The 72,089-nt window shown below is 44.1% G+C and overlaps 1 protein-coding gene across 1 annotated transcript; it reads right to left on the bottom strand.

Annotated features, from left to right (window-relative positions):
* Positions 1 to 46,928: 46,928 nt before the first annotated feature.
* LOC143738910 (general transcription factor II-I repeat domain-containing protein 2A-like) lies at positions 46,929 to 62,639 on the bottom strand. Its single transcript, XM_077230984.1, has 4 exons — positions 62,462 to 62,639; positions 62,304 to 62,338; positions 47,746 to 48,240; positions 46,929 to 47,699 (listed from the first exon to the last, which is right to left on the bottom strand). Exons 1-4 carry the CDS (start codon positions 62,637 to 62,639, stop codon positions 46,929 to 46,931), a joined length of 1,479 nt encoding a protein of 492 aa, XP_077087099.1.
* Between the last annotated feature and the right edge of the window lie 9,450 nt (positions 62,640 to 72,089).

Genomic DNA, 72,089 nt, shown 5'->3' with positions numbered 1-72,089 from the left:
CTCATTAAGGCCCTGGTTAATCGCATAGAGTCAGTTGAGAAAGGACAGCATAACATGATGGTTGTTTTTTTCCCGCTCTTAAAAAGGGAAATATGTGCTTGACATACTCTCTATGGCCTCAACAGGCCTCTTGTGGTATAAAATAAAGTGGTATAAAATATGTGTGATACCCCAAAGACACAGAGACAGGAGAAAATACAGTCAACACTTAATGGAGCTAATGTCCCACAAAGAGCCATAAAATATGTTTCTAAACATATATAGCTTTAGCAAACACTAATAATTTAAGTTAATATCTTCAAGTTAATATCTCTCTTTCCAAACCCCCCTATTAAAAGATATGAACACCTCAATATTCCTATGCTTGTCACGTTTTGAATTTATTTGATCATATTTACCGTTTGTTTTTTATGTATTTTTTGATATGTTCATGTCTATGTTTCCTAGTTAATCTTCTAATCTATTAATTGGTTCACTTTTCCTCCGTCTCGTGTTTAGATTTGATCAGAGTCCTTAGTTCAGGTATGTCTAGTTAGTTTCTCCCTTTGTTTTTAGAGTATTTAAGCCCTGGGCTTAGTCCTGTTCAGTTGTCTGTCTTCGTTGCTATTTACCGGTTATTCTTTTTTTTTGTTTCTTTGTATTTCCGAGAAGCCTGAGTATTTCTGTTAGTTTGATTTTGTTTTCAATAAAGACTGCTGCACTAAGATCCAGTTTCATCTCTGCTGCAACTAGCCCGTGACAAAAGCTGTGTCCCAATTCAGGGGCTGCATCCTCCCAAGGCCGCATTTTGAAGGCCGATTGCGCCACAGCGGCGCGACGAAGGATGTCCCCGTTCGAAGGATCCTTCTAAACGGTCTACCGTCAGTGTTGCTAAGTCCACAGAAATTTGGCTACTTTTAAGTTGTTGCCGCGGGTAAATTTTTTTCCACGGATTGATCCCCCCGTAAGTATGATTTCAGTCCCCCAACACCCCCAAAACATCCCACAAATCCTGGGGAGAATTCGGCCGCCCGATGGAGAAGAGCCAATGGGCTTTTTGGGCTACTTTTGTTGCACATACCTGGCAACCCTGCTTACCAACCTTCTTTCCCCGTGCTGCGAATGATAGAACGAGGAACCAGCAGCAGCCAAGAGAAAACGAGACCGAGAGGATGAGCTGAGCGAAAAAATTCTTTGCATTGTTTATTTTTGTAATGCAAGTTATAACTTGTAAATGTAATAAAAAAATATTTTGTAAATTTTTTTGTCATGTTAATTAATTTGTAAATGAAAAAAAAGTGTTTTCTACATTTCTACTTACAGTACTTTTTACAACTGTTTACAAGATAAGTTACGTTTAAAAACAAAAACAAAATAAAATTTTAAATTAACTGTATACATTAAGGGACCCGGTATCGCTTTGAGACGTCACGTCACAAATGTGCGCTCACAATCACAAACTAGCCAGTTCTGAAATATTCAGAGGATGCAGTGTGAACTATTTTACCCCTTAATATGCCGCTCAATGCTGACTCAAAACAAAAGGTGTAGTTTTTTAATAGTCCCAAGATGCAATGTGCTAAGTCAGTAATAGTCAGAAATCGGAAGCTCTCCTTAATGATGTGCTCCATGCTCCATTCATTAGGGCCTTCGGTTTGATCACCATCCATAGAGGAGAACAGGATTCACCTAAGTATTCAATCTTTCTCAAAATCCCAATGACTGCAATGAAATTAAGACCATTTTACTAATCGCACTGAGACATTTAAAATGATACCAAACATGAAAAGGAAAAACAATAAATTCACAAGATACATCACATGTGATATATAGACATTCTCAGTGAACTTTTAGTTACTTGAATCAGGGGGAAATGAAGGGAGGAGGGAGAGGGGGATGCAGAGATAAGGAAGGAGAAAAGTTTGGAGAAGACAATGTCCTGTGCTCTTTCTTTGAGATCTTCTGTCCAGGGTGTGTCTTATTGCTTTATTGCAGGGTGAGTTTTATCTCAGCTCTTGTTTTAGCAGGAAAGTCATTTCTTACAATGTAAATATACAGACAAGAAAAATGCAAACTTATGACAACAATAAACAAGAGTTTGTGTGACTACTTAAATGGCTTCTCTTTCATATAGCACTGGAATATGTTACTGACCCGGAAGCTGAGTTACAAAAAAATAAGCTACTGTAATTGTCAAAGCAAACAGTTAGACAGGCTTATAAGATGAAGCATTAATTGAAGAAGCAAATACCTAGACGTCACAAACAAAGTTATGTATTTTAATTGTTTTCTTTTGAAGAGAGGACCCTATTTATACTTTTGCAATCAAGCTTCTATATAATACCAAAGGTTCCTTTTTAATTTTTTTTAATTACTCAGACAAAATTTTCAGACTGAATGTAACGGTGGGAATGATGACAGAAGATGCAAGTGCAGAAAACCAGATTTATTGAACACAGAAATGATGGTGGTGAGAAGACACGGTCCAAAGGACAGTGGTAGCGCAGGGGCAAATGAGCAACCTGACAGTCCGTGATGCGATGACACCCGATGATCCGTGAAGTGAAGAGAGCCACCTGATAATCGTGAAGTGAAGAGATGAGACAGAATCCTCCGATGACGGCAGACAGTACTCAACAGGACGGCAGGCAGACAGGAAACTCAACACGACTCCAAAACAGGAACGGGAACACCAGACGAAGACCAAACAGCACAGGTTACATGCAACAACGATCTGACAAACACAAGATGAAAGACCAGGGTATAAATAGAGATCGCTGATCAGGATCAGCTGGCGCTGATGACAATCAGTGGCTGATCAGTGACCACGCCCCTACAAATGCACATACACAAACACAGCAGGAGAAAGAGTTAGTGAATCAATGAACCGTGACATTACAGCTCCTAGGAGGACCTACCTGTTGATTGTAATCATCAATAAGGGATTGATCCAGAATGTCCCTGGCAGGTACCCAACTTCTCTCCTCCGGACCGTAACCCTCCCAGTCCACCAGATACTGGTATCCGCGTCCCCTCCGTCCAGAATACGATTGACCGAATATGTAGGTTCCCCGTCTACGAGTCGCTGCGGTGGGGAAACCGGGACCAGCGGATTAAGATGAGAATGAAAAACAGGCTTTAATTTGGAAACATGAAAGGCGCGGTGAATTCTCCTGTACGCAGGAGGAAGTTTGAGGCGGACTGTCAACGGACTAATGATCTTGGTGATAGTAAATGGGCCAATTAATTTGGGAGCTAGTTTATTAGACACGGAGCGGAGCGGAACGTTCTTGGTAGAAAGCCACACTTTTTGACCTACGATGTATGCGGGTGGCCTAGAAAGCCGGTGGCGATCGGCTTTAGCCTTGGTGCGTGCCCCCACCTGGAGCAGAGTCTCGCGGGCTCTGGTCCATGTGCCGTGGCACCTCTGGACGAAGGCGTGAGCTAAGGGGACCGCGACTTCAGATTCCAGGCTAGAAAAAACTGGTGGCTGGTACCCTAAGCTACACTCAAACGGAGATAGGCCCTTAGATGAGACTGGTAACGAGTTGTGTGCATACTCCACTAATGAGAGTTGCTGACTCCAGAAGGAAGGATTCTTAGACACCAAACATCGCAACACTCTCTCCAAATCTTGGTTGGCTCTCTCGGTTTGCCCATTTCTTTGGGGATGGTAACCCGAAGATAGACTGACAGTGGCTCCCAGAAATCTACAAAACTCCTGCCAAAATTTGGACACGAATTGGGAACCCCTGTCAGAGACCACGTCAGTCAGGAGGCCATGTAGACAAAAAACGTGATCTAAGACAGCCGTATACTTGGCAGATGGTAATTTGGGCAAGGGGATAAAATGAGCCGCCTTCGAGAACCGGTCCACTACGGTCAAAACGACCGTCCTGCCCTTTGGTAATAAAATCTAGCGCTATATGGGACCAGGGTCTCGAAGGGAAAGACAGCAGTTGGAGTAACTCATCTGGGGGTCGATTAGAAGTCTTACCAGTGGCACAAACCGAGATCTAATATATTCCAGGTTCTTATGATCCGTCCAAACGATAAAAGATACCCCTGACCCTTCTAACCAATGACGCCACTCCTCCAGCGCTAACTTGACTGCCAACAACCCTCTCTTACGAATGTCATAGTTACGTTCAGCGGGCGATAAACGATGGGACAAAAACGCGCAAGGGTGCATCTTGTCGTCTGTGGAAGAGCGCTGGGAAAGAACTGCACCTACCTCTGACGCGTCGACCTCCACCACGAACTGATGTGATGAATCAGGGGCAATCAAGATGGGAGCTGAACTGAAGTGGCTCTTGAGGTTGGCGAATACAGCCTCGGCTGTATCGGACCACCTGAACGTCGTTCTGGGGGAGGTCAAGGCAGTCAGAGGAGCGACTAGTTGGCTGAAATTGCGAATAAAACGCTGATAATAATTGGCGAACCCCAGAAACGTCTGTAGGGCCTTACTGGAATCTGGTCTTGGCCAATCCATCACAGCCTTAACCTTGTCAGGATCCATGCGCACTCCCTCAGACGAGATGATGTAACCTAAGAAAGGAACAGACTGTGCATGAAAAGCGCATTTCTCTGCCCTGACAAAAAGCCCATTCTCTAGCATCCTCTAAAGCACTCGTCTGATGTGCTGAACGTGTTCCTGGAGAGAAGAAAAAAAAATCAATATGTCAACCAGGTAGACATATATGAACTGGTCTACCATTTCTCTCAGCACGTCATTGACGAGTGCCTGGAAAACCGCTGGGGAGTTGGCCAGCCCGAACGGCATGACCAAGTATTCAAAATGGCCCGTGGGGGGGGTTAAAAGTGGTTTTCTATTGACCCCCCTTCCTGATGCGAACCAAATGATATTTATTGCGCAAGTCCAATCTTGTGAAGATGGAGGCTCCCTGCAACCGCTCGAAGGCTTAAGACATCAACGGCAAAGGATAAGTATTCTTTACCGTGAGTGATGTTGTTCAACCCTCGGTAGTCAATACACGGTCGCAGAGACTCGTCCTTCTTACCAACAAAAAAGAATCCCGCCGGAGAAGAGGAAGGACAAATGAATTTGGAAGCTAGAGAACCAGAAATGTATTTCTCCATGGCCTCCCTTTCTGGGACAGAAAGCAACTATAACTTGCCCTTAGGCGGAGACGTACCTGGTATAAGATCTATAGCACAGTCGTAGGGACGATGCGGAGGAAGAGAAGCAGCCCGAGACTTACTGAACACTCCCTTCAGGTCGAGATACTCTGCGGGCACGTTAGACAGATTCACAGACGACTCCTGCAAGACAGAACTGGACACCAAAGAACAGGCATACATTAAACAAGACGCATAACATTGGGTGCTCCAAGCAGACACAGAGTTATGGCCCCATACAACCCTGGGGTTGTGCCAGGTGAGTGAGGGATGACCGAGGACCACCGGAGTGTGAGGAGAGTCCAGATTTCCATTACACGAGAGTAGATGTTAAAACTTCATGCTGATTTGTACTCGACTTTCGCCAAGATAAGCACCAACTAAGATGTAGTTTACGCCTCTTTCCATCTGGTGATGTGAATCTCCTTCTGTCTGGTGGTAATGGCTCCAGGGTATTTGGCACGTCAGCACACACAACGGCTGCAACCACAGTGCGGTCTCCCCAGTGTATCAGCATGACACCGTCTGGATTAAGTTGAGTAGGGGATATCTCTAGGGTCTTCAAGTGGGCACCTTCCGTCCTCAGTGTTTCGTCGACTAGCCCACGACACCTCAAGAGGGCTCGACAGTGACTCTGGCGTCCCAGAGTCACCCCCCTCCTTCCCCCACTCAACTCAGCCCAGCTTACTGACCTTTACATCCTGCTGCTGAGGTTGCTCCTTCCTCGTAGTTCACATGTGACCTACCCATAATCTCTCACAATCTCCGCAACCCGACCATACGCGCCAACCCGTTTGACTAAGGCTGTCGAGCCCCACTGCAGTCGTTAAAGCAGGTCAGTGGCAACGGTTCCGTATGGCATACTACCGCAAAACACAATATCTGTCCAAACACCAATCCTCATTCATGTAAAATACACAGGACTTAACCCTTTAGGCGCCAGAGGTTTTTTCCTAAAACGTCCAATTTTGACATCTTAATTTCAAAAGTCTATATATTAAAAGTGATAAAAGATAGAGACTTTCTGTAAATTAGAGAAATATTAAGGATGACCCAAAGTTTATGTAGGGATTACATTTTCCCATCTAATTTGCATATTATGACGTCATATGGTGGCGGCAATCTTGGATTATAGAATTTTCATGAAAAAACACGTTTAAATGATAAAATGCAGCACTTCTTTCCGCCCAAAATGTCCATCACCTTCTGTATGCTATATTGCACAATACTGAATGCTCAGGTATATATTAAGTATTAAACAAACTGTAAATCATTACTAATAAATGGTAGAAACAAACCGAATGCATGTAGTGGTTGGACTTTTGCTGTAGAGATTTTCCATTTACTAAATACAGTAGGCACTCTGATTCCATGTATGGGGCACATATATATTATTCATATGACATACAAACACAAGTAGACAAGACCTGTTTAGTTCAAACGCTCACTCGCCACGGCAAGGCACAGATCATGAGTGAGATGATACGAGCAGCGCGGCCAGATCTGTCTCGCGCGCGCCGAGTATGCACAGCTCGGACTACTTTCATTGTCATTGCGACTCCTCACCCTGCCTCCACGTTGCCTCCTAACTGTCCTATGAATACTTCGACCTCGTCTAACATACCCAGTGGTATTAGACAAAGTCTGCACCACAATACTGTCGCCGCGATTGTGATGGCGAGAGGCTCTGATAACATGGCTCACTCGCACACTAGCTCCGCTTCTGATCGCACTGATTCAATGCGCTCTAACTCGAACATTTTGTATAGAAACATTACGTTTTTTTGAGTCGGGGGTGAAGAATGACATGTCTGCCATCCAGTGGAGGGGATGTCGAACGAAATTTGACACCCAATTTGAAAAAAATCGGCCGTTTTATCCAATGCGCGATCTTGTCGAGTAAACTCGACCGTGGCGCCTAGAGGGTTAAGAGCTGTAACTACTATGTAAACTATACAACTACACCAACAGACTCTTTGAGTTTTTCAAGAAATCTTTGAAACTGTAGCGTGGCGGCCTGTACACTGCCAGCCAGAATCTTTCCGTCTCAACCACAGCCAGTTGCTGCTCCTCTCTGCTGCTTCAGATAAGTTCTTTACTGTGCGACGCAACTCTTGGCCACTGAATCCGACGTTTCTACGGAACCGGGTTGTAGAGTGTGCCACAAATCCTCGACAACCCAAGACTTTGCAGGGAATGATGAGATGATCCAGGCTTATATGAGGTGTCTCCTTTCTCTAACTAACCCTTCAATTATCTGCTGCCGTCTAGACATTCCAGGAGTAGTTTGTACTTTTTCCTTCCTTTTTTCCACACCAAACCTCTCACTTCCGTATGCGTAAATGATGTCCCCAAATTTATCCAGCTTCTTTTCAACTGTACCAGTTAATCTTTCCAATGCAAAGCATAGATCTGTGTTTACCGTGTTCCATGCAGTTTTCTCACAAGCTCTTGGCCATCTAACTCCAGGCCTATGCCTGTTAAGGTTCTTTTCTTTCTTATGCTGGTTAGTCTGACCGGGTTCACAAGTATCAATGTGTTCATCATTGCACTAACTGTGCAAACTCTCCTCTCCTCTATGACAGGGGTGCTGATATCCTGCGAACTGTGGTTTGCTTCCTGTCGCTGGATTTCATTCGACTGACTTGACTGACTTCGTAAGAAGTACTGATCAATGCGAGGCCCTTGTCCCTTCTCGCTCAAGCATTTCATTTTCCCTTGATGAATCTTCAAACCCCTGACCGTTGTCACCTTGCTCCAGCCACAGACACACGTTTGGAGTTCAATGACCTTGCTAACTGCTGATCCTGAACTAGTCTTTTGTGAAGTACTCTCCATACTCATATCCGTTTCCATTCCGAAGTCGTTAACCATGTTGTCCAACATTGAGTCATCTTCCGCCCCCGCTCTCGCAGACTCTAGGGGTATTTTTATCTTTAATTTCTCAGAAGCCTTGGGCGGGTGTCTCCAGCGTCCTGTAAAAATAGGAGTAGCAGCGTCCAGGAGTAGAAATGAAAGTTCCTCCGTGTGGTTGCCTGAGGTTATGAGTGTCAGATGATCAGTAGTGAGTGTTATGACTGGAAGTTCTTGTCCATTGAGTGCGTTGACGGAGATGGGATTTGTGAGTAGAGTGATGGGAATTTGCAGCTTACATGCTAACGACAGATCCATGAAATTCCCCTCGGCCCCAGAATCCAGAAGTGCTTGACAGTTGTAGAATCGGGTTGCCCATTGCAGTCTCACCGGGAGGAAAGTAGAGGAGGTCTTGCTGGTGGAGATCCCGCCCGACAGTAGCCTCCTGCTTACTGCCGGGCCCGATCTTTTACGGGGCAGGTGTTGATGAAATGACCGGTACCTCCGCAGTAAAGGCATAACCCCCGAGATCTCCGTCTCTCCTTCTCCTCATGGGAGAGCCGAGCTCTACCCACCTGCATGGGCTCGTGAGCGAAGGTGGGTCTGACCGTGTCCCCGCCACTGGCTCGAGAGGGCCCGAAGGTCTCCGGAGTCAGGGTCCTGGGGGAATGCTGTTCCACCCGCTGTAAGCGGGCATCCACCCGCAGGGCCAGCTCGATCCGTCCGTTGAGATCCTTCGGGAGATCCAGGGCGTAGCTCCCTTCTGGATACGGTCAGCTAGCCTATGCAGGATCATGTCCCCCTGTGCTTCCTCGTTCCAGTGACACTCTACGGCGAGGGTACGGAACTCGATCGAGTAGTCGGCGACTTATTGGTTTTCCTGGTGAAGATCAGCTAAGCGGTGTGCAGCCTCTCTTCCAGCCACCGCCCGATCAAACACCCTCTTCATCTCAGCCAAGAGTGTTTGGAACGAGGAACAGCATGGTTCATTATTCTCCCACACCGCTGTTACCCACAAGGCTGCCCGTCCGGACAGCAGGGTGAGTACCAGAGCCACCTTGGTCTCCTCAGTGGCAAACGTCTGGGGCTGCAGGGCAAAAAACATGGAACACTTCGTTAGGAATGCCCTGCAAAACGTCTCGGTTACGTATGTATTCCTAGTTCCCTGATAGGGAACGAGACACTGCATCAAACGCTGTGGGAACGCCCCTTCGTTGTGCGTCATGAAGAACGTATGGAATCAGCCCAATGGAGAGATGGAACGTCATAGGCGGGTGACGTCATCGACCAGGAAACTATAAAGCACCCCAAAAACACAAGCGCATCAGCTTCTGATAGGCCTGAAGGAAGCGCTAACGGGAATCCCGGGAGTATGGCGGAACGACGCAGCTCGAAGTTACCTTGAAAGGGAACTTCGAGCTGCGTCGAACGCTGAGGGAACGCGAATACCCACGTCGCCATAGGACCAAGTGACCGTCATGTGAGAACTAGCGCACAGAGGACGAGAGCACCTGTGCCCCAGGGGTAGAGCTTAAGTCTAGGTCATAGAACTTAATAAAAGTATGCGGTGAAGACCATCCAGCCGCATCACAAACATCACTCAAGGAAACTCCTGACAATAAAGCTTTAGAAGCAGCCATACTCCTGGTAGAGTGGGCTCGTACAGCCAAAGGTGAAGGCTGACCAGCCGACTCATAAGCAAGTGAGATAGCCTCGACCACCCACTTGCTCAATCTTTGTTTAGACACCCTTTCCTAGGTGGCCCAAAGCACATAAATAGTTGTTCTGATTTCCTCCACAGGGCAGCTCTGTGGACATAAGCATCTAATGCCCTAACAGGGCAGAGTAAATTAAGTTTCTGCTGGTCTGACGACAAAAATGGAAGACAGAAAGCCTGCAGAACTGTAGGTCTAACAACATTAGTAGGGACCTTGGGAACGTAACCTGGTCTAGGATGCAGAAAAACCTTAACCATGCCAGGCGAAAATTCCAGGCACGAGGGTGAAACTGACAGAGCCTGCTAATCTCCGATTCTTTTTAGTGAGGAGATAGCAAGAAGAAAGATAGTTTTAAAAGTGAGAAACTTCTCAGGAACTTCTTCAATAGGTTCAAAGGGAGCTAGGGAAAGACCTTCTAATACAATGGGCAGATCCCAGGTCGGCCCCTCGTACAAACTGCTGGCCTCAGCCTCAAAGTGCCACGAAGGAAACGAGTTATAAACGGGTGTCTCCCAAGATAAACTCCACTGAAAGGGACGTGGTAAGCAGCTAGTGGCGCCACATACACATTTAGTGTGGAGGGTGATAACCCTGTGGAGAAACGCTACTGCAGGAACTCCAGCACTGCACCCACTGGGCAGTTAACTGGGTCCTGCAGGTGTTCTCCACACCAAAAAGTGAAGAGTTTCCACTTTAAGGCATAAAGCTTCCTCGTGGATGCAGCTCTGGAGTGAAGAATGGTCTCAACAACCTCGGTTGAGAGACCTAAATTTATGAGCTTGGCCCCTTCAGAGGCCAAGCCCACAGTTTCCACAATTCTGGACGGGGGTGAAATATTGTGCCGTCCGCCTGAGACAGTAGATCCCTCCTGACCGGGAGCTCCAAAGGAGAGCCGTCCAGGAGAGAAATCAGGTCCGCAACGACGACCACAAAGAGCCCCCAGCACAGGACCTCTGGATAGGAACCAAGTTTCTTTCCACATGACCAGAGCACGAAGGCAGCGCCGTGTGACTTTGATCGTGCGGAGCGGATTTCCCCTCGGGGAGAATTCCTTGGTCCTGAGCCATCACTGTAGCGGTCTCATGTACAACAAGCCGCAAGGTATAACGTTGGACGCTGCTGCCATCAGACCCAACAGTCTCTGAAACTGCTTTACAGTGAGTAGCTGGCCTAGCTTTACTTGTTTCACAGCTGAGAGAATTGAAGCGATGCGGGTGGGAGAGAGTCGCGCCCGCATCGAAACCGAATCCCAAACGACACCCAGAAAAGTGGTCTTCTGAGAAGGAGATAACATACTTTTCTTTGCGTTCAGCCTCAACCCCAACTTTCTGATATGAGTAAGAACGACATCTCGATGTCGAACCGCCCTCTGCTCTGTCTGAGCTAAAATCAACCAATCGTCGATGTAATTGAGGATACGAATGCCCTGAAGCCTCTGAGGCACTAATGCTGCATTCATGCATTTCGTGAAAGTGCAGGAAGATAAAGCTAGGCCAAACGGAAGAACCCTGTACTGGTACGCCTCGTCCCCGAAGGTGAACCTCAGGAACTTCCTGTGTTCTGGAAGGATGGAAATGTGGAAGTACGCGTCCTTTAGATCCATCGTAACAAACCAGTCCTCGCATCTGTTTTGTGACACGATCTGCTTGATAGTGAGCATCTTGAATTTCAGCTTCCCCACCGAGCGATTCAATAGGCGCAGGTCTAAAATTGGACGCAACCCCGCATCCTTCTTTGGAACGATGAAATATCGGCTGTAATAACCTGACTCCAAACTGGGAGGAGGAACCCGTTCTATAGCCTCCTTTTGAAGGAGCATTTTCACCTCTTGTTCCATTACCAGGCTCTGCTCGGGGCCGACCACTGTGGGCAGAACTCCTCTGAATTTTGGTGGACGACACCTGAATTGGATAGCATAACCTTTTTCTACTGTCTGCAGGACCCAATGAGATATTTTTGGAAGGCTTTTCCACTCTGCCAGAAATTCTACTAAGGGTACCAATCTCTCGCCTCTGGTGTAACTTGAGCAGCAAACGCAGCGCCCTGTAACGGCGCACCGGCAGGGAACAACTTTTTAACTGGTTTAACTGCTCTGAGACCCTCCTCAGAGGGAGCGAGCGTCCCTCGAGAAAGCGCTCGCTGGGACCGTCTGTGCCCCGACCTGAAGGCAGGGTTGGCAGAACGGGCCCCTGAGGGCACAGAGGAAGAATGGGCACCGTAAAAAGAGGTGAACACCTTTCCGCTTTGGTGGGGACCACCCTCAGTGTCCTGCACGCCGTGGCGTCAGGGCTTCTTATTAAGCATTCTTAGCTAATGTAACTGTCCTCACATCAGTTCTATTACTGGAAGGTTTCGTCTGAGAGTGCCGCGGCTGAGCCCACTGTCCAGCAGTGGGAGCACGAGACGCGACACTCTGCTTCTGCTGCGTCCTATGTGATGAGTTCGTAGACGGCCAGGGCTGCTCCCGCCCAGCAGCCCCAGGGACGTGAACTTTTAAGGCGAGACACGGCAGGCAAAAACATCGTTTTTTTTTTTTCACTGGTCAATTTTGAGATTTTGGGATATTTGTCTTCAATAACATGTCGTCTTTCAGACTTGGGATGAAAAAAAGTCATAAATAGACATTTAGGTCTTTATTTTACTTCACTTTGTCTGTTTGCGTCTGTAGATTTCTCATAAATTCATCAAAAGTTGTCGTTATAAATCATCCCTCTGCTCTGCGATCGCTGTCTGCACCCTGTCATCACATACACCGTTAGAAAGCTCTCTCTCTCTCCTGTACAATACTGCCAGATCCAAATATGGTAATTTCCTTTTTATCAGCAACCACTCGTGAAAGTAAAAGGGGGGGTTTTACTCTAAATGTGCAATTTCATTGGCTGATGCTAAATCTTTAAAGCCCGTTTTCTCAAAAATGACTTTTCTCTCATACTCCAAGTCCGAAATCTTCACTTCAGTAGCACCTATATACACCAAACTTTCCAGTCTTGTACCTAGTTATATTATGACATCATTTACAGAGGGATTTGTAAATATATTATTCCTAGCCTGATTTATATAACATTTTATTCCAAATAATTTTTAAGGCTATTGGCAGTATATTCTGATTTGCAGGATAACAAAAGTAGATATCCATAAATCCCTCTGTAATTATTTTTAAATATATGCAAATTAGTGCATATTTAATTAGATAATGCCTAATTTGCATATTTAAACATTATATTACAGAAAACTTTTAATACATTTTTTTCTCATCTTAATGTAGGTAATCAACTGACAAAGTTTAATGGTGATATCTGCTAGTTAAAAAAGTACCCTATTCACCTGTAGTGTCTCGCCTAAAAGGGAGAAATTTCTTAAAAGCTGCTGTTTGTTCTTTCTCCTCCTGGAATTTATCAATCACATAATTCACAGCATTACCAAATAAACCCAGGGGGGAGAGAAAGGAAAAAAAGGAAAGCTTTTTCTTTTTCTTTTATATTTGTCTGATTCAACCATAAATGCCTTTCTGCGGCCACCAGGGCTGCCATAGATTGACCCACTAGCTTGGCAGACTCTGTGGTGGCACGCAGGGATAAATCAGCAGCATGACGCAGTTCGCAAACTACATCAGCACCGACCTCCTCACTCTCATGTCCCTCAGCGGGTCAGCCTGGTATGCCTGCAAGATGGACATAGTATGCAGAAAGTAAGGCCTGACCTGCCGCCGAATACGCTTTTCCCACCAAAGCCGAGGTATTTCTTAGAGGCTTGTTGGGTAATGCCGGTGCCTTAAAAGATGCAGCCTCAGAGGAGAGATGGCTCGCAAGCGTCTCTTCCACGAGAGGCATAGCACCATAACCGTGTGATTTAGCCCCCAAAATATTTGAATATGTTGAAGTCTGGGGACTAAACACTCTATATGACACCGGTTTTCTCCACAATCTCGACACCTCAGTGTGGAGATCGGGAAAAAATAGCAGGCACCGGCGTGGAGGTTGCACTCGTGACGGCAAAGATCTCTCATCTAATTTTGATTTAGAAACAGACTCCTGTCTAGTCCCTGGCCATTTAATGCTGAGTTTTTCTACAGCTCTTGTTAATACCTCCACTAGCTCATCGCTTTCGGGAGTGTAAAGTGGTGAATCCTCCAAAACTCCCCCAATACTAACAACATCCAGCTCCTCGGAACTGGATAGTTGCAGTACTGGTGCCTCAGCCCGAGCGGAAGAAACCACAGCGCGTGCTTCCGAACCCGGGACTGAGGCACTGGATCTCACAGGTGAAGGGAGAGATAAGCCTGAAGACTTTTCATTGTTTGTTTCTTTCACTGAACCTAGAAGAGGTTTCTAGAGTGTTTTTTAAAATTGTTGAATCCTTGTGTGTAGACTTTTTTTCTTGTACTGGTTATGACTGTAAGGTTCTCAGGGAACGAGACGCTGCGTCGAGAATCGACACATTGGGGAACAAGGGTATGACTGGGTATGTCAGTTGTTGAATTTTGTTTTAGGCCACGGAAAATTGGCTATTTATAGAAGTAGGAAAAAGAAAGTCAAACAAAATTTGGAGCAGAATGTAGTTGCTATGTTTTCAAACATGGTGCAAGCAAGAATATTGATTGATTTTGCTTATTACAAGCATGTGGATGATCCTATCAATTTTGAAGGTATTTGGGTGTTGCAATGAGGCTTTCTGCTCTGTATTTGAAGGTGATTTGGTTTTTGCACATTTCTTGTGAGTTGGGCTTGCTCTTAATATTTATGCATATTGTAATTTAAATATACTGTGAAATGTATTTGTAATAAAAGTTTGTTAAAACTCAAAACTTTAGTTTAAAGCCAAGTAAATAAAAAAATATGCACATTTGTGACCTTGACCTGTACAGAGGGTCAAATGTTCTCACTTCCACTGAAGCACAAGATGCTCTTCATATCATATGATTATGTTGGAAATATGATTTTATACAAACTTGTGCAGTTCATACAGTGAATTAAAGCAAATACTTTAAACATCAACTGCTACAGAAATCATAAAAATCCGACGTGCTGTGGGCGGTACGTCACATATTATTGCGCAATATTTTCTCAATATACAAAAACGTCTCAGGTTACGCATGTAACCCTGGTTCCCTGATAGGGAACGAGACGCTGCGTTTGAGACGCGGTGGCAACGCAGCGTCTCGTTCCCTATCAGGGAACCAGGGTTACATACGTAACCTGAGACGTTCCCTTTCAAGGGAACTCGAGCTGCGTTTGAGACGCGGTGGGAACGCTCTGCATTATTACGTCGAGAAACAAGTGTAAAATCAGTCCAATGGAAGCCCGCTACGACATAGGTGACGTCATTGACCAGGAAACTATAAAGCACCCTTGAAATCAGACCGCGACAGCTTCTGAAAGGCCTGAAGCAAGTCGATCAGGGCATGCAGGAAGTATGGCAGGCAAACGCAGCGTCTTGTTCCCTATCAGGGAACCAGGGTTACATACGTAACCTGAGACGTTCTCTTTCAAGGGAACTCGAGCTGCGTTTGAGACGCGGTGGTAACCCCATCCCCACTATGCCATAATGACAAATGCCCGTTCTGTGTGAAGTCCCGCGCACACTAAGAAGCAAGCAGCCTCGCCCCAGGAGTGGAGAGGTCAAGGTCATAAAACCTGACAAATGTATGCGGAGAGGACCATCCTGCCGCATTACAAACGTCAAGAAGGGAAACACCCGAAATTAAGGCCATAGAGGCCACCATACTCTGAGTAGAGTGGGCCCGCACAGCCATAGGTGAAGGCTGTCCGGCCGCTTCATAAGCGAATGAAATAGCCTCGACTATCCATTTACTCATAACCTGTTTAGACGCAGGGCATCCTCTCTTGAGTGACCCAAAACAAACAACTAGTTGCTCAGATTTACGCCAGAGGGCAGTTCTGTGAACGTAGGCATCTAAAGCCCGGACTGGACATAACAAGTTAAGCTGTTCCTGGTCTTGGGTATTAAAGGGTGGAGGATAAAAGGCCTGCAGCACTATTGGGCCCCCAACATTCAGTGGGACCTTAGGAATATAACCTGACCTGGGGTAGAGAAATGCCTTCACCATACCAGGTGCAAATTCCAGACATGAAGGAGCAACCGACAGAGCATGTAAATCACCAATTCTCTTGATAGAGGAAATAGCAAGGAGAAATAAAGATTTTAGGGTTCGGAATTTTTCTGAAACCTCCTCAATGGGCTCGAAGGGAGCCAAGGCCAGACCCTCAAGTACAATGGCCAAGTCCCATGCCGGTGCTCTAGAGTGCAGTGCAGGTCTCAACCTCAATGTACCACGAAGAAAACGAGTGATTAAAGGATCTCTCCCAATAGAAGCACCCCCCAGAGGGGTGTGGTAGGCAGATATAGCCGCCACATAAACCTTCAAGGTGGAAGGAGATAATCTGGCAGAGAAACGGTCTTGCAGGAAATCAAGAACTGAACCAACAGGGCAGTTAACAGGATCTAAGCGACGTTCACCACACCAAGTGGAGAATAATTTCCATTTCAATGCATAAGGCCTTCTCGTGGAAGGAGCTCTGGATTGGAGGATGGTCTCAACGACCTCAGTCGAGAGACCGGATTCCCTGAGCCGGGCCCCTTTAGAGGCCAGGCCCACAGTTTCCACAACTCCGGCCGAGGGTGAAATATTGTGCCCCCTGCCTGGGACAACAGGTCCCTCCTGAGAGGAATCTCCATGGGAGAGCCGTCCAGAAGAGACACTAAGTCCGAGAAACAAACTCGGGTCGGCCAGTAAGGGGTTACTAGTAGCAGACGAGCCCCTTCTCGGCGAACCCTCTCCAGAACCCCCGGGAGCATCGATATCGGGGGAAAGGCGTACAGGTGCAGCCTCGGCCACACCTGCACCATAGCATCCAGTCCGAGAGGAGCTGGGTGCATGAGAGAAAACCACATGGGACAATGAGTTGAATCTAATGATGCGAAAAGGTCTACTTGAGCCTGACCGAACTTCTCCCACAGGAGCTCCACCACCTCTGGGTGAAGTCTCCACTCCCCGGGCCTCAGCCCCTGTCTTGACAGAATATCCGCTCCCACATTCTGTTTCCCTGCAATATATACTGCCCTGAGTGACAGCAATCTCCCTTGGGACCAAAGGAGGATCTGATTGGCCTGTTTGCAAAGGTGTCGTGACCTCAGACCCCCCTGATGGTTGATGTAAGAGACCACCGATGTGTTGTCTGTGCGGACCAACACATGACGGCCTCTCAGGTCTGGCAGGAAATATTTGAGCGCTCGAAATACCGCCATCATCTCCAAACGATTTATGTGCCAGGAACATTGATGGTCCTGCCAAAGACCTTGCGCCGAGCGGCCACTCATGACCGCTCCCCATCCCGTGAGTGAAGCATCCGTCGAAAGCGTGACGCGTCGACAAGAAGCCCCCAACACTGGGCCCTGGGCGAGGAACCAAGGTTTCTTCCTCATGACCAAGGCACGAAGGCATAGCCGCGTGACCTTGATCCTGCGGAACGGATTTCCCCTCGGAGAAAACCCCTTGGTCCTGAGCCACCACTGCAGGGGTCTCATGTACAGAAGGCCAAAAGTAATTACGTTGGACGCAGCTGCCATGAGACCCAACAGTCTCTGAAACTGTTTTACAGTGAGTGACTGGCCTAGTTTCACATTCCTTGCGGCTATGAGAATCGCAGAGATACACGCAGGAGACAGACGTGCCTGCATTGTGGTCGAATCCCAAATTACCCCCAGAAAAGTGGTCCTCTGAGCAGGGAGGAGCACACTCTTCTTGGTGTTGAGCCGCAACCCCAAATTCTTTATGTGGGACAGAACGACATCTCGACGCCGAACTGCCAACTGCTCTGACTGAGCTAAAATCAACCAATCGTCGATATAATTCAATACGCGAATGCCCTGGAGTCTCAAAGGAGCCAGAGCTGCATCCACGCATTTTGTAAAGGTGCGGGGTGATAAACCTAGGCCGAATGGAAGGACCCGATACTGGTAAGCTTCGCCCCCGAAAGCGAACCTCAGGAACTTCCTGTGATGAGGATGGATATATACATGGAAGTACGCGTCCTTCAAGTCTATTGTGACAAACCAGTCATCGGACTGAATCTGTGATACAATCTGTTTGAGTGTAAGCATTTTGAACTTGAGTTTCTGAACTCTGCTGTTTAAATGGCGCAGATCTAGAATAGGATGCAACCCTCCATCCTTCTTTGGAACAATGAAGTAACGGCTGTAAAACCCTGACTCTCTGCTGGGAGGAGAAACCCTTTCTATAGCTCCTTTTCGAAGAAGTGTCAGTACTTCCTGCTCCATAACCAGAGCCTGCTGTGAGTCCACTAACGTAGAGAGGACCCCCTGAAATCTGGGCGGACGAGAACCGAACTGAATTCTGTAACCCTTTTCTATTATACGCAGGAACCATGAAGAAATATTTGGCAGAAGTTTCCACGCTGCCAGAAATTCCGATAGGGGAACCAGTCCCTCGGGACTGGCCTCTGGATTTGATGGAACAATCATCTCGGTGCCCTGAAGCGGCGAACCGGCATGGAACAACCGAACTGACCGTTCTACAACCCTCCTCAGAGGATTGCACGGGGACGCTGACACCTCGGCACCCTGAAGCGGCGAACCGGCAGGGAACAACCGAAGTGGCAACGCTGCGACTCTCCTCGGAGAATCGCCCCTGGAGGGTGCCAAGGAGGGACGGTTCCTCGGAACCGTTCCTCCCTGGAGGGGACCACCCTCAGAAGCCTGATAGCCTTGGCGTCAGGACTTCTTCTTAGACCCAGCTCTCTTAGTGATGACAGCCCTCAGATCCTGTCTACCTCTAACAGGCTTGGGCTGCGACCGCCACTCAGGAACCCCAGATTGAGGAGGAGCCCGAGCGGCGACGCTCTGTTTTTGCTGATATCTGTGTGTGTGTGCGGAGCTCGTAGACGGACGAGACTGCTCAGGCTTTATGTTGCGAGCAGCCTCTGGGACACTGGACCGGCGAGGAAGAAACCTCTGAAACGCAGCCGCTTGTTTTTTGTTTTCTTGGAACCGATCGACAACACAATTTATAGCGTCGCCGAACAGACTTGATGGTGAAAGCGGTGCATCCAGAAGAACAGATCTATCTTTGTCTTTAATATCTGAAATATTTATCCATAAATGACGTTCCGTGGCCACCAGGGCTGCCATAGAACGGCCCACAGATTTGGCTGTTTCCTTGGTGGCCCGGAGAGACAGATCTGTCGTGCGACGCAATTCTCGAATTGCCTCAGCACTAACTTCCTCACAACTGTCCATGTCCCTCAGCAGGTCAGCCTGGTATGCTTGGAGAATCGACATAGTATGTAAGCATGCCGCTGCCTGACCTGCTGCCGAATACGCTTTACCCACTAACAAATATGTATTTTTAAAGGTTTAGTGGGTAATGTCGGGGCTTTCAGAGAAGACGATGACTTGGGGGAGAGATAGCTTGCTAGCGTGTCTTCAGCACGAGGCATAGTCAAATAACCAAAGTGATCAATCCCTTGAACTTTACTATAGTTACTAGTCTGCTGATTATGCACTCTGAAAGAAGCCGGTTTAATCCACGATCTCGAGACCTCGGTGTGGAGATCGGGAAAAAACGGGAGTTCCCGACGAGGAGGTCGTGATCTAGATGGCAGATATCGTTCATCTAAAAGACTTTTTCTAGATTCAACATCAACATCATCGGCTGGCCACTCAATATTTAATTTAGTAACAGCACGAGATAAAACCTCCCAAAGCTCCTCATCAGCAGGGGAATGAGCTGGCGAACACTCAATATCCCCCATATCAGCGACATCCAGATCCTCAGAACTGGATAGCCGCAATATTGGTGCCTCAGCCTGGGAAGGAGAAGCCGCAGAGCGGGCTCCTTCCTGGGCAAAGACAGCGGATCCAGCAGGTAAGGGCTGAGAAAGGGCGGGGCCCGTCTCAAACCCCGCTACTAGATCCATCTGCGAACCCCAAGATGAAAGCCGACGCTGTGCCTCGGCAGCGGCGGGACCCGCACCTCGGGGAACGCGAACCGAACCGTCCTCCTCAAAGAACGCCCGGCGAGAGCGGAGAGTTTTCATAGACAAACTCATGCAATGCACACAATCAGCCACCTCGAGGACTGACTGGGCATGCTCCACTCCCAAACAAGCAATACACATACGGTGTGTGTCCCCACCCGTGATATAACGAGGGCAGGGAACAACACAACGCTTACAACTCTGCTTGCTCACCATGGTGATATATATATATATATATATAGAAGGGGCTTGACAGACAACAATAAATAGACAAGGACAGATAAACAGAGAGCGCTTGCTGAAGGTGCAGAAGATGTCGCGGTCTGATTTCAAGGGTGCTTTATAGTTTCCTGGTCAATGACGTCACCTATGTCGTAGCGGGCTTCCATTGGACTGATTTTACACGTGCTTCACGACGTAATCACGCAGAGCGTTTCCACCGCGTCTCAAACGCAGCTCGAGTTCCCTTGAAAGGGAACGTCTCAGGTTACGTATGTAACCCTGGTTCCCTGATAGGGAACGAGACGCTGCGTTGCCACCGCGTCTCAAACGCAGCTCGAGTTCCCTTGAAAGGGAACTAAAAATTAAAAGCTAAACATATCACATATTTTTGGAAAGCTGAGACTCTTGTGATTCGAACGATATAAACCATTTTAATATACACTAAACACAGCGGGTACAATCTGTCTCTTTATCAGACTACCAAACATGTAAAAACCGGAAGAAACGTCTCGGTTACGTATGTAACCCTAGTTCCCTGATAGGGAACAAGACGCTGCGTCAAACGCTGCGGGAACGCCCCTGCGTTGTGCGTCATGAAGCACGTATGGAATCAGCCCAATGGAGAGATGAAACGTCATAGGCGGGTGACGTCATCGACCAGGAAACTATAAAGCACCCCAAAAACACAAGCGCATTAGCTTCTGATAGGCTTGAAGGAAGCGCTAACGGGAGTGCCGGGAGTATGGCGGAGCGACGCAGCGTCTCGTTCCCTATCAGGGAACTAGGGTTACATACGTAACCGAGACGTTCCCTTTCAAGGGAACTTCGAGCTGCGTCAAACGCTGCGGGAACGCGAATACCCACGTCGCCATAGGACCAAATGACCGTCACGTGAGACTAGCGCACAGAGGACGAGAGCACCTGTGCCCCAGGGGTAGAGCTTAAGTCTAGGTCATAGAACTTAATAAAAGTATGCGGTGAAGACCATCCAGCCGCATCACAAACATCACTCAGGGAAACCCCCGACAAAAGAGCTTTAGAAGCAGCCATACTCCTGGTAGAGTGAGCTCGGACAACCAAAGGTGAAGGCTGGCCAGCCGACTCATAAGCAAGTGAGATAGCCTCAACCACCCACTTGCTCATTCTCTGTTTAGACGCCGGACACCCTTTCCTGGGTGGCCCGAAACATACAAAAAGTTGTTCTGATTTCCTCCACAGGGCAGCTCTGTGGACATAAGCGTCTAATGCCCTAACAGGGCAGAGTGAATTAAGTTTCTCCTGGTCCGATGACATAAATGGAGGAGGACAGAAAGCCTGCAGAACCGTAGGTCTAACAATATTAGTAGGAACCTTAGGAACGTAACCTGGTCTAGGATGCAGAAAAGCTTTAACCATGCCAGGTGCAAATTCCAGGCACGAGGGTGAAACCGACAGAGCCTGCAAATCTCCGATTCTTTTTAGTGAAGAGATAGCAAGCAAAAAGATAGTCTTAAAAGTGAGAAACTTCTCGGGAACTTCTTCGATAGGTTCAAAAGGAGCTAGGGAAAGACCTTCTAATACAATGGCCAGATCCCAAGTCGGCACCCTCGTACGAACTGCTGGCCTCAGCCTCAAAGTGCCACGGAGGAAACGAGTTATAAGCGGGTGTCTCCCAAGAGAAACTCCACTGAAAGGGACGTGGTAAGCAGCTAGTGCCGCCACATACACCTTTAGTGTGGAGGGGGATAACCCTGTGGAGAAGCGCTCCTGCAGGAATTCCAGCACTGCACCCACTGGGCAGTTAACTGGGTCCTGCAGGTGTTCTCCACACCAAGAAGTGAAAAATTTCCACTTCAAGGCATAAAGCTTCCTCGTGGATGGAGCTCTGGAGTTAAGAATGGTCTCAACAACCTCGGTTGAGAGACCGGAGTCTATGAGCTGGGCCCCCTCAGAGGCCAAGCCCACAGTTTCCACAATTCTGGGCGGGGGTGAAGTATCGTGCCCCCCGCCTGGGAGAGTAGATCCCTCCTGACCGGGAGCTCCAAAGGAGAACCGTCCAGGAGAGAAATCAGGTCCGCAAACCATACTCGGGCCGGCCAGAACGGGGCTACTAGTAGTAGACTGACCCCGTCCCGGCGGACCCTCTCCAGAACTCCTGGTAACAGAGCAATCGGGGGAAAGGCGTACAGACGTGACCTCGGCCACGGCTGCACCATAGCATCCAACCCCAGGGGGGCTGGAAGAGTGATGGAGAACCACCGATGACAATGAGTGGTCTCCTTGGAAGCGAATAGGTCCACCTCGGCGCGACCGAAACTCAACCAAAGGAGCTCCACCACCTCGGGGTGGAGTCTCCATTCCCCTGGCCTCGGCCCCTGCCTCGACAGGGAGTCTGCTACCACATTCAAATACCCAGGGAGATACATTGCTCTCAGAGATAGTAGCTTCCCTTGGGACCACAGGAGGATCTGACGGGCCAACTTGTAAAGCCGGCGAGACCGCAGGCCCCCCTGATGATTTATATAAGAGACCACCGACGTGTTGTCTGATTGAACTAACACATGATGGCCTCTCAGGTCTGTTAGGAAGTGTTTCAGAGCCTGAAACACAGCCAACATCTCTAGACAATTTATGTGCCACGAAAGATGATGATCCTGCCACAGACCTTGGGCTGGGCGACCACTCATGACCGCCCCCCACCCTGTGAGGGAAGCATCCGTCGTTAGCGTTATGCGACGACAAAGAGCCCCCAGCACAGGACCTTTGGATAGGAACCAAGTTTCTCTCCACATGACCAGAGCACGAAGGCAGCGCCGCGTGACTTTGAACGTGCGGAGCGGATTTCCCCTCGGGGAGAATCCCTTGGTCATGAGCCACCACTGTAGCGGTCTCATGTACAACAGGCCGCAAGGTATAACGTTGGACGCTGCTGCCATCAGACCCAACAGTCTCTGAAACTGCTTGACAGTGAGTAGCTGGCCTAGCTTCACTTGTTTCACAGCTGAGAGAATCGAAGCGATGCGGGTCGGAGAGAGTCGCGCCCGCATCGATACCGAATCCCAAACGACACCCAGAAAAGTGGTCTTCTGGGAAGGAGATAATACACTTTTCTTTGCGTTCAGCCTCAACCCCAACTTTCTGATATGAGCGAGGACGACATCTCGATGCCGAACCGCCATCTGCTCGGTCTGAGCTAAAATCAACCAATCGTCGATGTAATTGAGAATACGAATGCCCTGAAGCCTCAGAGGCACTAGTGCTGCATCCATGCATTTCGTGAAAGTGCGGGGAGATAAAGCTAGGCCAAACGGAAGAACCCTGTACTGGTACGCCTCGCCCCCGAAGGCGAACCTCAGGAACTTCCTGTGTTGTGGAAGGATGGACACATGGAAGTATGCGTCCTTCAGATCTATCGTGACAAACCAGTCCTCGGACCTGATTTGAGACACGATCTGCTTGATAGTGAGCATCTTGAATTTTAGCTTCCCTACCGAGCGATTCAATATGCGCAGGTCTAAAATTGGACGCAACCCCCCATCCTTCTTTGGAACGATGAAATATCGGCTGTAATAACCTGACTCCAAACTGGGAGGAGGAACCCGTTCTATAGCCTCTTTTTGAAGGAGCGTTTTCACCTCTTGTTCCAATACCAGAGCCTGCTCGGGGCCCACCACTGTGTGCAGAACCCCTCTGAATTTTGGTGGACGACACCTGAACTGGATAGCATAACCCTTTTCTACTGTTTGCAGGACCCAATGAGATATTTTTGGAAGGCTTTTCCACTCTGCCAGAAATTCTACTAAGGGTACCAGCCTCTCGAGACTGGCCTCTGGTGTAACTTGAGCAGCAGACGCAGCGCCCTGTAACGGCGCACCGGCAGGGAACAACTGGTCTGACCGCTCTGAGACCCTCCTCAGAGGGAGCGAGCGTCCCTCGGGAAAGCGCTCGCTGGGATCGTCTGTGCCCCGGCATAAAGGCGGGGTTGGCAGAACGAGCCCCTGAGGGCACCGAGGAGGAATGGGCACCGTAAAAAGAGGTGAACACCTTTCCGCCTCGGTGGGGACCACCCTCAGCATCCTGAACGGCTTGGCGTCAGGACTTCTTCTTAGCCGAAGCCTTCTTAGCCAATATAACTGTCCTCAGATCACTTCTACTGGGAGAAGGCTTCGGCTGAGAGTGTCGCGGCTGAGCCCACTGTCCAGCAGGGGGAGCACGAGACGCGACACTCTGCCTCTGCTGCGCTCTATGTGATGAGCTCGAAGACGGCCGGGGCTGCTCCCGCCCAGCAGCCCCAGGGACATGAACTTTAAGGGGAAGAAACTTTTTAAAAGCTGCAGTTTGTTTCTTTTCTTCTTGGAATTTATCGATAACTGAATTCACAGCATCACCAAACAACCCCGTGGGAGAAAGAGGAGCATCTAAAAGAAAAGCTTTTTCTCTCTCTTTAATATTAGTCTGATTTAACCACAAATGTCTTTCTGCGGCCACCAGAGCTGCCATAGAACGACCCATTAATTTGGCCGATTCTCTGGTGGCACGCAGGGATAAATCAGCAGCCTGACGCAGTTCGCGAACTACGTCAGTACTGACCTCCTCACTCTCACTCATGTCCCTTAGCAGATCAGCCTGGTATGCCTGCAAGATTGACATAGTATGCAGACATGACACAGCCTGACCTGTTGCCGAATATGCTTTACCCACCAAAGCCGAAGTGTTTCTTAAAGGCTTGGTGGGTAATGCCGGTGCCTTAAAATATGATGCTGCTTCGGGGGAGAGATGGCTCGCAAGCGTCTCTTCCACACGAGGCAAAGCACCATAACCATGAGCCTTGGCTCCCATAATATTAGCGTATGTTGAAGTCTGGGGACTAAACACTCTATATGACACCGGTTTTCTCCATGATTTCGACACCTCGGTGTGGAGATCATGGAAAAACGGCAGGCACCGGCGTGGAGGCTGCACACGTGACGGCAAAAATCTCTCATCCAACTTTGATTTAGAAGCAGACTCCTGTCTAGTCACTGGCCATTCAATATTAAGTTTTTCAACAGCTCTTGTTAACACCTCCATAAGCTCATCACTCTCAGGAGTGTGGGGTGGCGAGTCCTCCACATCTCCCTCAACACTAACAACATCAAGTTCCTCAGAACTGGATAGCTGCAGCATTGGTGCCTCAGCCCGAGCGGAAGAAACCGCAGCGCGTGCTTCCGAACCCGGGACTGAGGCACTGGATCTCACAGGTGAAGGGAGAGATAAGGCAGAGCCCGTCTCAAACCCCGCTGTGAGATCCATCTGCGATCCCCACGATAAGCGCCGCCGCTCTGCCTCGGCAGAAGCGGGACCCGAACCGCGGGGAGCGCGCACCGAACCGCTCTCCTCAAAGAGCGATCGGCGGGAGCGGAGCGTCCTTAACGGCAAACGCTCGCAATGCTCACAGTCTGCTCCCTCGAGAGCAAACTGGGCATGCTGAACTCCCAAACAAACAACACAAAGATCATGTGTATCCCCGCTCGTTAAATAACGCGAGCAGGGAGGAACACACTTTCTAAACTGCTGTTCGTCCGCCATAATCTCTCAATATATATATATATAGGGATAAATTGTTTGTGTGGTGCAGGGTATGTAAGACAGACAATATCACACAGGGACAGATTCACATGTAGCGCGACTGAAAGCACAGAAGCTAATGCGCTTGTGTTTTTGGGGTGCTTTATAGTTTCCTGGTCGATGACGTCACCCGCCTATGACGTTTCATCTCTCCATTGGGCTGATTCCATACGTGCTTCATGACGCACAACGCAGGGGCGTTCCCGCAGCGTTTGACGCAGCTCGAAGTTCCCTTGAAAGGGAACTCACCTATAAAGCCTTCTGTTAGTCCACTGATCCATTACATTCCAACAAAAATGGTTTGGTTACACTGTAAAGGGTCCATACAATCCAATTCAATGAAGTATTTAGTCCATAACACATTTATATATCAATAAGCATCCACGGAATGTAGTAGTAGCCTTTCAAGTTAGCCAACAGAGCTATCACAACTTCGACGCATTCTATGTTCTAGCTTCACATGAGATGTAAACCTTAAGAAAAAGTGATGTCAAAATGGCTGCTGACCCCTGAACTTTTGATGGACAGGTCATTTTAGCCAATCGATTCATGCTAGAGGCTGATAGAGATGTCCCTTTGGATCAACAGCCAAGGAGCGTCCAGTCCGGCTCTGGGGTGCGCCAATGAAGAAGAATGGCACATCCCTCTCTTTGAGTGACAGTAAATCAAACCATTTGTAATAGAGTATGGAAATGACGGTATTTTCTGTAAGCCAATGAATTTCTGTAAAGATTGATATGCCGCTTTAGTGGGACGATTCATCTGGTCATGCGTACAATCCGTGCGCAAAGTAGCAGTGATCCATGCGCCCGTGCGCAAAGACAGCATTGATAGAGTGAAACAAGGTAACATGTGTAAAATGCCAAAGAGAACTATAAAAACACACTTCTTACTTGAAGAAGTTATTGAACAGTGTACTCGCCGTGACAGTGATGAATCGGAAGATGACATTTCTGACGAAGAGAGCGATGTTTCATCCATTGACTCGGTAGCAGAGGACATGTTTTGGATGTTGGACACGTCACTCTCTTTCTCGACAAGTAAGATTTATTATATTATGCTACATATTTTACTATATACTGATGTATGCGTTTGTTTTGAGGTGTACTTGTCAGGTTATGTCGTGTGTTTGGTGTGTTATGCCGAGTGTATGTGTTTTGTTTTGATGGTAACGTTAGCCTACCTGCTAACTTCTGTAGCCTAGTGTGCGCTCGTGCAGGAATGTTTGTTTATGTTTCTGTTTATATGCTTGTGAATACAGAAACAATGTTAATGTTGTGTAAATTACTTATTTATTTGTTTTGTTTATATCACAGACCATTATCTGAAAATCATGTCGTTTTTATGTCCAAACAGGTACATCATGGGGGGAGTGGACCTATCTCATGCCCTAATAAGTTACTACAAAGTCATCCACAAGACCCAGAAGTGGTATAAGGCACTTTTTAAAATATTTTTATTATTCCATCTTTATTATTGTCTTGGATTCTGAAAAATATAATTTGTAAATAGTTTGAAATACATACACATATATGTGTGTGTGTGTGTATATATACATATATATATATATATATATATATGAGTTCTGATATTAAAGTGTTTTAGTACCATAGCACTTGTTTTGTATCTTTATTTGTAGAAAGTTTGGTATCAAGAATAAAAAAAAAAAAAAAAAAACACTATAATGTGTTTATGCTTCGGTTACTATGTGTCAGCAATTATTGACAGTGAATCTGGATAAGGAATATAATAGCTCTAAGTGTACCCTTTCATTAGAGCCCAGAATTATGACTATAGAGTAAAGCATTCAAGAATAGCAGCATTGTATGTGTCTATGGTTACAAAGGGTCGTTTGGAGTCTCCAAGTGGCCTTTTTTGGGGAAGTGCCTAGACATAAACTTAGATAAACATGTGTAAAACACTCATTTTCTAAGGTATTGATATCAAATTTTAAACTGGGTTTGATAAGGCTTCATGCTGTGATCCCATTGTGTTTTCCAGCTTATAGCTCCCAGATGTAGTTATCTGCAGGCAGCTGTTTACAACAACAAAAATGTAGGCGGATTTTTTTGGTCCTTTTTCAGTGTGTTCAAAGTTGTATTACTCAATACCAGTAAGACTTACAGACTTAAGATTCTGACTGTTTAGGAACAAACCTCTGTGTGTCACCTTTCAAAAGAGATCAAAAGCATGCATATACTCCAAATTGTTCAAGGACAGCATGCAATTTAATTTGGGTATGCCTTTTTAGGCGTTTTAGGCTAATATTGCAGGATTTATTTAATTTTACACTCAAATTACTCTGCTGATAACATACAGAAACCTATAGATTAATAGGTAACACTTTACAATAAGGTTAATTAGTTAACATTAATTAACTACCTTAGTTAACATGAACTAAGAATTAACAATACCATTTCAGCATTTAGTTAATATTAATTTCAAAATTTACTGATACATTATTAAAATCAAAGGTTGTATTTGTTAACATTGGTTAATGCACTTTTAACTAACATGAACAGCTGTATTTTTATTAACTAACATTAACAAAGATGAATAAATATTGTAACACATGTATTGTTCATTGTTAGTTCATGTTACAGTTTTTTCTGAATTGCTAAAACACATTTCTTGAAACCATCACTCACTTTCTCAAAACCTTAAACACAAAACCAAATTTTCATTCAAACCACATTCACAGAACCAATGACTCTTCAGGCAAAATCAAACAATTGCCTCAAAACCATTTTATCTGTGTTTAAAATTGTAAGGAACCTAGCTATGTGTGTCACGGAAGGAACAGGAGTCAGACTGGTGGTAAGTGAATTGGTTTTATTTCACAGGTTTTGCAGAAGCAGACAGAGAAATGGTGAGTATGAAGACAGATGATACTTTGAATGGTAACTTAGCTGAGGAATTAACTCGAGTCTCATTTGCAGATTCAGGTGAAGGATCCCAGGAACGGATGCAGACGGAAGACAGAAGACTGATGATGAAGCCTGAAGGTAAGGCTTGTATAATGTCCAACGGAAGGCAGGTAAGTAGCGGGTAAGTATTGCGGATGAGTCTATGGGTCATGTATAGTCAAGACCGGACAATGAGTGTGTGAAAGGGAGCTGAATATAAAGGGAGGTGTAATGATGATGTGCAGGTGATGGTGATCAGTATTCAGGTGATAGTGAACGAGAGGGAGGAGTGAGTGAATGAGTGGGAGGATTGAGTGAAGCTGGGGGAATCCTGACAATATGAAATATTAATAATCAATAATAACTTATGATTAATTATGTATATTTGGGTCAGTTAATATGATTAACTTGACATGGCTAAATTAATATTATAATCAATTAATCAATTCGTCCAACAAACTCTTTTGATTATTAATTTATTCTAAGAAAAGGGTATCTTCCCTGGCCACAGAAGAATAATTATTTCTTAGCATGTACAGCGTTTTGAGCATGTAGCAAGAACAAAAAACGTAAAGGGACTTCGTATTGCAAGCAAATCAGAACCAAATACATAAAGTGCATAAGTTTAATTACCTAAATCATAAACATAAATAAACTAAACACACATATATACAGGAATACAGAAATAGGTTAGTGATAGGATTAAATTGGAAACCGGAAAAAGGGACTATGAGAAGAACCATCAGAATTTCATTTTCACATTTCATTGAATTGAATACTTGCATTTGTAGTGGGAAAAATTCTTGAAGTTGTTGAAAATTTAAGTCGTTGATGGTTCCGGCAGTGTCAAGTGGAAGTTGGTTGAGAGTTCTCTTTCTTCAGGAATGCATGGCTGGTTTGGTCAAGGCCTGGGGCCTTGTTGAGGCCACGCCGAGCACCCAGGAGAAGTGAGGAAGTCGGAAGAGTGGGTGATTGGTATTAATATATACCTAATAGTACACGAGACAGTAAACCATTTACACTGTTTCTTTCACAGTTTTATGCATGTTCATTTACAGATCAGTTAGTCTATGATTAATGCAGCAAAGCCTGTTTTAAAGAGGGTTTCTGTTTTCCATTGTCTCTCTCTTGTGCATGTGGCCCCATTCCTCGGAGGTCGTAAAATCTCCTTATCAGCCCTTGTAACATGACACTGTTTCTACTCTTGTGTTCGTTCATTTGGGCTGTTAGTTTTGGAGTTTTATAAACCTTTGTATATAATGAATAATTAGTGTGTGTCTGATTGGTCCATACCCTACAGATTCCCCCTTTCGATCGTTGTTGTCCCCCCTCAAGGACAACCACGAGCGAAGTTGGAAGTGCAGAGAGATTAGACACACACTAGTCATAGAAGGCTGGAAGGCCATGGTGGCCTCTGGTGGCTCGTGTCTTCTGGAGCGGTGGTCGTTCCACGGCTGGTGATGTGGACAGTAGCCAAGTCCAGGTCTCTGCAGCAGGTGTTGAGGCAGCAGGTGTTGGGGCTCAGCGAATACTATTCACCCAAGCATGAGCAATATATCTTTATAATCATTTAAGTTTATACTTTTAAAATATCGTAATCAAAACTAAAATAAATATTCTCTATATTCTATATATATATATATATATATATATATATATACACACACACACACACATATATATATTGCTCTTGCATTCTTTCTTGTGGCTCAGTGACACACCTGAATGAATGGTTATTGGATATTGTTTTATGTGAATGATTAGGCAGGATGATTTTCACATCATTTTGAAAAAAAAAAAAAAAAACTCTAGGCAACGACATCCATTAGTCAAAAGTCTAGTGGACACATATTTAGTATGTGTTTTGTGGCCTTATTTCAGAAACTTTATTTTTTTATTTTTTTCAATAACCACGCATAAACAATATTCCCTCAAAAATTCAAACATGTACATACATTTTACTCACATATTATGGTAGCCCTGTTTGTGCTAAATAGATTGTAATTACACCTTTGCCATTGATATGTTTATAAGCAACTGAAAAAAGCACAAATGTGACGGCCTGTCAGAACATCTCAAGGACCCCAAAAAACCCTTAGACCCCAGAGGGTTAAGCAGAGGATCTGCAACATTTTGGCACACTTGTGATGAGAGACTAATGCATGACCCTAGAAAGTTCAGAGCCACGGTTTAATGGGTTCGCTAGATATGTACCATAAAGCTAGGTGTTTCATGTGTAGCTAGCTAGTGAAGTGTGTATTTTATCCTTATCATCTTAGCTGTGGATGTTAGGAGGGCTAAAACTTGTTTGGTTCCGAGAGTATTTCCTGGAAAGGGCGTAGCCGAGATGAAATAAATGACTTAAGATGGTTCTTATGACTAAAATATTTCTCTGGACTTAACTGGTGGTATACTATGGCTTGACGAAGTGAAGAATAGGAGGAAAAAGGACAGCTTACCTATTCAAATTATGCTTATCAATCCTCAGGACTATAGTTATGCCCTATGCCAGTGCATCCGTGCCGAGGGTCCGTGTCCGGAGAGGCAAACAGATCTATCTGAGCAGCTCCGAAGATTCCCTAAATCAGCTGGACCACCTGGGGATGGAGTCGCCATTCTCCCGGAAAAGGCGGCTGCCCTGAGAGCTCGTCGGCTACACGGTTGAGTGCACCAGGGATGTAAATGGCCCGAAGCGACCTCAGATGCTTCTGACTCCATAGGAGGAGATGGCGGGCGAGTCACGATATACGACGGGAGCGTAGACCACCTTGACGGTTGATGTAAGCAACGGTCTCAGTGCTGTCCGTACGGACCAGTACATGCTTGTGCAGAAGCAGCCCCTTGAGGCGGCACAAGGCTATGCGTATTGCTTGCAACTCTAGGCAGTTGATGTGCAAATGCAGTTGAGGCCCGGCCACAGATCTGAAACTGCATGCCCGTTGTACATGGCCCCCCATCCGTTGGCAGAGGCATCTGTGAAAACCACAACATGCCTGGACACCTGGACTAAGGGAACTCCGGCCCATAGAAACACAGGGTCCGACCAAGGACTGAAGGTTTGGCGACAGTGCGGGGTAATGTTGACCCGGAATGTGCCGCTCTGGCACGCCCATCTTGGGACTCGATCGTGAAGCCAGCGCTGAAGCGGTCTCATATGAAGCAGGCCGAGCGGCGTTACTGCGGCTGCCATATGCCCCAGGAGCCTCTGAAACTGTTTCAGTGGGACCGCAGACTTGCCTTGAAAAGACTTGAGGCAGTTGAGCACTGCCTGGACACACTCCTTGGTGAGGCGCGCAGTCTGACCGACCAAGTCCAACTCCATACCGAGATAAGAGATCCTCTGCGTGGGGCAGAGTTTGCTCTTGTCCCAGTTGACCTGAAGTCCCAATCGGCTGAAGTGCTGGAGCACAAAGTCTCTGTGTTCGCAGAACTGATCTCGCGAGTGAGCTATTATAAGCCAGTCGTCGAGATAGTTGAGAACGCGAACGCCATGTTCTCTCATGGGAACAAAGCCGCCTCCACGACTTTCGTGAAGACACGGGGCGACAGGGCCAAGCCGAAGGGTAGGACCGTGTACTGATATGCTCGACCCTCGAACGCAAACCGAAGAAACGGTCTGTGACGAGGAAGAATCGAGACATGAAAGTACGCGTCCTTCAGGTCGATCGCTGCAAACCAATCCTGGGGACGGATGCATTCGAAGATGCGTCACTGCGTGAGCATTTTGAACGGGAGCTTGTGTAGGGCCCGATTCAAAACTCGGAGGTCCAGGATCGGACGTAACCCACCGCCTTTCTTGGGTACAATGAAGTAAGGGCTGTAGAACCAAGACCTCATTTCGGCTGGAGGGACCGGCCCGATCGCGTCCTTCGCCAGCAGGGTGACGATCTCTTTCCTCAAGACAGGGGCATCGACACTCCGCACACGGGTGAAGCGGATGTCCCTGAGCTTGGGAGGCCGGCGGGCAAACTGAATTGCATAGCCGAACCGAATGATACGAATGAGCCAGCGGGATGGCCTTGGAAGCGCTAGCCAGGCTTCGAGAGACCGTACCAACGAGTCGACCCGGACCACCGGCGTACCTCTTGTGACCCAGAGATGGAAGAAATTGCTCTATTGAAAATGTGGGTACCACTGGACTCTGGGGAGCCAGCATCAGAACAGAAAACGAACAAACTCTCCACCTGGCCCTACTCCAGGGGAGGGAGAGGAGAGGACACCATCTTCCGGAGAGAAACTTCCTCCAACTCCGTGTCACCCGTCTCAGGGCTGCTGAGACAGGTGGCGCCGTCCTCCTGCGAAAGCAAGACGTCACAGTAGACCTGGCTGTGACATCTTTCCCACAGGGGACTGACACCCTTGCCGACAAACAGACCGAGGAGAAACCAGAGTGACTCGGTAGCACATTGGGTCAAGCTCTTGGTCTCCTCAACCCGCTTCTGAACTGTGGAGAGCCGCTGGGCACAGTCTCCAACAGTGTCGCCGAAAACGGCAAACCCTGTGAGATAGGAGCACAGAGAAAGCGAACTTTGGCGAGGTCTCGCACCTCTGCAAGGTTTAGCCGTGGGACGCTTCTGGACCACCAGGGTGGACATCTTCTGACCGAGGGCCAGTGCTATGACTTAAACCATTTACTCAGTCAGTCAATGCACAGCTCAACCCCAACTCTGAACTACCCTCATGTACTGCATGTTTTGGCTTCACACAGACTTGTAGTGGGGAAGAGGTGGACTGTCATTAGCAAAGCCACCCCACCACCAAGGGTAGTGAGAGAGGAAAAAAACGTTTGCAGATTTTGGCACGTTTGGCTTTCCACAGCACAAACATGCTTCCATACTGCCAAAAGCTTTTTCACACACATCCGGGCAGGCACGGGGGTGGGGCAAGGCGACTACGCGTTGCACAGCGCCCCCAGAGTAGCCAGGGAAGTGTGGCTGTCAAGTCTGAATCCGATTCAGCATGAGCAAACACACCATGACAGTGGGAACTCAGCATCATCATTTCCAGAGTGTGACAGCACTCTCTCCGATGCAGCGATCGACATCTGATCCTCTCCTGGAGCCCCGAATGAAATAGCTGGTCCCTCACGAGAAGGACCAGAAATTCCACCCGAAAGCTGCCAGGCATGCAAAACCGTGAACGTGGTCATGCTAGTTTTCCCAGCTCAGGTGGTTTGCTTACTATCTGGCATTAGGCTGACGAATGCCCTATTTGAGGTTAGTATTTCCTGTAACAAGTCTGCAGCAGGTGGCACAATGTCTGTATGTTTCAAAAAGCAGTGCATAGTCTGTTGGCACGTGAGACTTACACCTGCATTCAAGATTTTCTTTAAATCAGTAAAATTCAAATTTTACTAATGCAAACTCTTGCTTCGTTTTGAGCACACATTTCATCTACTTTAAAAGTTTTATGTCCTATGCTGACTAGGAACTTTGTAGCAGAGTCTTGCATTGTTGTCATGCCGTGTGTCTTCTGGGTTTTGAAGTTCAGAGTCAAAAGGTTCTTGAAGCTGGTGTCTTCCTCCGTCACAGGTTCGTTGCACGCTCCGAGGTAGCTTGCTTGATGTCTGTGGTAGTAGCACAGGGACTTTCAGGGTTACCCTGGTTGGTGTCTGGGACCGCGCCAAGTCTGCATTCAGACTCCAAGTCTGAGAATCCTGTTATGATGGCTTGTTCCAGCTGCTGGTAGTGCCACAACCAAAGCCAGGAAGTGTCACCACCCTGAGCAGGATGTGGTTCAGAGCAGATAGAGTCTGTCTTGATGTGTCACACCGGTCGAAGGCTGCAGGTGAAAACCAATTTCTCGGTTGGCAGGGACGTCGTGGTCTCCTGCGAGCTCTGACGTCAATTCAGGGATGTTTCTGACCATTCGCTCGAGATCTTTGAGTGTCACTTCATGTGTTGTTTCAGGGTTTGTCTGAATTAATCCTTTTCCTCCGGCGGCTGCAGGGGCTCTAGGCTTAACACTGACTGGTGAAGTGTTAAGCCGAGGGCTTTGGCTCCTCCCTCCTTTGTGCAGGGCTGGGGAAGCTTACGCTGCTGATGTGAAGTTCAGCAGGGTACATCTTTCTTGTGGGGTCCATTTGTAGTTGGTTGGACTGTTGCAGTTCTCTTTGGACCACATGAAGTTCGTCCATAATGTTACAGCATCGCTGAGTCAGTGTTCGGACTTCAGCTGCACGTTTATGGCTTTAGCATCTCTCTTTGAGTTCAATCAGTTTTAAGTTCTTTAAGTGAAACATTTCTTTACTCGGTTGTTTGCAGGTGCTCAGTAGCTGTCAGCCGCCTGAAGACTGGGGATCTCTTTCAGTTGCTCCGCTCTTTCATGGTCTTTGCCTCTGTCCTGTGTCTTCTCCCGCTGAGCAAGGTTCGTTCTCTGTGGAATTCTGAAGCTGGCAGCGTTAGTTCATTTACCTCCTGTTTGAGGTCTGTGGGAGTGTGGCCAAGGAGAAGATGATGCTGGTCAGCTCTTGGTGGCTCAGGCTGGGTGTCAGATGTCCACTTTCGTTTTCGTCTAACGGTTCCTTTCTCTGCCGTGGCAGGTCGTTGCCTGCTTCCGGCTGAACGATGTCCATGACACTGCTCTGCCGGGTCTCCAGGTGGTCCCGGTGGGTGGCAGGGCTGGATGTCTGAGGCCTACTGGCACACTTGTGGGCACACGAGAGAGAAATGGCAACAGCAAATGCAAGTTTCTACAGAGGTGGTGAGCTATCTGTGTGGGAGAACGGCTAAGTGAAGCAGCTAAATTTTAGTGTTGGTGAGCACACACCACAAAAGGGTTTTGAGTATCTTAGTTGACGTGCTTTAAGTAGTGTCGACTGATGACTGGGCTCTTACATGTCATAACCTATTACTCAAAAATGCTGATGGTTCTTCTCACATGTTGCGCTACGAGAGTAACAGATAGAGCAAAACCAAAATACAACAATAGGATGAAACCAGAAAAGAAGATGAAGAAAGGAGTGTTTTACTTATTTAGGTTTAGCTAGGAGACATAGTCAAACAGGAGTCACTTATGGGTTATGCTGCTGTTAGACTAAGCTAGCAGGGACACATCAAAAAAAAAAAAAAAAAAAAAATTTAAGTAAACATCGAGTGTTGACATAGCTCTGGTAACTAGAGGGGAACTTGAATAAGCAAATTGATTTAATTAAATTCCCAATTTAATTAAATTCCACTTAACTGAATAGGACTATTCAGGCTTAACAGTTGTAAATACACAAAATAAAACAGGGGTAGACTTAAGTCAAAATAAAAGAAACACAAATAAAAACCCAAAGTATCTGGTAATCAATTGAAAGTGAAACCAAAAGGGAGGGGGTCAAGCAAGAGAGAGAGAGAAGAGAGTGGCTTAACCCACTGATGGGTGCCTTTGAGACATGCTTCGTGAAGCTCTGAAACGTGTGAATTATGTGTCTCAAATCAGGGGTGCAGAGCGTGTATCACTGCTGAGGTCACGTGATTTCAGTAAACGGGGCTTCGTTGCGCGTCATAGCTGTTTAGAAATTGTTTTAAATTTCAACGGTTCGTGAACCAGTGTGTATCTGGTCTTTATGTGATCTCGTATCACTTTATAGATTCGTACACATTTAATGACGCATTTGATAAAGGATCTGATTGACCAAGCTTTCATAAAACGAACCCTACAGTTTACTAAGATATTGTACCTTGAAAGACAACTCATATTAAAAGGTATTAGGTAGTTCGCGGATTGCCACTACCTGCTTACACCTTTTGATAAAACTTTTGCGATTGGTTAAAAGGTGTTTCATTGATTTGAGTTTTCGCTACACTTACACTGTTCTGACCAGCAGGGGTCGCCAGTGAGGGTGTTTCAAAACAAATAATCATTTGTGACGCAGTTGACTCATTTGATTCAAAGCTTCGAGGAGCTTTGACTCTCATTACTCGTGTTCAAATCACTCAGTTATCCCTTGGTTCGCAAGGGCCACTGGCCCAAAGTCTATAGTCTTTGGTTTAAAGGTTACACTTTACGCTTTAACGTTTCCAAGTTTTAGGCGGCGCTAAACTATCACTCGAGGTAGAGGGTTTTAGTTGTATGCGTGTAAGTTAGGATTGAGGGAGCTAACTTTGGCTACAACAGTTTACACGAGGGTCTGTGAGATTGGTGCTGTTCTCAGATAAATACTAAATAGAGATGCCTGCACGCATTTCGACACAATGCCAACCAACAACACAGATCGGCCGGAGCAGCGGTGGAGCTGTGCTGACAGTTTGCACTGAGTCTCTCGCTTAGACACGACGTTGCGTGTGAGTGACTCTTTTTAACAAATCAAAACAGCACCGTTCTTTCACAGACAATGGCAAATTACTAGTTAGCTAGGCTAGAATTTATACCACTAATTCGACGCGATTGTTTCATATGAGCACTTCAGCGGTTTAATATGAATGCAATGACGTAACGAGTAATAAGGCCTTAATCGGTGATTGAGGAACATCGCTCAGATCACATTCATAAATGCTGAAAATGGAGATTTCTTCGTCCATATCAGGTTAATTTTTTTGGTACCATTTATTTGCTCCGGCTAATCTGAGATTTCTTCGTCAGAGAAGGCTTATGCTCGATTTATATCTGAAATTATGTTTTCTTCGCTAATATCAGGAGTTTCTTATCGTACGATTTAAATATGCATTATAGCATTTTTGAAACTTTCTGCCTTTCATAGGAAGGCATATTCAAGCTATAGTTTTGCTGTTTTACTCAGAAACTTGTACGTGCATGTATGAGATGTTAATAAAAACGAATGGGACAACATATGATTGATTACTGTCTGCTTGCATACAATGTTTAATACGATGCCTTAAAATTCTCCACCATATATGTAAGGAACCTAGCTATATGAAATATTAATTATCAATAATAACTTGTTATGATTAATTATGAATATTTGGGTCAGTTAATTGGATTAACTTGACATGGCTAAATTAATATTGCAATCAATTAATTTTTTCGTCCAACAAACTCTTTTGATTATTAATTTATTCTAAGAAAAGGGTATCTTTCCTGGCCACAGAAGAATAATTATTTCTTAGCATGTATAGCGTTTTGAGCATGTAGCAAGAACAAAAAACGTAAAGGGACTTCGTATTGCAAGCAAATCAGAACCAAATACATAAAGTGCATAAGTTTTATTAACTAAATCATAAACATAAATAAGCTAAACACACATATATACAGAAATAGGTTAGTGATAGGATTAAATTGGAAACTGGAAAAAGGGACTATGAGTAGAACCATCAGAATTTCATTTTCACATTTCATTGAATTGAATACTTGCATTTGTAGTGGTAAAAATTCTTGAAGTTGTTGAAAATTTAAGTCGTTGATGGTTCCGGAAGTGTCAAGTGGAAGTTGGTTGAGAGTTCTCTTTCTTCAGGAATGCATGGCTGGTTTGGTCAAGGCCTGGGGCCCTGTTGAGGCCACGCCGAACACCCAGGAGAAGTGAGGAAGTCGGAAGAGTGGGTGATTGGAGTCGTTGTTGTTTGGAGTCTTTGTTGGTTGGAGTCTTTGTTCAAAAACTCCTGAGATTGTCCTTAGTTCTTTGTGAGAGAGTCTTCTCTCTCCTGCCTAAGCCAATATCTGGTTGGATCGAGGCCTGCTGGGCCCTGGGGCCCCCATGGAAGGGGAGGGGGTTCCCCAGTATCACCAGAACAGTGTTGCGGCTGGATGAAAGAACTAAGAGAGGGAGGTCACATGTGGACTGTCTCTAATAAAGCCTGGAAAAGATCCTCCCCTAAGGGTTGAACTCAACCAATAAGAAAGGTGCCATGTCTGAGAGGGAAAGTGGCTCTTAGTTGATTTACGAGTTTTGACGTTATACCTTCATTAATGCCCAGATAGCTATAACACATCCACACTGCCTTCTAGAAGGTGATGTACATCAAAGTGTGAGTCATTGGATGAGGATTAATTAGGAAGGAGGCATGATACAGGAGAGGTTACATTGATTGTTAGTTGGTTGTATACCAGGGTACATACCATAATATATACCTGATAGTACACGAGACAGTAAACCATTTACACTGTTTCTTTCACAGTTTTATGCATGTTCATTTATAGATCAGTTAGTCTATGATTAATGCAGCAAAGTCTGTTTTAAAGACGGTTCCTGTTTTCCATTGTCCATTGTCACTCTCTTGTGCATGTGGCCACATTCCTCGGAGGTCGTAAAATCTCCTTATCAGCCCTTGTAACATGACACTGTTTCTGCCCTTGTGTTTGTTCATTTGGGCTGTTAGTTTTGGAGTTTCATAAACCTTTATATATAATGAATAATTAGTGTGTGTTTGATTGGTCCATACCCTACAAAATCAAACAATGCTTTCAGATCATACGAGTATTTTATAGAGTCAAAATTATAAACTCTACAGATCATACATTAGACACTACATCAAAAAATGGAGAACACAGAATCCAGTTACAGAAAGTATGCAGCTACAGAAAAAAGGTATATTGTAACAAATTAAGCACATTTTGCAATTACGTAAAAAAGTATAGTAATGACAATGTACTGTAGTAAGGTGAATACATTGTATACTGTATGCACTGCAAGTATAGTATTATACTGAATATTGTATAGTAGGCCTATCGAATGTCTGTATATTAACCACTATACTGTGAAAATACAGTGAACCAACTGAAAAAGGCAAAAAGGTTACAGTAAAAAACTATAAATGAAAAGCATGTTACAGTAAAGTACACTCAGAAGAGTTGTGCAACTGCAAAATCAACGTCAGTGAGAGAGATTGATTCTGCTTTTGCATCATGTCTTCATGTTGGTCCGGCCGGAGGAGTTTTCCACATCACAGACAATGTCATCTCTGCAGGCAAAGGGAAAAACCCTAAAGCAGATCCAGCCTTGACAACATTGTCCACACCTTGCTCTTCCTCGCCCTCATCCTCTTCCTGCTTGTTCATCTCCTTTTACTCATCCTCTTCCTTCTCTCCCTTTTATATTGTTTCCATCCATTGTGGGTATCAACATTCAGTGCAACATTTTGAGTAAATTTTGGGACTCTGAACTGACTTGTATTATGTGCAGTTTCTTTGGTCACATCATTAGAAATAAGTGTGAACAATTTTGAGTCATTGTGTTTAAACGATGACAACTGTGTTGCAGTTGTGTTTAACTTTCGCCTACCTGTGTTTAGCATTTTGAAACATAAGTGCATCAGAGTGCAAAATGTTTTTTAGTCAGTGAGAATGTGTTTAGAGTTTTGAAAAAGGAGTGCATGAGATTTGCGCACAGGGTTTTACCTATTTTAATAGAATCTGATAAAAGAATGAGGGGTGGCCCATCGTGCTGCATCGCACACTTCTTGGATCGGGGCCCCTCAAAGGAGGGCTCTAGAGGACGCCATGACCATTTACTGATGGTCTTTTTGTATGCTGGAAGCCCCTTCTTGGGCGACCCGAAGCACACCAGCAACTGGTCTGACTTCCGCCATGAAGAAGACCGTAGGCCGTGCCACATTAGATGGCACTTTAGGCACATAGCCCGGCCTAGGATGCAAGATAACCCTTAATGTTGTCTGGAGCAAACTTCAGGCACCCATGAGATATAGAGAGCGTCTGAAGGTCTCCTACTCTCCTCAGAGAAGTAATGACTAATAAAAAAGCTACCTTGAGGGAAAGGTTCTTGGCCTCAGCCGACTCCAGTGTTTCGAAGGGGTCCTCGACCAGCCCTTCGTGAACCACTGCTAGGTCCCATGTGGGAACTCTGGTATGAGCCACAGGTCTCATCCTCCGAGCCCCATGGAGGACATGTACGACCAGCTGATGTCTCCCCAGAGGCCCATCACCCAGAGGAGCATGGAAAGCCGCAATGGCAGCCACGTACACCTTGAGTGTGGACGGGGTAAGTCCAGCCGAGAAGCGATCTTGGAGGAGCTCCAGCACTGAAGCCAACCGGGCAGTTAACTGGGTCCACCTCACGCTCTCTACACCATGTGGAAACACATTCCACTTCAGGCCGTTCAGTATCCTTGTGGAAGGAGCTCTGGAACTGAGTATGGTCTCAACCACTCCAGACAGAACAGCCTCTAGGTACTGAGCCCCCTCAGGGGCCAGGCCCATAGTTTCCACAGGTCTGGTCGAGGGTGAACATTGAGCCCCCGGCCTGTGGAAGCAGGGATCTGCCAAGGCTGGCCTGCCAGGAGTGCATGGCATCCAACCCCAATGGGGCTGGATGGGTGAGAGAAAACCACAGTGGACAGTGGGACGTCCCTCGAGACGCGAACAAATCCACTTCCACTGAGCCGAAATTCTCATATATCGACTTCACCACCTCGGTGTGAAGTCTCCATTCCCCGGGCCTCAGCCCCTGCCTCGACAGGATGTCTGCTCTCTGATTCTGCTCCCTGGGATGTGCATTGCTCTGAGAAAACAGCTTCCCCTGAGACCACAGGAGGATCTGATGCGCCAATCTAGATAGAGGGCGCGATCTCAGAACCCCCTGATGAATCAAGAAGGAGGCCACCGACACATTGTCTGCGTGGTGACCCATGAGGTCTGGGAGGAAGCTCCTCAGAGCCCTGCCATCCATGACCGCACCCCAGCCTGTGAGGGAGGCGTCTGTCAAAGTGGGTTTCCGGCGACATGAAGCTACCAGCACGCGGCCTTGGGGCAGAAACCAAGCTTTTTTTCCACATAGATAGGGAACGAAGGCTTCTGCGCGTAATCCTGATCATGCAGAATGGGTTCCCACTAGGGGAAACCCCTTGGTTTTCAACCACCACTGCAGGGCCCTCATGTGCAGCAGGCCGAATGGAATGACATTGGACACTGCTGCCATGAGCCCAAACACTCTCTGAAAATGTTTTACAGTGATGGCTTCGCCTAGCTTTATCCTGGTCACCGTGGCCAGGATGGAATCCATCTGTGCAGGAGACAATTGTGCCCGCATCGTGACTGAGTCCCACACCACTCCCGGGAACGTGGTTCTCTGGGCTGGTGCTATCACACTATTTTCGTGTTGAGTCTCAACCCCAGGCTCTGGATGTGGGCAAGGACGACATCTCGATGCCGAACTGCCAGCTCTTGTGACCGGGACATAATAAGCCAGTCATCGATATAATTTCGCACCCTGATACCCTAAAATAGCCCTGCTATTTTCATCTTGTTTTCGATACCCTGAAATGGTGGACCGGCAGGGAAAAATCGAAAAATGATTTTTAATGTGCAAAAGGAACACTGCATGGCCGCAAGCCTGTGGGGCAGACAGAGCAGCGTGCGTTCGCTGCTCATCATTTTAATTCCTCAGAATTAAATGCAGCCATAAACACTGTATAAGTGAAACACGGTCTGAATGGTAGGCTGAATTTAAATATCTAACTTCCTAAAGTCAGATAATTTTTCATCATTTTAATTTCTTAAAATTAAATGCAGCCATAATTACCAGACAATACTGTTTTATTATGTGTTATACGGTCTCGTAATCTACACGCTGCCTCGGCAAACACGAAATTCGAGTCATTACAATTTGGCTTTCATCCCTCAAGAAGAAAGTCAACAGGTGCGAGGCTGAAACATCCGACTAGAGCACGGATATATGCATCGAGATATTTCTCAATTAACAGCTGCCAGCACCCTCAGGAGCTGACTGTGAATGCCTCGCACCCAAACAGTAGGCTATTATCCAACAGATCGCGTGTGTCCCTTTTATTGCAGACCCGTAATCTATGCGCTGCCTCGGCAAACGCGAGATTCGAGTCGTTCACAATATATTTGGCTTTCATCTCTCGAGAAGAAAATCAACGGGCGCGAGGCTGAAACACCCAAAGACGCACGGCTGTGCGCGTCGAGATATTTCTCAATGAACACAACTAGCACCCTCAGAATCTGACTGTGCATGCCTCGCACACACACAGAATCTTTATTGCAGAATAGACCCGTAATCTACGCGCTGCCTCGGCAAACGCGAGATCCGAGCAAGATTCTGTTTTGCAATGCAGACCTTTAATCTATGCGCTGCCTTGACAACGCGAGATCCCAGTCACAGAATCTTTATTGCAGAGTATACCTGTAATCAACGCCCTGCCTCGGCAATTCCGAGATCCGAGCCACTATAGATTCTGTATTGCAATGCAGATCTTTAATCTACGCGCTGCCTCGACAACGCAAGATCCCAGTCACAGAATCTTTATTGCAGAGTAGACCCTTAATCAACACGCTGCCTCGGCAAACGCAAGATCCGAGCCACTAGATTCTATATTGCAATGCAGGCCTTATTTAGGACAATTCTTATGGGACAAACAACACCAAATAGGACAGACAGTTTGACACAGAGTGCTTGCTGAAGAGCAAAAAGAAAACTCTGTTGTGTGCCGGCGTCCCTTTGTAGCTTCTGTGTATGCCGCCACGTTACGTCATGATGCAACACCAATCAGGATCGGATTAGTTTCATTCATACGTCAGATGCGTTACGCTAAGGGCGTTCCCCAAAGTGTTGTATTCGACGCAGTTTGGGTTCCCTCGAAAGGGAACTGCAATACAATGCGATCCGCACTCATAATGTGTGTGCTTTATGTATGTGAGGTGAGCACCTGCCATGCATCTCGCTGCGTGCTAAATCATTAGCATGCAGCTTGAGTGTGATCTGTCTCTGGGTATGTACATGGTCGTGTAATGTAAACTTGCGGTGCCAATCAAAATATGAAATGCCTTCATCTTCTCTAGCATTACTAAACTGTGTGTATGTGTCAGGGCCGATGGTTTAAAGAGAATCCTACATGCTTGACTGAGCTGCCTGTGCATGAGCAGTGTGAATGATTTGACACTCAAAACATTGGCATGACTATTTTTCAAAAAGCAAGCTCAAAATGAGGCTGCTTCATTCTAATGTGAGCTTACAACACTTGAGGTTTGATGACACAATGTGTGATGACTGCTGGAAGCACTTCAGTGCTGTTGAGTGATTATATTGACATATATTATTTTGTTATTATGTGTTCATGAAAAGTATTGCATACATAGTATATTAATCTGCATAAATGTAGTATCGGTGCGTAGACTTTTGATAAATAGCAGAAACACCTGCTAATATACATTATATTGGGTAGCACTTCATTTTACATGTACTACTCATGTAATACTCAGTATTTTTGTGGGTAAGTAAGTACTGTAAGTACATTGAATGTGCACGTACTATAAAATAAAGTGCAACCATATATTGAATAGCCGTCCTTCTTGGAAATGATTGGTAGATTTCTGGTTGCGCATGCAAGACTGAACATATCAAGGTGTGTTTCCAAAAGCATCATTACCAAACTATGGATGCATGCAACAAAAGTTCAAATGTAAAGTTGTGCTGGAACTACCACTCTTGAACTATGGTTAGTATATATATATATATATCTTTTGAACCATATGTATTAAAATTTTATTCTACATCTTTTAGATTCTCAAGAGAATTAAAGGGGCTGTGTGTAGCTTTTTACTTAAAAATATCTTTAAGATAGAGTTTCCATTTGTACATTTATGAGCCAACCATAATGTAATAGAAAGAATGACACCTTAATGTCCACCACGGTTGCCTCTATCAGCCTGTAGGCTCAATTGTGTGGGGAGGATTCGGGTTCGAATTGGCGCGAAAATACATAAAATTTGACGTCATGCGCATTCTCGTCTACTTGGGCTTACATCCGACAATCGGTACCAGTAACCTTAGTGTTTCAAATGGACTCTGCGGACGGAAAGAAGCGACCAGCCTCCAGCACAATCCAGACACCCACGGAAACTCCTCGTAAGTAAAAAAAAAAAAAAAAGCCTTATATAGTGCAGCCAAAATATAGAGTGACCGGCGTCGGGCAAAGACAAGACAAGAGTCAACATCGGAGCGGCATTTGATTCTTGGAGGGAGCTCCGGTCAGCGCTGGGTATAAAAACAGACCCCGAGCTGGCATTCTTTTTACTGCAAAAGTAAGACATAGTTACAACTCTCTGGTTGCTGTGGTCATGCTCATACGAGCGTGTGCACCGAGAACGAGCATGAGACTGGCTGCAGTTTCTCTAACGGCCACTGGTGTCAGTAACGGTCAGAAATTTCAGAACCTACGCAATGCTCCTTTAAAGCACAATTTTTGACAAGTGCAAATGTGCTCTAGTACCTGGGGAACGACAAGTTTGTTTGTGTTGTATATTGTGACAACCAGCAAAAGTGACTGTAGTCTGAAAAAAAATTCTGATCTGGACACACATGCAGTTTTAGACTCAGTCTAATCACATATAAGAAAAAGTATTTCTCCTGCAGTGTGAACAGAGCCATAGTCTCTTAATTCCTGAGAACGTTCCCCAAGACTCATTTTAATATTTTACACTGTAATTTCTGTGAAATTTGTGCACCTATTATTTGGTTCCTGGAACTGTAAGTTGGTTCATGCTGCTTTGAAAAAGCAGTAATTTGGGTTATAATTGTCAGACCTTGTTCATAGCTGGCACATTTGAACAAACAATAAGGGTCTCAGACAACAGGCTTTCCATAGTGCAACTGAAACATGATGAGTCTAGGTTTCTGTTTTGAGTGTAATATTAGTAGCGGTAGTATTTTGAGTTTTAATCTGTTATAAGATATGTATAGTTGATATGATAATGGATGTACTTATACAATCAAGGACACATGAGAGAAGGAACGGGAGAGGACAGCATTGTGAATGCTAATGTTTCAGGCGTTTGGTTTTAAATAAACAATGTGCTGTTCTCAGCCATCGGGGCTTATTGAGCTTTTGATTTAACAACAGGGGGTAACGTCTTCAACTCAGTCTTGTTTTCACACTCACACGTATGCACTTACACCCATATATTGTCAGCTATTGAGCACCTGCTCAGAAATACAAACACACCAGGAGCTCACGTATCCTGGCAACAAACTGCACAGTTTCAGAAAGTTCTGCAGGCTGAGTATCCATGCCAAAATCCATCAGGAATAAAGTGTGTGTGTGTGTGATGTCTTATTAATCAGGCTTCCTGTCCCGCTTTTGCTTTGACATAAACCTCATTGAGGTCAAAAATATATAAATATACAGTAAAAGATGCACACACACACACACACACACACACACACATACATATATACAGGTGCTGGTCATATAATTAGAATATCATCAAAAAGTTGATTTATTTCAGTAATTCCATTCAAATTATATTTATTCATTACACACAGACTGATATATTTCAAATGTTTATTTAATTTAATTGTGAAGATTAAAACTGACAACTAATGAAAATCCCAAATTCAGTACCTCCGAAATTTAGAATATTACTTAAGACCAATACAAAAAAAAGGATTTTTAGAAATGTTGGCCAACTGAAAAGTATGAACATGAAAAGTATGAGCACATACACCACTCAATACTTAGTTGGGGACACTTTTTTTCTACCACATCTTTTCCTTTCCTTCGCCTCTCTATAAATGTGCTTGGACACAGAGCTCTGTGAACAGCCAGCCTCTTTAGCAATGACCTTTTGTGTCTTGCCCTCCTTGTGCAAGATGTCAATGATCGTCTTTTGGACAGCTGTCAAGTCGGCAGTCTTCCCCATGATTGTGTAGCCTACAGAATTAGACTGAGAGACCATTTAAAGGCCTTTCCAGGTGTTTTGAGTTAATTAGCTGATTAGAGTGTGGCACCAGGTGTCTTCAATATTGAACCTTTTCACAATATTCTAATTTTCTGAGATACTGATTTTGGGGTTTTCATTAGTTGTCCGTTATAATCATCAAAATTAAAAGGAATGAGCACTTGAAATATGTCAGTCTGTTTGTAATGAATGAATATAATATCCAAATTTCATTTTTTGAATGGAATTACTGAAATAAATCAACTTTTTGATGATATTCTAATTATATGACCAGCACCTGTATATATATATATATATATATATATATATATATATAGAGAGAGAGAGAGAGAGAGAGAGAGAGAGAGAGAATATATTAAAATTGTCCCAATTCAGGGGCTGCATCCTTCAGCCGATGCTGCCTTCGAAGGACGCACCGAGACTCGTTTAAACGGGAAAGTATAGCCGATTGCGTCATCTCAGCTCAACGAAGGCTGTCCCAATTCAAAGGTCCTGCAAAGGCTCCTTCAAAATGTATCCTGCAAATGCGTCCTTCTTTTCCTGTGAAAGAAGGATGCATCAGAAGGATCCTTTGCAGCCTTGCCTACCCCAGAATTAATTGTGCGCCGGAGACGAAATTGCTAGGTTACAATTTTAAACGCAAGATATGAATAAAGAAATTAATAAAGGTTCAAATGTTGACTTTTTAAAAATGTTGATGAGTTTATATAGCAGGGGTGGCGAACCTGTTCAGCATGATGAGCCAAAAAAAAATCCCTCATCACTGCAAAGAGCCACACAACAGATGTGTCTAACAATAACATTAAAATGTATTACTTATTACAATTACTAATTACATATCACACAATAGTTCATGGATTTTAATGTTTGTCAATGTTTGTCATAGTATCAGCCTACCTAAAAGGTTACATGACTCAGTGGGACACCTGGCACTCCTTGGTTTCCACAATCTTTGTTAAGTCTGGCTTGTATTCAGTTGTGGCTACTCGCAGTAATTCTTTCACATGCGTGTCAGTCAGGACAGAGCGATGCTTTGATTTCACTTGTTTCAGTGTTGAAAAAAGTGATTCACACATGTAAGTTGACCCAAACATTGACAGTAGTTTGACTGCAGCCTGTTTGACATTGGGATATCTCTCATTCGGCACAATCTTCCAAAACTCCACGGTTCCTTCCCTCAGAACACTTTTAAGTCTGTCATCCTCAGAAAGTTCAATCATTTCAAGCTGAGTTGCTGCTTCATCTTCCACTAAAGGGGCTTTTAAACAGTCTGATTCAGCAGTGAATGGGTTGATAAGAAATGAAATTTGTGGTCTTTTTTGGCGTAGGCCAGAGAATCTGTCCTCAAAACTCTGTTCGAGATTTTCAAGCAGTGTTGCATAGCGTGCAGTACTCCCGTTTACAACCTCTGCTGCTTGTCCACTTGCCTTCAACAAGGATGGAAAATGTGTTAACTGCCTCTTTTGTAGATGAGTCTTGAACAGCTTGAGTTTGTTGACAAATGTGAAAATACTCTGCACCAGGTCAGACACCATCTTTAACTTCCCTTGCAGATCCACATTGAGGCCATTCAGATAATGCAGCATGTCGACCAAAAAAGCCAAGTCCGAAATCCACTGGGGATCACGTAGCTCAGGATAGTCCTTATGTTTCTCTGCGAGGAACAGCTTCACTGGATTTAAAAGCTAAAAAAAAACGAGAAAGCACATTACCTCTTGAAAGCCATCTTACAGCACAGTGAAGAAGCAGATCAGATGGAAGATCTTCATCAAGCTCAGCAATTAGATTTTTGAACTGCCTGTGATTGAGAGCATGTGTGCGTATAAAATTGACAATTTCCAGCACAGGTTTCATGATGTGATCAAAGTTCAGCTTTTTAGACACCAAGTGCTCTTGGTGGATAATACAGTGAAATGTCCAAAATTCAGGAAACCGGTCATCAGCTTTACACAGCCCTACAAGGCCTTTCCCAGATCCCAACATGGCTGGTGCTCCGTCAGTGGATATTGCTGTTAGCTTTGATAACTGCAGATCTGCTTTCTCAACAACAGCCATCAGTGTCTCTTTTAGGTCGATGCCACGGGTTCTGTCTTTAAGGGGCACAATGTCAAGCAGCTCTTCCTTAATTGTGCAGTCTTCTGACACAAATCGTACAAATATCGCCAACTGTGGCTTATCTTGAACATCGCAAGACTCATCCAAAGCAATGCTGAAATACCGGCTCTTCTGAAGATCTGAATATAAATGTCTTTCAACTGAGTCGTTAATGTCCGATATTCTTTCTTCAACTGTGTGCCGTGACAGCTGAAGGTCCTTTACTGAACGTTTCAAATTTTCATTTTCGGGACAAAGAATAGCAACAACATCACTAAGGCACTTTTTAAGAAATTCCCCTTCATGATATGGTTTTTTTGCACAAGCAATGTTCCATGCCAGTTGATATGACGCTAATGTCACTGTCTCTGAATGCTTGGTAAATTTCCGAAAAAGCTGACTTTGCTTCTCTGTCTGACGTTTCAAAGTGTTTACCTTGTGCTTGCGAAGTTCACTGCCTTTGGGAAATTCCCGGGCCACCGTAGAATGGAGTGATGTGAAATGGCGCTCAAGATTTGAAGCCTTAAAATGTGACAACGACGTCTGGCATATCAAGCAGAATGGTTTTCCATTTCGTTCAACAAAAAAATATAAATTCTCCCATTCAGATAAAAATGTTCTGTGCTCATCTTCATATTTGCGCTTAGCTGTATGCTTCTTTGATTCTGCCATGATAATTCCTACTAACGTAGGCCTACTTCACGTTAACCTGACAGCGGCAGCTCCTGTCAGTAAACAATAGGCTAGCCACGTTAAATTACGCGAGAGTTGAGGTTCTGTTAAAAAAAAAAATATATATATATATGAATAATGTATTATTTTAAAAAGTAAAATTACATTCAGAAAATACATTTAAATTCATTCCTATTTATTTTTAAATAAAATTTAGAAATTCTAAAAAAGGTGAATGAAAAGCGATAGCTATAACATGACTGAACCGAGCCGCAAAAAAGCAGTCAAAGAGCCGCACGCGGCTCGCGAGCCGCGGGTTCGCCACCCCTGTTATATAGGCTAGTTTATACTCTTTAGATTTTGCTATGTACATTGACCATGGTGAACATTTTTAGATAGGTTTTCAACCCCGTTTTCTTTTTAGGCAGCTATATATATATATATATATATATATATATATATATATATATACATTTTTATATATAAAGTCCAGTACAAATGTTACTGGTGCTCGTCACAACGGCTGGAACAGTTGCTAGGTGACAAAAACCTGACACTCACATTGAACAACTCATGGGTCACAGCTAGCAACAATTTGTTATTGTGACAATAGATTTTGTTAATTTCATTTTCCAAATAACCAGTGGTGGAATGTAACGAAATACATTTACTCTGTATTTAAGCATAAATATTAAGCACTTCAGATTGTTATTCAACTCTGCTTCATCTCAGAGGCAAATATTGTACTTTTTATGAAAAACTGACTTTTTACACATGGATATTAGATTTTGAAATTAGATATTGTTCTAAAAATATATAATAGAAACTCTAAAAATATGTTTTCTAGTTCAGGGATAGGCAACGTCTCTCCTGGAGGGCCGCTGTCCTGCAGAGTTCAGCTCATAGGACAGTTTTGCATTTTACAATATTTTAAGATTTTTGAGTATGTGAGATAATTTCATTTATTATTCATTTATTCTTAAGAAGAACATCTCAGTGACTGGCAGCCCACGCCTGTGTCAGCCCTGCAAACCTGTTGGTAGACAGTGGAAATATGCACTGATCCCAGATGATGTCCCACCGGCAGAGGCTTTATCAACGCCTCTATTGTGCAGCCCATCCTGGTCCAGCATCACCACCAGGATCTGCTGCTCAGCTCAATAAAGGTCAACAGAAAATAATTTTTATTTAATGAATGAATAATTGAAAGTATGGGATACCCAGAATAAAGACCTAAAGAGTCTTCAAAGACCTGAATTAAATCATAATCAATATTTATGATTATTTTCTAATAAGAAACACAAATCTAAATTTGATTATCATTTGAAATTGAAGTCAGATTTAGCATAGTCAAGTCAAGTCATCCTCATTTATATAGCGCTTTTAACAATGTAGATTGTTTCAAAGCAGCTTTACAGAGATAAAGATATAATTTAAGGTAACAGAGATTGGTTTGGTTTTATAGTGGCTCTTGAAAAATGTTTTTTCCAGCTAAAGTTAGTTTTGATTGATTCACTTCCGTCTAAATGATAGTTTGTTATTAAATTAGGGGCCGCTAAGACGACACCGTTCTCTCTAAACAGACTTTAAACGTGAACCTGTGATAGACGCTGATGGCGTTCACATGCGCATTAAGAATTTATTCTATAGTTGTGTGCGTTTGAATATATGTGCGCAGGTTTATAATTCCTTACAAACCATGCCTAAACAAACTACTTGTCTATAAATTGATGCAGAATTTTTATTTTATCTTATCACTTTGGGTAGGTACGCGAACCGAAAAATTCCACAACGCTTTATCTGTAGAGTGGTATAGGGATCCTCCATAGGGAGAGGCTAGTTGGCACTTCAGCACTGCATTGTCATCAGGTCCAGGCGAAAGTCCTTCGTCAGATCTGGAAACGGCCTGGATCCGGCAGGCTGCGGGAAAACCTCGGGATAAACAAAGACACTAAAATTAGCGTAGATGCCGTTCTTCTTATAATGTAACGAGTACATCAGGATTTGAGGGATGTGTTCCCAGTTCCGGCTAACCTAATCTAAGCAGCCTAATATTAAATTATAGAAGTCTATAGAGTGTTATGTGAATGCTAGGTCAAAGAGATGTGTTTTTAGTCTAGCTTTGAACTGACAGACTGTGTCTGCTTCCCGGACAATGTTAGGAAGATTGTTCCAAAGTTTTGGTGCTAAATAGGAAAAGGATCTACCGCCAGCAGTCGATTTATATATTCTAGGTATTATCAACTGGCCGGAGTTTTGAGATCGCAATAGACGTGAAGGACTATAATGCGTTAAGAGCTCGCTCAAGTACTGGGGAGCTAAACCATTTAGTGCTTTGTAAGTAATCAGCAATATTTTAAAATTTATACGATGTTTAATAGGGAGCCAATGCAGTGTTGACAGAACCGGGCTAATATGGTCGTACTTCCTGGTTCTGGTAAGAACTCTAGCGGCTGCGTTTTGGACTAGCTGTAGTTTGTTTATTAAGCGTTCAGGGCAACCACCCAGTAGAGCATTACAATAATCTAGCCTTGATGTCATTGTAGCGACAATGAGTCTTACATTAAATTAGCTCAAATTATATATAGGGAATTTAATAATTAATCATGAATGATTAATATATTGCATATTACAGTTAAATTATCGAAGCTGAAAATAGATCGATTGTATATATGAATGATCACCATAATGGGTTATGGTTCGTCATTAATATATCAATAGTCTTATTACAGATCGATTATATGAGATAACCTTAAATGGAATTAATTTAGTTATCGAACAATCTGTTTGTCCAGCAAACGGCCGTAAGATTAACTTATCAATTTTCAACAAAAAGTATCTCTTTCTTATAATTCCAAAAAAAGCTATTTTCTGGCCATGAAAAATCACCTTCTTGTTATTATAAAATTTAGGTTACTGAAATAGTAACGAATTGTAAAGCTTTGTAGCAAAATGGTCGAACACTTCATTGACTTTGTAAAAATGAGAACTTTAGACAATTAGCAATCAAGAATATAATGGTTTTAATAAAATGAAACTACGGATACAGAATTCTACATTTAAACCCGGGATACATGTATGTACAATAAACAGTAAAACTAACGAGACAAACGAATAACAACGGGAGTGAGAGAGAGAGAGATTGAGTGAGAGAGAGAGAGAGAGAGTGAATATATATACATATATATATAGAGAGAGAGAGAGAGCGAGAGAGAGATAGAGGATGAGAAAGTGAAACTAACGGTCAGGATGAGAGATCACCGGGGTGATCGCAGCATGGCAAAAATCACAGACAATAACCCTTAGAGAGGCAACAAGAAATCACATCAATCAAATCAAATCAATAACCTATACTTGCGAATGCGTATGGTTCTCTTTGTGTGAGCTGAAGAACGCAGAGTCGTATGCGTGTTTGTCCTTCGGCGCTATAGGCTTGTTCTCTCGTGTCTTCCGGGGCGAGCAGACTCGCGGGAAGTTTTAAAGGTTCACCGAACGTGAAGTTACCAAGGAAATAGTTCAGAGTTCATCTCCCTTGGGAGGGAGAGGCGAAGAATGAAAATAAAACTTAGTAAAGAAAGGAAAAGAAACGCGGTGTAATGCTCCCTAAGGAGCCATGGGACTGGACACCTCTCACAGGGAAAGTGCTCTCTCTTTTTTTAGAAACTCCTGTGTCAGTTTCTTATAGAGAGGAGGGGTTCACGCCTGCTTCGCGTATGTGAACCAATCATCTTAGAGCATCTCGAGCGGGAAAAGTTCTTCTTTGTCTTGTCAGGATAATTGATGATGCTATAAAATTTTGTCATTTCTAGCCAGAAAGATTGTACACACAGAACAATAAATTTTACTGTAATATCCTATGTATGACTGGTTTAGTCAAAACAAGACGGTCAAACAGGTACCAAGAATGGCCGGAAAGAGTATAAGAAACATAAAGTTACATTCATATGCAGAATTACACACATTTAATGTTCACTCACACGACTATAAAGCCATAATACCGGCTACCATGACCTAGGAAAGATCAAATTCATGTTTATACATTTCTTAAGTGGTTATACTTATAGAAAATATATAATTGCAGAGTCTATTCCTCTTTCTTTATCAGAATTCAAGTGGGAGCTGTGATTCCCTTGGAATTCCTTTTGGGGGTCATAAAGTTTTATGACCTAGCAAGAGGGCGAGTTACAGAAGATGATACTGTTAGGTAATCTTTCTTTAGAAATACACTTAAGATTTGAAGTTACAGACCAGTCTCCAATTACATCTATAGAATAAGACAAAACTAATTAGATATGCATGCATACAGGAAGGTTAGATACAATTCTGTGTTATATACATTAAGGACATTCCTATCCTAAGTTGCACACAAAGGACGTTTGTGTGCGGGTATGTGTGGTGTGTGTGTGTGTATCCTTAGGGCATATTGTCCATCCGTGGTGTGCACCACGTGAGGGTTTCGAGAACAACGGGGACCTGTTTCTTGATTGCGCAATGCGTCATAAATGGAGTTAATCAATGACCTGCTGGCAGACATTGGGGCACCATTTCACATGATTCAAGGTTTTGTGAATTAAACATATATGTGTTCATATTTGTTCAGTAGTGAAAGGAAAACAGGATTCGGTCAGTCGCTACATCATGAACGCATGAACTAGTTGTTCCGCATTTGTCAATGAGAGCATATGACGTAATTTAGATATATTTTTAAGATGGAAAAATGCGGTTTTACAGACACTAGACACATGACTTTCAAATGAAAGATTGGTATCAAAGAGCACACCCAGGTTCCTAACTGACGGCGAAGACTTAACAGAGCAGCCATCAAGTGTTAGACGGTATTCTAGGTTATTACGTGTGGAAGTTTTTTGTCCAATAATTAGAATCTCTGTTTTTTACGAATTTAGTAGTAGGAAATTACTAGTCATCCAATTTTTAATATCAACTATGCATTACGATAATTTTGTGAATTGGTGAGTTTCGTTAGGTTTGGAAGAAATATAGAGCTGAGTATCATCAGCAAAACAGTGAAAGCTAATTCCATGTTTCCTAATGATATCTCCTAAAGGTAGCATGTAGAGAGTGAACAGCAACGGTCCTAGTACTGAGCCTTGTGGTACGCCATACTGAACTTGTGATCGATAAGACATCTCTTCATTTACTGCTACAAACTGATAGCGGTCAGATAAATATGATTTAAACCATGCTAGTGCAATTCCACTAATGCCAACATAGTTTTCTAGTCTATTTAAGAGAATGTTGTGGTCAATGGTGTCAAATGCAGCACTAAGATCAAGTAACACTAATAGAGAGATAAAACCACGATCGGATGATAAGAGCAAATCATTTGTGACTTTAATGAGAGCTGTCTCAGTGCTATGGTGCGGTCTAAATCCTGACTGGAAATCCTCGCAGATACCATTTCTTTTAAGAAAGGAACACAGTTGTGAGGATACTGCCTTTTCTAGTATCTTTGAAAGAAAAGGTAGATTTGAGATCGGCCTGTAATTGACTAATTCTGTAGGATCGAGTTGCGTTTTTTAAACAAGCGGATTAATCATAGCCAGCTTAAAGGTTTTTGGTACGTATCCTAGAGACAAATATGAATTAATGATGATAAGAAGAGGATCTATGACTTCTGGAAGCATTTCTTTCAGTAGTTTAGTCGGTATAGGGTCTAACATACATGTTGTCGATTTAGATGAATTAACGAGTTTGCAAAATTCGTCCTCTCCTATGGCAACAAATGAATCAAATTTTACCTCGGGGAGACTATAATGCACTCCCTGATGCGATGCTGTAGTAGACGGTTGCATAGTTATAATTTTGTCCCTAATATTATCAATCTTATAAGTGAAGAAGTTCATAAAGTCATTACTGCTGTGTTTCTTGGAAACTTCTGGGCTTGAAGCTTTCTTTTTCGTTAGTGTAGCCACTTTTTCAAATAAATACCTTGGATTATGTTTATTTTCTTCTAATAGGGTTGTAAAATAAGCAGATCTAGCAGCTTTTAAAGCCTCACTGTAAGCAATCGAGCTCTCCTTCCATGAAATCCGAAATACCTCTAGTTTTGTTTTCTTCCAGTTGCGCTCCATTTTTCTGGCTGCTCTCTTAAGGGCCCGGGTGTGCTCGTTGTACCACGGTGTTGGACTATTTTCTTTAATCTTCTTTAAGCGCAACGGAGCAACTGTATCTAAAGTGCTGGAAAGGAGAGAGTTAAAAGTTTCTGTTGCAATATCAAGTTCTTCTAAGCTATCTGGGATGCTGAGACGATGAAACTGATTAGGAAGATTATTGATAAAGCAATCTTTAGTGGCAGAAGTGATAGGTCTAACATACTTGTAACACGGAGTTGGCTTTGCAGCCTTGGCTAAATGTAATTTACATGAGACTAGATAATGATCTGAGATGTCGTCGCTCTGCTGCAGAATTTCAACAGCATCAACATTGATTCCATGTGATAATATTAAATCTTGAGTATGATTACGACAATGAGTAGGTCCTGACACGTGTTGTCTAACTCCAACAGAGTTAAGAATGTCTCTAAATGCCAATCCCATTGCATCTTTTCCATTATCTACATGTATATTAAAATCACCAACAATTAGGACTTTATCTGCAGTCAATACTAATTCTGATAGAAAGTCAGCAAATTCTTTGATAAAATCTTTATGGTGCCCTGGTGGCCTGTAGACAGTTGCCAGCAGAATTCTCAAACTTGATTTATCGTTTACATTATATATGTTTACATTAAGCACCAACACTTCAAAAGAAATATATTTTAAACTAGATTTTTTAGTGGTTTTGAAAATATTACTATAAATTACAGCGACACCTCCCCCTTTGCCTTTCAGGCGAGGTTCATGTTTATAACAGTAATCATGCGGGGTGGACTCATTTAAAGTAATGTAATCGTGTGGTTTTAGCCAGGTTTCTGTCATACACAGCACATCTAGGTTATAATCTGAAATCATATCATTAACTATGAGTGCTTTTGAAGTAAGGGATTGAATATTCAGCAACCCAAGCTTTATCGTTTGCTCATCTGTATTATATCTATTTTTTATTTGTTGAATATCAATTACATTTTTAACCTTAGATCGGTTTGGACGTTTTTTGGATTTCCAAATTCGGGGAACAGACACAGTCTCTATATGATGATATCTAGGTGAAAGAGCCTCTATGTGATGGGATTTATCTGACCTTGGTGACGCGAGGCCGCTAGCAGACGGTCGGTTTAGCCAGTTTGTCTGCTTCCTGACCTGATCCCCAGATTGTCATGTTTTGTCTCTAAGACTATGAGCCAAATTACTAGAGAGAAGAGCAGCACCATCCCAGGAGGGATGAATACCATCTCTTTTCAACAGGTCAGGTTTGCCCCAAAAACTTTTCCAATTGTCTATGAATTCTATATTATTTTGCGGACACCACTTAGACAGCCAGCCATTGAGTGATGACAATCTGCTAACTATCTCATCACTCCTTCGAACAGAAAGGGGGCCAGAGCAAATTACAGTGCCTGACATCGTACTTGCGAGTTCAAACACCTCTTTAATATTAATTTTGGTGATCTCCGACTGGCGGAGTCGAACATCATTAGTGCCGACGTAAATAACCATCTTAGAGAATTTACGATTAGCATTAGCCAGCACTTTTAAATTTGCTTTGATGTCAGGCGCTCTGGCTCCCGGCAAACATGTGACTATGTTGGCTGGTGTCCCTATATTCACGTTCCGTGTAATAGAATCGCCAATTACCAGGGCACAATCAACAGAATTCTCAGTGGGTGTTTCACTGAGTGGGGCAAATCGATTTGTTGTGGTAATCGGAACGGAAGAGTGTTTTTTTGATCCGTGACTAGAGCGATCCCTCACTGTCACCCATCTGCCTGGCTGCACAGGCAATAATTCAGCCGGAACCGAATCATGTAAAGAGTTCACTATGCTAGGCGCATCCAAAGTAGAATCTAAAGCTCTAGCACACTTACTATCCTCAATTAAAGATTGGATGCGTGTTTCTAATTCTGAAATCTTCTCCGTCAGCCTGACTGTCTCCTTGCATTTATCACATATAAACCCTATATTGCCGACGGGGAAGGCTATGCTAAACATGTAACATGAAGTGCAGGTGACAATAACAGGACAAGACATTACTCACCGTGTTTGTTGACTGATTCTTACTTACCTGGGCTTTTTATGAACTCAGACGCGCGGGCGCGCGAGAGAAAAAATAAATAAATAAATAACTGAGCGCACGGGTGGCGCGTTAACAGGCTAGCGAGTTACTAGCGTGTTGTTCTAACAATAACGGAAGCTAGCGATGTCAGGTTAATCTGGGATGTTGTCTAAGCTGTATTTAGTAGTATAAACAACTAGAAATGGTAGTAAATGATGGTTCAAAACAGAAAGAAATACAAAGCTAATACTAGGCTTAGACGGAGCTTACAGCCTCGAAGCAAACAAAACACAGCAGGCAGCTAGGCAGACAGGAGCAATCGATCAGGATCAGGAACAGCAGTCCCTGATACTTTAGCATAGAGCTAAAGTAATATTAAAACTAAATTTGGATAAATAAGGTGAACTTCACTGGAGCGCTGAAAAGACATACACGCATAATACCTTCGCCCACACCATTGGATTCTATCGTTGGGCCAATGGGTGGCCCTTACAACATGCTTGTCCTTCAATGACAGACAAATGGGCAGAGTTTATAAGGTTCAAAGGAGTCAGACAAACACTATCAATGCAATGCACCCTAGTGAAAAAGGTATACTTTATTATATTTGAAATATATTCCCTTTTTCAATAGTACATTGCAAATATACCAACAAAAATTGCACTATCTTTAATTATATTAAAGGGCGGAAGTGGCTCAGTGGTACATGTAGGTTGTCTACAAACCGAAAGGTTGGTGGTTTGATCCCCGGTTCCACCTGACCAAGTGTCGAGGTATCCATGAGCAATACACCTAACCCCGGCTGCTCCCGACGAGCTGGATGGTGCCTTGCATGGCTGACACCGCTGTCTGTGTATGAATGAGTGAGTGTATAGGTGAATGAAAGGAAATATGTAAAGTGCTTTCGTGGCCATTGGGTCTGTTAAACGCGCTATATAAATGCAGTACATTTTACCATCCATTAAAAGTATAGCATCATGCTTTTACCTATTTTCACAATACAAGTTTTAACACACTTTAAAATATTTGTACTTTAGTATGTTTTCTAAAAATATATTTTAGAAAAATATACTTGAAGTGAAAATTCAGTTTACTTTTTTAAAAGTGTATTTATTTGCACCTTATTAAAAATATATTTTAGGTATATTTTAACAGTGTGTTGGAAATGATCATTGTAACAATGAATTGTCTAATAATGTACATTTGTTATTGAATACAAAGTTTGCAATGTGTAGTATTTGGAATAAGCCAAAGGTATTAATGAGCCTATACTTTTTACTCAAAGATATCACACCACGATAGTCTCGTGGGCAAGTGTGCTGACATGTCACTGACATGACTTTGAGTTTTTTTCACCGGGGAAGGGAACACCTTTCCTCTGTCTGACAGCTGGATGATGCCTGCTGTCATTCAAATGTGTCATCATCACTCCAAACCTTACACAAGAGCATTTTAAGTTTCCTTGGTTAGTGGATGTTATTTTAAGTAGAACATATTTTCATGCTGGAAAATGAGAGGAGGGGATCTGGTTCAGGGAAACAAAAGGTTTAAGGGGATTTTATGTAAGTTAGATTATGTATTTTTCAAGAACTCCTCATTTTCTGCACCTGTTAGCATTTTCTGAATAACAGGTTTATTTGTACATTCTGGAAATGCATGTATATTAATCCAGCATTTGGGAGTGAAGTTTGTTTCCACAGAACAGCTCAGTCATATTAATTGTGTGGGCTGTTATTTTCCTTACTTCTTCTGAGTGAGCTTCTGTCTTTTTGATTTCACCTCATTTCAGCCCACAGGATCCTTTGTACTACTTCTGTCTCATTCCCTCCCTCCCTTTTGTTCTCCTCTCAGTCTCTGTCTCCTGGTTGGAGAATAAGCTTTTAAGTTATTTTGTTGTTGGTGTGTTTGTAGAGGGAGCTGTGCGGAAACTTGGACAAGACCAGAACAAACAGCAATTGCTCCATCTCCCCTGGCTGAACTTCACCTCCACTGTACTCTGTAACCCACCTTGTACTCTGTAACCCCCCCCCCCCCAAACACACACACACACGCAAGGACACAAAACAGTCTATGTATCTCACAATGCCTCCCACAATCAATCAGCCATTACACAATTACACAAAAAAAACCTCATCAAGATGACAGTGATCAACTGCTCAACACAGAATCCAATTATTAATCACTCTCCCCGAGGGGCCTCATCTCCTCTTTTACACAGTCTTGTTATCATCTTTGTGGTGTATTTTGTTCATTTGCAACACTGGCAATATTGTTATAATCCTTCCACTCGCTTCATGCATGTTATGTAGCATAAATGATCTCCGCTGTGTCTTTTGAAATCCTGAAATAAGCACGGACAGTCATTTTCATTAAATCGTAAATTAAAATACCATTTCCCCTGCAGGTTTCATTGAATAAGTTGGATGGTGGCAATCTGGGATCAACGGCTTTCAATCTATTTCAGACAGCCTTTTATTGTTTGCTGATAAATTTCCCGCTAAATGACAGATTAGGACTATAACAACTAAACAAAGCCTGTATACGATGTCAGAAATAAACATGTTGCATGTTTTTATTACAGAGGGTTACAGAGTACAAGGGGGGTTACAGAGTACAGTGGAGGTGAAGTTCACATGAGATTTTAAACAACCCATTCTCACTCCCAAGGCGTCAAAACTGAAGCATGGTCAATAACAGAGTACAAGGGGGGTTACAGAGTACAGTGGAGGTGAAGTTCACATGAGATTTTAAACAACCCATTCTCACTCCCAAGGCGTCAAAACTGAAGCATGGTCAATAATCATGATCATAATAAAATCAGTTACACTTCTGATAACTGTCCTGTTTGCATTTAAATCATGTTATTTTTAAACAAGTTCATGTGATTATTGCTTGCTATTAAAGACATATGTTTAATCATGCCCACATATCAGTGAACTTATTACATAAATGCATTTAAAATTTAATTATGCAACACTCTTTACAGAAAAATATCACACAGTTATGGATAAACTCACAACATCATCATCAAGTCCTGTGCTAGGTACATTGGGCAACATGTGTCCTCCAACATATTCGATCCGTGGCAAAGTTCTCCACATCTTCCCATGGGACACTGACATTCTTCAGATCTTTGGGAAACATCTGTCTCCATGTCTTCCTTGGTCTTCCCTGTCTCCTGCATCCTCCTGGTGGTGTCCACTTCCTAACAGTCTTTGGGTGTAGTTGTTTGGGGATGCGTAGGATGTGTCCAGCGAGGTGCACCCTTTGCTCTGTCATAGTTTCTGAAAGTCTTCATGTGGAGTCCCACTCCTCCTCATGATCTCTTTGATATATGCAGAACCAATATTGAAAATAATAATTTATCTTTTTCCATGTTGTTAAAGCATTTTGTTTTCTATTTCAGCTTCATAAACTGTACTTGATATCTGCCTAATGCCTCTATCAAAAAAGCATCAGTGCTCATCAGGAGTTTTTATAAAGTACATATTCATTGCCATCTATTAGTTTCATTAAACCTTTTTATTACAGTGGTCACTATAGTAAATGTCCACCATAACGTCCTGGTTGCGTATGCAACCCACCGTTCCCTGAAGGAGGGAACGGAGGACGTAGTCGACGTCGACTGAATAGGGATCGCGTCAGAGAGTCTATCATCTTCGAGTACTATTGAACGAGCCAATGTAATTGCCGTGCGTGATTCGCATCACACACTCCGCCCCCGCTGTGCAGGTATAAATACGGAAGTGGATGCAGGCACTAGTTGCTTTTTCGCTGAGGAGCCGAGCATAACCCAGAGTCAGCGGTTATCCAGCGGTAGTGGCAAGGGGACTACGTCCTCCATTCCCTCCTTCAGGGAACGGTGGGTTGCATACGCATAAAGGAGATCCCCTTTCAGTCGATAACGTCGGAAGTAGTCGACGTCGACTGAATGGGGATAACCTTTGAAAGCGCCACTAAAGCTGCCACCTTCCAGCGCCTAGACAAAAGCCTCCTGATGCCCCCGCAATTAAGGCGGGGAAGGACAGGGCTTAGGCCAGGGAAGTCACTGCTGTTCCTACAGGACCACTGGGACCGCAACATATGGACCCAGCCTAACACAGGTTCCACACTGCTTACAAGTGGTAGGCCTAACACCAGACATTCCGCACGTCCTACGTCGGAGGGGTGTGGAGGAACTAACAGGGTTCAATTTTAAGGGAACTCAACTGGAGTAGAAAGGCACACATATCCAGTCCATAGGAGGGGAATGGCGCAGCAAGCCGACACTTGAACCGGGCTCACGGTGAAACTGGCTTCATGAGAAGGGAGCCCACGGGAAGCAGCAGTTCAACTAGGTGTCGTCCAGCCCCCAACTCTAGAATCTGTTTAGCAAAGCATATTGTCAAAGCCCAGGCGGAGCACTTTACAATCATCATGTTGCATCTCGGAATTTTTACCGAAATGAAAGGGAGGGATCGTGCTAGCTCCAAGAGCATCTCATCCATCCCTGGGCGGCCCGCTCCGGAATGCTTTCGCTGTCACTTGCCACCTGGTTTGGCAGCGCCTGGAGCGGGCTGGGTGTCTCTACTGCGGCCGGCTCCATGCTGAGGCCTGGGTGGAGGCTGCTGCGGAGGCCCAGCAGGAGCGGCGGCCGCAGAACGGCCTCGGCGACGAACAGGCGGAGGTGCTGCCACCGGGCCTGACAGAGCACCTGGCCTGACAGACCTGAAGCAAGGCCATGGCATGCAAGAGGAAGCGGCTTGCCCACAGGCTTTGTAAGCTCTGCCCGTCGGAACGGACGAAAACTCACAGGCCTTAGGGGGGAGACGAGGATCCCCCCAAAAGGCAGCGGCCGCCGGACACAGGTGCACCTGTGTCGACAGACCGCTCCAATTGGACACCTCGCAGCCCTTCACTGTTCTTCCATCAAGGGTAGTGAGGGGGAAAAGCTATTCAGGCAGTTTCTGGCAGAGAAGATGCTGTTCACCACCTGATAAGCTCTCCATGCATTTCGGGAAAGAAAGGCACTGGGGCGGCGAGCTGAGAACCAGCGCGGCCCGCCCTAAGATACCAAACTCCTGTTGTGGCAAAAATTCTGTTAAACATCATCACTGCGTAAGAGACACTCAGAGTCAAACTAATAAAAAGAAAAGTATTTATTCTTGCAAGAATAGGTTCAGTCTAGTACACAGAAGTTACGCTGTGCAAGAGAGTGACACCCAACAGGAAGATATGAGACAGCCTTTATACTATTTCAAGGTTCCTCCTCACCCGCTGTACCTTTCACCCACTCAGATAAGGTCCTTACTGCTGTTCAGTTTCTACTTAAAGACACAAACTGGTACTGAAATAAACTGGCCAAAACTGACCGTCTCTAAGGTCTGAGGTCCTGTCCCATATGTTCCTGAAAAGTCACACACAAGCACGTACACACATATACTTTTATACATTGAATAGGTTCTTTCTCTTATGATACCTGTTTGGGATCAATGAATATTAAAATTTCCACAACACTCCAGATTCCAACCGAGACTGAACAGGACACGGTGAAGGTTCCACTGGAGCCCGGCAGCCCCGGCGGCCCGTTTCAGCATAGCTGACATTTCTGGATCTGGCTTGGGCAATGCTACACTCCCAGAGGGAGATAACACAGCCAAGTCGTCATTCTCAGAGGCCAGCTCACCCTCCGATGCTGCTATCGACATATTATCCTCAGGGGGAACCCCCATTGAAACAGCTGATCAGTCCATTACAGATGGACCAGTATGCTCAACAGGAATTCCATTGCTGTGGTGTGATGGAGGAGTGAGGAGCCCACAGGGAATGGTTACCGGGCGAGACATCCATCACTATCCTCTGATCATCCATCCCACACTGCACCCGGGGGTGGGGCATGGCAATGGGGACTCGCACTTCGCGGACGAAGGCAAGTCTTGATTTCAACACCGCGACAGTCATATTCCCGCAATGAGAACATGAACCGTCCACAAAAGCTGCCTCAGCATGCTGAACATATAAGCACATATGCATACATATTTATATACATATAAACATATAGCCCAAACACGTGATGCAACAATTGTGACCGTCAGAGAGGAAAAGGGAATGATCGCATCGTTAGGACCGTCACCAGTAAAATATAAAAAATAGGACCCTCACCAGTGCCGGAGCACACAGGGGAATGACCGCAGCAACACTGAACAGAGAACTGAAACAGTGAAGCACTCACTTTTCCGCCCTCTAACCAGCCGTCAACACACACAAACATTTAGAAATTTGTCGCTGTTAAAACAGCAGTTGAGAGCTCAAAGCTTGCGATCGCCGCTGCACTCGCGCTTGTAGAACACAAGCACTGGGAGAGTCTTCCTGAAGAACAACGACACAATCGCTCGTTGTAAACAACAGCACTCTCAAAGACATCAAACGATCGGCTCCGAAGCGAAAGGCAACTAGTGCGTGCATCCACTTCCGTATTTATACCAGCGTGTGTGATGCGAATCACACACGCCAATTACATTGGCTCGTTCAATAGTACTCGAAGATGATAGGCTCTCTGACGCGATCCCCATTCAGTCAACGTCGACTATGTGCGACGTTATCGACTGAAAGGGAACTACATCTATGATATCATTATATCACTACCTGGTTAATGTAAATGTAAAATAGGCCTACCCGTCAATGTATTTTATAGAAGCATTTTCTTGCAGACATTTATAATTATGAACTATTATAAGTTGCGTTTCATTTAGTTACAATAATCACAATGATATAGAATTAAAGTTGAGAATGTAAAATGGTGTGCTTAATCTTTGGCTATTTGTTCTTTAAAGGGAAGAAACAAATATATTTTCACATAACAAAGTTGAATCTAATCTTTTGGTTTGTAAAAACATTATAACTTTTAGCGTTACTGTATGTGTCACTATAATATATTGCCTCTGTATCTGGCTATTTTTTATATAATTAACCGATTTTTATACTGTTGTGCAGTAGTTTTGGCACTAGAATTTTCTTTAAACAGTTTGACATTAGATATTGGAATATGCTTTCAAAATTGTGTGCATTCATTATGCTTTCGTTACATTTATTTGAATATAATGTATATACCTTTGATATACTATACATACACACTGTAAATGTTAGAAGCACTTTATTACATGTAACTATCTTAAATTGAAATACTGCAAAACTAACCCTGGTGTAGGCCATTGTTTAGAAAAAAGTTTCTCTTTCAAATGTATTTATGCATCCAGAGGCGTCATGCAAGCCAAAATTCTGGGGGGGGGGCACAATCTGAGACGTTGCAATTGTTTTCTGACGGGTTATATTGATCATGTTAGGAGGGGTCAGGGGGTTTCTCCCCCTGAAAATGTTAAAATTCTGGCTGCTAAACATACCATTTCAATGCAGTTTGGGCGTGAGAGAAATACCTTAACGGAGCTAACAGCAACCCTCCTCTATCTGAGGACTAAGTTAAAGTATCTATTTTGTAAGTTTATGTAAAAGACAGGTTGATGAAAGAACTGTAAGCTCAAATTCAAAAGCTTTTGAAGTCTACTTCATTAAAGCATGTTTACACACACACTTACTGTACACTTAGGCCTACTACACATGATTTCAAAAACAGTACCATGCAGTTTTTATGTTATGATTTTAAATTGGTATGTGACCTAAGAACGATCTTACATTAAAAGTACATAAAGGTGCTGAGGTCTGGCTTTGTGGTGCTCTAAAATTAAGTTATTTTAATATTAATACTATGTGATGAAGGACTTTGAAAGAAGTTTGACAGATTTCAGTGCTGAATAAGGTTAACACTTCCCCGTTTATTTGTAAATGGTTAATATTTGACAGAAATGTAAAAAAGTAATCAAATCAAATGTAATATGTAACATTACTTTAGTAAAATCATTAAAATACTGTAGTTACACTGCTCATTATTATATTATTTTAAATAATGAACTTGTAACGAGTAATTTATGAGCTAACAGAAAAGCTAGTAACTTGTAACTTGTACATTTAACCTACTATGGCTTATTGGCTTTGTATGGCAGGCAGTTACGTTAGCCAACTAGTTTACGGTTAGACTAGGCTAGCTATCGATAACGTTGCACTGACACAACTTAAATTAATGCTCTGAATTTGCAGCTAATATCAAATCCATAACTTTTTGATCAAGTTGAAATGTCCAGGTTAACCACCAATAATCCCACTACCTTTTAATATCAGCCGATAACTAATTCAATGCCGATTTGTTGCTTTGCCCACTTACTACGTCAAGACCATCTGTAAAACATTGCCAGCTCAACGTGCAAGACGAGTGAGTTGCTTGAACATACACAGCAAAGATTCTAGAGCAATACGCGCGTAGCGCTCTTGATTTGATATACACAGACACCATATTAGGAAAAAGGCGCGGGCTGATGCTGACCGATTTATTACACATCCAGAAGAACACATTTGAGTCGTTATAGGCTCTGGTATTATGGAGCATAATAGGAATAAAGTTGTGACAAAAAAAATTACCAGGGAGGAAAAATCTGAGGGGGCACGTGCCCCCTCACCTTGAATGGGCATGACGCCACTGTATGCATCAGTCTGATCAAATAAGCACATTTGTGTCATTGATCATGTGAACTCGTTTTTGGATGTCAACCACACACAGGAGTCTTTTGTTTTTAAATGTGAGTTTTATTATTTAATTAGAAGGAATACATGTTTAACAGCTTAAATATTAAATATTTAAGGTATCTATCCCTGCAGCCAGAACCAGAAGAGATCTGTCATCATTTACCATAAATGGGCAAGTGTGAAGCATCTGTTCAGCTGGGTTGTCATTGGCTGGGACTTTATAGGAGAAGTTGATATTTTACTGTGAGCACTTTTTAAAAAACCTTTATGCCAGCGTTCCATATATGTCTGAAAACTGTGCCCACCATTATTTAGTAAACATAGTATAAGCAGTTGTCCTGCCGATCTTTTCTTTGATACAGTAACCGGAGTTACACAACCATTTGAAATATGCATTTTTTTTGCTCTTCCGGGGGCCGTTGCTGGGCCCTTGGAGGTGAAAGGGCAGTACAATCTACACAGATCTATTCTACCCATCTACCCTCCTTCCCTCCTAATATTTTAAAGAAATGCTGTAATATAATAATAATTACACCATAATTACAACAATTACATTATACAATAATTACAATAATAACACCAATACATATAATGGATGAACCTGCAACAACTTGCTATTATCCAATTTACAGTTTCGGCAGTAAACAAAAAGCAATTTATATATTTACACTTCAGTATTACTATTACACAAGGATAATGCACCATTCAGTAAAACATTCTCGGTTACATACGTAACCTCGGTTCTCTCTAGAAGAGGGAACGAGTATTGCGTAAGTTGCTCACGCTACGGGTAAAGTCATCTTTTCTCGAGATATTGAAGCCAAAAATTATCCTTAATTTTGCATTTATTGTCAACGCAGTGCAGCAGTCAGCAGACCTAGAGCAGACTATCTTGCGTGCTCATTGGCTGCCCTCCGGCAACTGCTTCTGCCTACCACTGAGCCTTGCGCGTGACGTCGCGCCCTCTACGCGTCACAGCCCGCCAAAATTGGGGTGGCTTAGTGTATAAAAGTCAGGCTCAGAGGTTGCGTCATTGGTTTCATCAGCTGAAGCGAAAATAGCTTGTGGCGCCTGCACGGTCGGGTTACGCAATACTCGTTACATCTTCTAGAGAGAACCGAGGTTACGTATGTAACCTAGTACGTTCTCTTACGAGAGGTTCTCTCGTATTGCGTAAGTTGCTTACGCTACGGGAACCCAACCCAGCATCCACTTCATGACCCAGCTCACTTATCTATGTTCCCGAGGAACATAGATAAGTGGGAAACAGGTGTCCGGCAATGCGGGCCAGCACATGTTATAAGCACATATAGGGTATACAGATCGGCGTTGCCGGTCTATATACATATTCACCATACAGTGCAGCTCAACCAGAAGAGCTAAGGTCGCATCAGAGTAGTCTGCGCATGATAAATCTGGGCAGGACATACACACCGCTCATACTGACAGAAGTGTAGCCTGCAGGGCGGGAACTTCCAGGTTATAAAACCTAACCAATGTGGATGGGGAGGCTCAGCCTGCCGCATCACAAATGTCCTGAAAGGAAATCCCGCTGGATAAGCCCACGACGAGGCCACGCCTCTGGTGGAATGAACCCTGATGCCCAACGGGCATTGCAGACCTTTAGACACATGAGAGCATCCACTATCCATCTGGACAGGCTCTTTTTCGAAGCGGCTAGACCTTTGGTGCGCCCACCAAATGAAACAAAGAGCGGCTCCGAGCGCCTGAAAGGGGCGGACTGTGTAATGTAAGCCCTCAAATCCCTGACAGGGCAGAGGAGATTAACATCGCTCTCACTATCGGATGCTGGCAGAGCCGATAGAGAAATGACCTGCGCTCTGAAGGGAGTGCCTATCACCTCAGAGACGTAGCCATGCCTTGGTTTAAGGATGACTTTAGAGTCATTTGATCCAAACTCAAGACACGCAGCGCTAACAGACAACGTGAGTAAATCCCCCACACGTTTAACTGATGACAGAGTTGTCAGAAAAACGGTTTTGAGCGAGAGGTACTTTAGGTCCACGGAGTATATCGGTTCAAAGGGGAAAGCTTTTAGGGCCTCTAGGACCTGTTGAAGATTTTATTATTTAGAAAACAAGTAATTTTGCTATATATTTGGACACAATTATTTCTTCTGTCTGTGACTTTGGAGTTCCTCTGTGTATGTGAAAGACCTTGAATGGAATGTTGTTTGCTGCATAAAATTCTATTCTGAGAAGTCACATGGTAAAAGACCTTCACCCAAAACTATATATATAGGGTGTGTTACCTTCTTTGGAAGAAGATGTATGTGTATAACTCTGAACCAAAATATACTCGGGAGCGCGCTGGAAGGCCGGAGGGCCACTGGGCCGGAGGGCCAGAGCGTTAGAGCGCCGTTCTATGGAACGGGACGGCGTTCGAAAATAAAGTCTAATTATTTCTGGCATCAAAGATCTCTGCGAAGTTATTTTTCAGAAAGATTGTAAACCACAACATTTGGCGCCCAACGTGGGGCTTGGGTTTTGAAGCAGAAGGAACCACGAAAGGCGACACTGGTGACCGACACAGACAACAGTGGCCATTGTACTTTGAGGTGAGCAAATTTTTGCTTTTGAAAAAGTATGTGTGCTAGAGTGGCAAGACCCTTTAAAATGCTTCTCCAAGTTCAAAGAACTAAAAAATTGAAAAGAGGATCTTTGATTCTAGAAATAAGTGTCTATTGTTGTTGATGATGTCGAGTACTGTGTTATAGCGCGGCGGAGCTCCCGTTAGTGTTTGCCTGTGTTTATATAACCTGGTGCAGATTGTATGAATATTGGTACTGCTGATGTGCCGCTAAAGGTTTTGTCGTACGTATGTAAGGATCTGTGTTTGCTAAATCAAGAGGGCGTGGATGGATGATTAGCAAGAGTTTGAATTTACTGGTAGAGGTTATCAGTTTTTTATAGATTTAAGTATACTGGTATAGGGTATCAGGTTTCTGTGTTTCCTATTAAGAGGGCCTTGACGGATAATGGGATAGCATGTACACAGATGAAGTTAAGTATTAGTTTTCTGTGTTTCTTATTAAGAGGGCCTCGACGGATAATAAGATAGCATGTACACAGAGGATTATAAGTACTGATAAGATATTAACAAGAGACTGCTCGGGGAAGCTAATAGCCTGCGGTTACCGTTTTGTCAAACATAGGTTTGACAAAAGTCTGCTCGGGTAGGCTAAGTTTTATATAGTTATTTTTCACTGTGTTGGGGAAGTGTATCAGTGATGTATTGTTATAAAGACAGTGAGTAACACTGTAAGTAGAACATAGTTTGTGTGTGTGTCTATGGGATCCTGTGTGCCTGCTTGACTGTGCCTGTGGTTAAAAATAGGGGACAAGGAATGTGTGAATGAGCTTGAGGGACAAGTACTGTATAAATGATTGGTAGTAAAAATAAAGGAAATAGTAAAAGAAAACAATTGTTTCAATATAATAATCTTGCGGATTATTGTAGTATGAAATAAGTTAAAGTATAAAATATATATTTAATTAATAAATGGACTGATATAATGATATATATGAATAGATAATGATAAATAAGAATGCACGTGCTATATATATTATATCTTATATCTGAAGACGTCTAAAATTTGTATCTCATAATCCCTGAAGACAAAGTGAGAAAAATGATTCCATTGTAGATAATTAAGTTTGTGCTAAGGAAAAAATAACTTGTGCAGTGTGCTAAAAGTGAACAAGATTGAGTGACAAAGTTTCAACAGTCATAAATAATTTACAGCAATCTTAGGATGTAGTAATGTGAATTGTTAGAAATGGCTGAGCAAAATTGTATTCACCATGGAGTTATTTTGAGCACAGCATGCAAATATAGGAGAAAGATTGAAGTCTGATTTTATGATAGGGAAAATTATTTAATTGTATTATACTCAGAAAATCAAAAGTTAGATTATTGCTGATATTGCAAAGCAGAGATAGCTTGCTTTTTCCTGCAACGAAGAACTTGCTTTACTAAAAACAGAATGGGAGAACTGCTGTTGTCAACCAGTGATTATTATATAGTATAAAAGAACTAGGAAAAAGATGGTTAAAAAGTGGAATTTAGACAAAAAAGCTAATAGCTCAGGAACAAATATTTATAAAGATTAATTTGATCTATGCAGCTCTCTGAGTGTTCAAGTTTCAGATGGCTGCAGTGTCGAATGGAAGAGTTGAAAGGTCAAAGACACGACTGCAGAGAGAAGAAGAAGAGTGGGTTAGGGGCTTTCAGCTCCCCTTCTGAAGATGACCACTCTCTGGAAAACTCAGCATGGAGAAAGACTGATTTGATGCTGGAAAAGGTGAAACTTTCACTATTTCACTGGAGACTTTTACCTGAGGACAAGAGGAAAATCCTGAGATGCAAAGCTGAGGCAAAATCTATCAAAAGCCCAAACTCAGAAGAGGCAGAGAAACAACAGAGCCAATATACAGTCTACTACACCAAGCCTTTGAGTGACAGCTAGGCTGACGACACATGCAGAGCGACAGCCAAGAAGCTTCAACAGACTGATAATCTAAAAACAGAAAAACTGACCGAAACCCTTCCCTTACGGGCAACACAGGTGTGGCAACTCCGATTATCACTATAGAGACTGCTTCAAATTTAGTTAATTATTAGATTAACTTTATTCATTCTGATTATTCACTGGTCTCATAAGCAATTCTTTATATTCTCTGCTAAACTAACCCTCTCTGCTTTTTCAGTATAGGTTCAAGTCCAGCCCTATAAAAAAGAAAGAATACACTGAAAGAGACAAGTGGGTGCTCAACTCACCACATATTTCAATCTGAGGCTGGATTTTGTATAGTGAGGGCTATTATATGAAACGATTATAGGGCTAAAAGCATGAGAAAAATTATTCTGTAGCAAAGAAAAAGATAGACACAAAATGTCAAATAATTATTATTATTGTTTGCAAAACAATGATACTGGTCACTCCATTTTGTTTTGGTAAGTTTTTAGAGATATAGATTGGAGAAAATTACTCCAAAAGTCCAAAATTATGAAATTTCAAAAAATGCTGTCAAAACGTCCCGGGTTACGTATGTAACCCTAGTTCCCCGAAGGGACGGACGCTGCGTGTAATCGCAGTGGGAACGCCCCCCAGCGTAGCGCGTCTGAAGCATGAATGAAATCAGTCAATGGAGCGTCACAGCGGGTGACGTCACCGACCAGGAAGCTATAAATATCCCCTGAATACACAAGCCACCAGCTTCTAATGTTACTGAAGCAAGCGATCCAAGGGGATGCCGAGAGTATGGCAGGACACGCAGCGTCCGTCCCTTCGGGGAACTAGGGTTACATACGTAACCCGGGACGTTCCCCTTCAGGGACTACCGCTGCGTGTAATCGCAGTGGGAACGCAATACCCACATCCCCATACGACCAAATCCCCGTCGTGTGTCATAAGGAGACACAAGCCGACGAGAGAACCTGAGCCCCGGGAGTGGAGCTAAGGTCAAGGGAATAAAATCTGACGAAAGTGTGCGGTGAGGACCAGCCTGCCGCATCACAAACGTCCTGAAGAGAAGCTCCTGAAAGAAGAGCTGTAGAAGCAGCCATACTCCGGGTGGAATGAGCCCTTACAGCCAAAGGTGAAGGCTGATGGGCCGAACCGTAAGCAAGCGAGATGGCCTCGACCACCCACTTGCTCATCCTTTGCTTAGATGCTGGACACCCCTTCTTAGGTGACCCAAAACAGACAAACAATTGTTCTGATTTCCTCCACAGGGCAGCTCTGTGGACATACGCATCTAAAGCCCTAACAGGACACAGCAAATTAAGTTTCTCCTGGTCTGACGTCAAAAAAGGCGGAGGACAGAAAGCCTGCAGAACTATAGGTCTAACCGAAGTGGTTGGTACCTTAGGAACATACCCTGGTCTCGGACAGAGAAAAGCTTTTACCATACCGGGAGCAAATTCCAGGCACGAGGGAGCCACCGAAAGTGCTTGAATATCTCCAATTCTTTTTAGAGACGAGATAGCAAGAAGAAGGATAGTCTTTAGTGTAAGGAACTTTTCCGAAACTTCCTCGATGGGCTCGAAAGGAGCTAGGGAGAGACCTTCCAAGACGATGGCCAGATCCCAAGCTGGTACCCTCGTGCGGACTGCAGGCCTCAGCCTCAAGGTGCCACGAAGGAAGCGAGATACAAGTGGGTGTCTCCCGAGAGAACCTCCACTCGAAGGGTCGTGGTAAGCAGCTAAGGCCGCCACATACACCTTCAGTGTGGAGTGAGATAACCCTGTGGAGAGCCGGTCCTGCAGGAAATCCAGCACTGTACCAACCGGGCAGTTAACTGGGTCCTGCTGGCGCTCTCCACACCAAGAGGTGAAAAGTTTCCACCTCGCGGCATATAACTTCCTTGTGGCGGGAGCTCTGGATTGGAGGATGGTCTCAACGACCTCAGTCGAGAGACCAGAATCTATGAGCTGGGCCCCCTCAGAGGCCAAGCCCACAGCCTCCATAGTTCTGGGCGGGGGTGAAAGATCGACCCACT

The sequence above is a fragment of the Siphateles boraxobius genome, unplaced genomic scaffold (assembly GCF_051911475.1).
Source record: "Siphateles boraxobius isolate OS27281-9 unplaced genomic scaffold, OSU_SipBor_1 16, whole genome shotgun sequence".
NCBI lineage: Eukaryota > Metazoa > Chordata > Actinopteri > Cypriniformes > Leuciscidae > Siphateles > Siphateles boraxobius.
The sequence above is the reverse complement of the archived record's forward strand: the minus strand, read 5'-3'. Positions and strand labels throughout refer to the sequence as shown.

Excerpts from the sequence above, each read along its gene's own strand:
- LOC143738910 (XM_077230984.1), bottom strand. The coding sequence starts at position 62,639 with ATGTCGATAGCAGCATCGGAGGGTGAGCTGGCCTCTGAGAATGACGAC. Across the intron at positions 62,339-62,461 it reads CCGTGTCCTGTTCAGTCTCG|GAACATATGGGACAGGACCT; the intron begins GTTGGAATCTGG and ends GTGACTTTTCAG. Across the intron at positions 48,241-62,303 it reads GACCTCAGACCTTAGAGACG|AAGAGCCGGTATTTCAGCAT; the intron begins GTCAGTTTTGGC and ends TCAGATCTTCAG.